Raw genomic sequence first — 72,089 nt, forward strand, 5'->3', positions numbered from 1 at the left:
TAATGGTCAGAGCAAGGAACTGAAACAGGTTTACGGGTTTTATTCTATCACTACTTTATGTTTGGTCACCTCTAGACAAGTTACTTAAACTTACTTTATATCATAAGTTGAAAATGTTTAAGTGGAATTATTGTATTTCACCCCAAATTACAAATACAAATGTATTATTTGTAATTCACCCAAAATGTCATGGGGGTACTGTGGTATTTGAAAAAATTGGATCTGATCCCATGCCAGTATCCTGTGATTGGGTGATTGGCAGTTGTCACCAGTGGGATGTGTTTCTAAAGCTTTAAACAATCTGTAAAGATACCGGTATCTGTCATTCATTCACATACCTGTTTTTTAATACTGCTGCTTTTTAGAAAGTTTTTTTGTTTTGTTTTGTTTTGTTTTAATACTTAACTACGTAAGTGTGCAAAATGTGGCATGATGCAACGAGACAGACAAAATCATAATGAAGAGCAAATATTTTCAGTATAGATACCAGAATGGAAATGTTCCTTAGGTGGTCCATCATCTACAAGTTTTCAGCTTCTGCTGATACCTGGACTGTAGGAACTGGGTGGCGCTCCATGGAGGAGCACACAGGAGCTGCTGCTATTTTTTGCTTGACTATTTCGTTAGGGGTTTGCAGGGCCTTGTTCTCCCCGTGGGTTCTCTCCCTAGAGCTGCCACATATTTGGAGTCTTATATCTACTGATCGTACAGGGCATTACTGTATCAGAGGTCAAACCGCCTTACCTGCTGGTACCACATACCTACCATCTGCAAAGGTAAAACTCTGTGTGTTTGTTTTTTCCCCTAAGGGCTTCTTTTGCAAAGAAGAATGTGATTTTGATAACCGGTGTAGTCTTGTACAAAAGGTAAGAGTGGGAACTTAGCATCTCGATTTGTTCTTTATAAAGTCTGGTTTTTATTGTCTGTTTTTTGTAAAATTTTCCTTTGCATTTTCCTTTGTATACAAATTGTATGAGCCATGGAGAAGAATGCATTAAAGCATCAGGGTAAGGCAATACTACTGAATTGCTAATTGGAAATTGTTCAGCACTTTACCAGCCACAAACCCTGCCAGTTGGAAAATGGGTGTAAACATCCACACTTGAAGGTGTTACTGGGTGACACTTGCTTTTAACTTCTAATTCTCACTAAATGACTAAGGTTTAACTGCCATATTGTAGTGATGTATCAATGATTTGCTTCCTGATCCTTTTTTATTGTTTGACATAATAGATTGCGTGTTCTAATTATGACTGTTAGTCCCTGCTATCTTAAAGATCTGATTCTGTAAGTGCTGCAGGCCTCTAGCTCCTGCTGATCTAGGGAGAACAGAAGGTGCTGGCTGCCACAGGAAACAGACTTGAGGATGTTTCTGCATGCAGCTGTTAAGCTAAGCACCAGACGTCTGAATGTAAAGTACCATCAACCTCTAAGGGCATTTATTTAAAAAAAAAAAAAAAATCATCTAAGGAAAACAGTTTGTAAATAACTGAAATACAGGACAGAAGGTAACTTCTCTTTGAAGAGGAATAGCGTTTGGCTTCAGGAACACCTTTTTTCCTGACCAAAACCTGTCCTTCAAAATCTGATGCGTTTTTTTTTTTTTTTTCCCCTTTGGAGGAGCTGATAGATCTGTCTTTTGTGCTATTGATCAACAGAAAACTTGAGGAGAGTTCTATGCAAGCAACTTTCTTTTAAAAAGCAGAAAATATTGTACATTCCTAGTGTGCTTGCTACCTGTAAACAAAATTACAGGTTTGCAGATATCAAAGCTGATATCAAAAGATGATAAGACTGATAATTTGTAGTACAGTTCAAGAGATCTGTCTTCCAGATGTGTTTTAACTAGGGATGTATTACAGAGACCATGGTGCTTGGATTTCACAGTATGTCTGTATAAAGACTTTTTTTCCTGATGGACATGCGTAATTAAAAAACACTTTCAATTAAGCAGACACGTTTTGTGTTTGAAGCGTCTCCCGAGCCAGCTTTTAAAATGAAAGCATTCTGTCCTCAGGAGATTCTAAAGCAGCAGAGTCTACGGATGTTTGAGCTGGTCCAGAAGCACCCGCCACACTGGCCTCCTTTCATACCTCCAACAAAACCAGAAGTGACAACCACAGGAGCAGGTAAGGCACCGATTAAAAGCCTAATTGTGCAATGTTATGTTCCTCGTTAGCAAATAAAAGAATAATCACAGGTAGAATAACTATCCTTTGTGAGTGTCAAGCAATATATAGCAGGCATGTATCCAAACAAGCCATACAATTGCTAGCACAGATTTTTTTTTTCACTCTTACAAAGTACTTTTCTGGAATGCGTCTTTCAAAGTTTTTTTTTTAAGTGAACAAAATCAGGCATGTCTTTAGAAGCATTTTTTTCTTTATCTTTTTTTACAGAACTCATTGAATCTACTGACAAGCTATTTGAATTGGAAGAAGAATTTGAAATCCTGAGTGTGTGAAGGAAACTGTGGTGACTCTTCTGAGTGTTGAATATATTGGTAATATTATTGCATTGACTTAAACAGCCATGTTAGCCCCGAAGTGCCTGAAATTATGGATAACAGAGCACAGAAATCTAGTAGCATCCAAAACTCCAAGGGCAGTTTAACACACAAGCTTCCCCGGATGGAAAGGCAGTAAGAGCTCTTGTGATAAGATGCTTAAAGGGAATCTCTTTTTAACGTACCTTACCTGGAGACAAACGGGCCTTTGAGATTAAGGCAAAAATACATGTATCACTGGGCACCATGTTTGGAGAAAGGGATAACCCAAATGGATATTTCTTGCTCTCATATAATAATGCAATAGTTTAGTTCTTCAAGCAAAACAGTCTTCAGTTCAGGAGGATGTTTACTTCTGTTCCCTCCTGTGGGCTGCGTCATAGGAAAAATACATTGTCTTGTTTAAAAGATGGACTGGATCAGGAGAAAATTGTTTCCTTGTTAAATATTTTAACATGTATTTGAGCAACCAGACTTTATTACAAAAATGTTTCTGTAAAAGGAACTATGTCTAATGGACACATTTTGCAATAGCCTTCCTGTTTCTGGGAGACCTCAAGAGGAACAGGAGCCTCAAATAGTTGATACAGATCACAACCACTGTTATAGTTATGGTATATTTCACCTTGACCTTAAAATTCAAATGATTAAAACTTAGGTTATTTCTTTCCGAGTTAAAACGAGTCAAAGGTGGTTTAACTGTACCTTATTTATTTTAGAATAGATTTACACAAGTTTCTCTGTTACAGCACTTTATCTGTGCATCTAATAAATTTCTTAAGCTTTTCTTAGGTTGTATGCTGCTATGTTTGGTTAATTTGTGTGAACTAAATATAAACCAGGTTATCTTAAAACTTAATATAGAAGCGTACACAGATTACTGAATTGTTGCTTTTTGACTTCTTGCCTTTTGAAATCTGTTTTGGTAGAAGTGCCTTAACCCTACAGGTTTATCAGAACAGCCTGGGCAGTTTTATTTCTAAGGCAGAGAATCTCTCTCTAGCAGCCATAAGAAAAACAGTTCAGAATAAAGAAAGGCAAACATTTTTAATCCATGCTGAAGTTCCTTTTCACTACCAGACAGTCCCCCTTGTGGTCATGTTGTCATGCTAGTGTAATGAACATGAACTGCAGACTTTCATCTTCACCAATAAATGACAACATAGAGAAATACTGAATATTGTCTCCTCTAACTTGCACCTCTCGATCAGGGCCACTGTTTTTTCAAACAAAAGAGTTAACGAGATCCTATTGCATCTTGTTTAATGTTTATTAACTACAGTTTGGAAACCACAAACCTAGAAAAAAAATATCATTTCCTTATTTTATTAAAACATATATAAAACATATATAAAACATATATAATATATATATATAACACATATTGTGTTGTAAAGCACACAATTCCATACCAATGACAACAAAACAATCATCTAATTGAGCATGCAGTTTTCATTAACCTGTTTTTTTGTTTCTTTTTTTTTTTACAAATACCCAACAACACATACACATGTGTTGTGTTGTGTTTTTTTCCATCATTTCTCACTGAAGCAATACCCATCCTGTATCAGATCTGTGTCATTACTCTAATTTTTGTTCCTAATGTACTTGAAAAACTTCTTAACTCTATTGATTGCAACAGTGGACATTTTTCCCTCCGATCTTAACTCCATTTATCAATTACTTATTCTCTTCAATTCCTGCTTTTAAGAGATGGTTAGGTATTCACCATCTCTCACTCTTATTTATAGATTTTCTTTTCTTTTTCAGTAGTTCAGCCCTAGTCAACTCGGAGGTGGGCAGCAGCAGCTTCTATGGAGCACCTATGCTGGAAAAAAAAAAAAAAAAAAGTTGAGCCTTGAGGGAAAAGGAAGGTGGGAGAGCCAGATGGGGCAAGAGGAAGGGAGGTGGTTTGACCAGGACACCTTGAGGGTCTGGGAAGAGAAGAAATGGATGGGTGCTTAAGAAATGAGCAGCATCACAGCCTACATACGGAAGAATTGTGACGAGCAGTTTAGAAATGTGAGCGATTGGTGGTCTTGTGTTGATCGGCAGCTGTGCTCCATGGTTATAGCTGTAATTTCAGCAGTTTACTGTGTAAGCCGCATGTTGCCACTTCCTTGATCAAGGCAATGCTGTTCAGTTGCAGGGAAGAGGGGCAAGACTCAGGGAAGAAACGGAACGGAGAAAACTGTACACTGTGGATATGCACATGTAGCCATAAAATCAGTGCTGGACAGAAACAGAGAAAGAGAGACAGACAGACAGACAGACAGAACGAAAGGAGGGAAGGAAGGAAGGAAGGAAGGAAGGAAGGAAGGAAGGAAGGAAGGAAGGAAGGAAGGAAGGAAGGGAGGGAGGGAGGGAGGGAGGGAGGGAGGGAGGGAGGGAGGGAGGGAGGGAGGGAGGGAGGAAGGAAGGAAGGAAGGAAGGAAGGAAGGAAGGAAGGAAGGAAGGAAGGAAGGAAGGAAGGAAGGAAGGAAGGAAGGAAGGAAGGAAGGAAGGAAGGAAGGAAGGAAGGAAGGAAGGAAGGAAGGAAGGAAGGAAGGGAGGGAGGGAGGAAGGAAGTGCGGGAGGGAGGAAGGGAGGGAGGGAGGAAGGTAAAGGGAGAAAGAAGGAATACCCCACACTCATAAAAGTGAGAAAGATCCAGGTGTAAAATTACGTAAAAGAAAGACAACTGTCATGTTGTGGTCTGATAGTTTCTGGGAGAAAGCAGAAACCCAGCAATTCTGTCTTTCCTACTCCTCCAAACCAATTCCGTTGACAACTCTGAATGCTTCCAGCTAGAAAAAAAAGGAAGAATGAAGTGGAGGGCTCCTTGCCATCACTGTATTTCTGGAGCAGATTTCTGGATAGTCCCCGCAGCCAGCTGTAGGGCCTGTGCCAGGCTTGGAGTGGCTGCAGGGAACATGCCAGGGGCTCGAGGTGCTGCAGGGAACATGCCAGGGGCTGGAGGGGCTGCAGGGTGAGTGACACGGGTTTGAGGGGCCTCAGGTCCCAGCGCAGTGGTTGAAGTCGATGCAGGGAACATCAGAGTTGTTGGAGGGGCTGCAGGTAAAATGCCAGGGGTTGCGGGGGCTGCAGGGTGCTGAGTCACAGCTTTGCATCAGGTCAAGACGCATTTTCCTAGAACCATCCATTTCCTCCTGAAGGGGCTGAATAGCATGGAACGGTCTTCAAAATGCACAGAGCAGACCCCAGCAAACGTAGGGATGCTGCTAGCAAGTAGGGAACTTTTTTGTTGCTGTTGTTAACATTGTTTCACGACAATAGATGCAAACATGTATCTTGAGTTGAGGGCAAAGGTGACCTTGGATCTGAAGCACACAGGCGTTCACTAATGTCCCCCCATCCGGAGTGAATCCACAATGACTCGGAAGGAAAACTAAAGTCCAAACCAGTGCACTGGGATAAAGAGAGTTTAATAGGGTAGAAAAGGAATAAAAACAATATAATAAATATTAATATTTATAATTTATAATATAATAACGTATAAAAATTGTTTAATTAATAAGAGTAAATAATAATCATCATAATTTTATAGTAATAAAACAACGCCATACTGTACAACACAGTCAATAAAGTGGATTTAATGCAATAAAAATAAAACCCATTTTTCCCATCCCAATGAGTTCCTATCCCCATCATCACTTCCCATCCCACTGATCATTTCCTATCCCAACAACGTCCCAGTTCTGATCCCAAGGCTGAATTCCCAACTCCCACCCACCCATCCAGCCAGCCATGCACCCATTTTCTGCATTTTCAGGTCACAAGACTCTGATGAAGGCCACCTCAGCCTTTTCCCCGAAAAAAAAGCTGCTCTTTATTGTGAAAAACTTCACTTTTGCACAACACTGCAGACCCAGCCAAGATGGTCCTGCAAGACAAGGTGAAACAAACATACAAAACCCATATGGAGGTAAATTGGTTCATCTAAACAAATTCCTACCACGAAATCCTGATCCTCAATCTCAGCACCGATGAAAAAAGAGGATACAGTTCCCTCCTCCAAGGTCCCTCTCTGCCCCTGCTCCCCGTGGGCTCCTCTCCATGGCTGCAGCTGCGGCCCGGGGCCTGCTCCTGCGGGGGCTCTTTTTTGCACCTAAGTGCTGTTAAGCATCCCAGGCATTTGTTGTTCACATGGTGAATAAGTGCTGTTTTGGATTTACAGAGATAATCTGTAGATTTGGTTCCAAAGGGGTTCAAATTCAGGCAAGGCAGTGAGAGCTTTGTGGGCTGCAGGAGAACCAAAATGCAGGAACTGTCAGGGCTCATCCTCACCCGGGACCAACTCTCATTTGGTCTTCTTTGGAGAGAAAGCCAAGCCAGCCAGATGGCTTCCACTACTTCTATGGGAGTGACATTGGGATTGATCTTTAAAATGAAATGAAGCAGAAGGCTGTGGGTTCTCCAGCCTTCAAGATATGCAGCACTTGGCTGGGAAGGTTTCTTCCGTTCCTATGGATTTGAAGAATTAGGGCTGAAAGAAGCAGCAGGACCCTAGGGCCATATTCTGTCATCTCTATGGAAACTCCTGACGGGAATTACCTCCCTACTGGTGTCAAACTGCAGGCAGGCAAACGGGTGTGGTCTCCTCTCTGTGCAACTCCCCAATCCATGGTGTCTCTTTGCATGTGTGAAATTGCATGTGTATAGGGGGTGTGGTGGCAGAAGAGGGAAAGCCTCTTCTGATGGCTCCTAAAGCTGTGAGTCTGACCCTTCTGTGACTGTGCTGAAAGCGATCCTGGGGATAGAAGGGAGAGTGATCCAGCTGCACATCATGAGACGGGGAAGAGACAGAGGCTCTGGCGTGCACTGCTGACTGGTTTGCCTCGGTGGGGTTGGAGTGAGGAAGCTGTACCCTCCTCTGTTAGCACAAAGGAGAGGAGTTATTCCACGCTATTTTTCCTCCTCTGTGTATGAATGGACAGACTGCACAGTTGGTTAAGGCCGTAGCTACTGAAGACAAGAACTCGATTGTCTGCTGCTCTTCAGGCAGAAGGCAGAAGGAATCAAGAGACAGGACTGGCTCTGTCTGCATACTGCAGTAGACGCACTTTTTTGCATCTTCTGTGCGTGAAAAAGTATGTTTTAATTGATAAGAATCCCAAGGGCCTAGAAATACTGCAGTTTTAGGATAAATCTGGTATAAACTGAGTGTCCTGAGGATTTTGAGTACTCCATTTCCGTGGCCAGACCAACAGAAACTCCAGGGCAATAGGAAACACAACTTTCTCTCTCTTATCCTAAATTTCTCCACTTGTTATCTCCTGACCAGCAATTTACAGGAAAGTTACAGGAAAGTGAGGGAAAATATTTGAACTATTTATACACCAGTGCAGGTGGTGCCATGTTAACTTCACTCTTTTGCAAGATCTTGTTTGCTAACAGCAAGTTATGGCCCCTAGGGATGTTTTACCTTGAGGGAGGGAATGGGGGCACACCAAAACAAGTAGAACAAGCAAAATACTGTGGGGTGGAGCTGACAAAACAACAAACAAACAAACAAACAACAAAAAAACAACTACCACCACAGACCACCCACTAGTGCCGTGCTTTTCATACTGAAGTGAGGAAAGAGCAGAGCATCCTTGCAGTAACTTCATGCCTCAAAACCCTCCTTTGTCACTCTTCCTGCACTTGTGTAACAGTTGCTTGCAGGTCTGTTTCCTTTCTTATTTCAGGACTGGAAGATGGCTTCGTGGACAAAACAGACTTGGCTTGGGGAAGAGTAATTGAATTTATTGCCAACTGATCACAAAGTAGGACAGTGAGAATTTAAAAACTTTAAAACCAACCAACCAACCAACCAACCAAACAGAAAACCACCTCGCCACACTACCTCCATCCCAGGCTAAACCTCAGTCTTGATTCTTCTATCTATTTCCCATGGAGCAGTGGGGGGTGGTTGGAGGATGTTGGGGACTGGAGGTTGCAGGCTCTGTTGCTCCTTCATCGTATTTGGCAATTTTATTGATGGTAGCGCTCCCCACCCCTCCCATCCCCTCTTTTCCCTTCCCTCCACTCCCCTGCCCTCCCCTATGCTCCCTGTTCTTTCTGACCAACAGTATGATAGATTCGGGTGGGTGGTCAGCACGTGGGGCTACGGAGAGGACATGTACACAAAGATTTGGCTCCAGATCCAAAATGACATGTATTTGGCAATTTTATTTATGGTAGCACTCCCCTCCCCTCCCCTCCCCTCCCCTCCCCTCCCCTCTTTTGCCTCCCCTCCCCTCCCCTCCCCTCCCCTCCCCTCCCCTCCCCTCCCCTCCCCTCCCTTCCCCTCCCCTACCCTCTTTTGCCTCCTCTCCCCACTTTTGCCTCACCTCCCCTCCCCCCCATCCTCTCCCCTCCCCTCCCGTCTCCTCCCCTCCCCTACACCCCCTCCCCTATTCTCCCTGTCCCTATACTCTGCTACACTCCCCTCCCCTATACTACCCTACACACTCCTACACTCCCCTCCCCTATCCTACCCTAAACTCCCGTTCGCTACACTACCCTACATTACCCTATGCCCCCCTCCCCTACACTCTCCTACACTCCCCTCCCGTATCCTACCCTACACTCCCCTAAACTCCGATCCCCTACACTACCCTATACTCTCCTATGCTCCCCTCCCCTCTAACACGCTACACTACGCTACCCTACCCTACCCTACCCTACCCTACCCTACCCTACCCTACCCTACCCTACCCTACCCTACCCTACCCTACCCTACCCTACCCTACCCTACCCTACCCTACCCTACCCTACCCTACCCTATCCTATCCTATATTATCCTATCCTATCCTATCCTATCCTATCCTATCCTATCCTATCCTATCCTATCCTATCCTATCCTATCCTACCCTCCCCCTGCCCTCCCCTCCCCTCCCTTCCTTTTATTCCCTCCCCTTCCCTCCCCTCTTGTCTTCTTCTCTCCTCTCTTCTTTCTTTCGGGTAACTTCAAATCGCTTCAGTCGTTCTCATAGCTCCTATCCCTGGCTGATTCACGGGAACCCATCAGCAGCAACCAGAAGCGCTCCAGCTGCTGTGTCACTGGTCGAGCAACAGTCTCCAACTGGGAATCGCTGACTTCGTTGTGTGGCTCAGACAGGTGCCCTGCAGTTCCACCGTGGCCTGGACGTTTCCTCTTGCTGTGTCCCCACCTACAGCGCACTTCTGCTTAGAAGCAGCAGCAGGCTTTGGAAGATGTCCCACTCCTTCCATTTTCAGTGGTTTAGCTTGGCTAGCCGGGTGGTGTCTGTCAATAGAAGACAACAACGAGATTTGGGTTAGAAACAGCTAACTGAGTAGTTCCTTTGCACAAGGGCAAGGAATATCTACCCCTTCCTACTGGAGGCTGCAGTGTCAGAGATAATGACGGGTCCTTCCGAGAGCTTTGAAATATCCCTTGGGGATGCTGAGTCCAGAGGACCAGAGCAAACCTGTCTAAAGTACACCGTGGAATCACTCGGAATGACTTCCTAGCAGAAGCATGTGTCTGATACGGCTTCAGCTGCTTGCAGTGTTCTTCTTCACCTCATACCTAAATTCAGATGAGAGATCTCAATGAAGATGGAAAGGTTGAGAAATAGAGAAATCACTGATGTGCTTTGAGAACTTCTAAGGACTGAGTACTGCATCAATCCCATGTTGTAACATTAAGGATTGGTTAGAAAAGCAAACGTTAAAAACAAGGAAAGGGGAAGAACAAGTAAGCTTTCTTAAAGTATCTATTCTATTTAAGGTATCTTTAAAGAAGTAAATAAGTACTGAAATATATATGCAGATAGAGAGAGAGAGAGAGAGAGAGAGAGAGAGAGATACAGAAACCTAAGAGTCTGCTGTGCAGGTTAGCTTCTTGCTCTCTTTTCTAAAAGTCACAGTGAATGCAGCATCTGTGTGCGTTACAAGCATTACCCTCAGTCCAGCACAGGTACACACGAGAGGTCAGCCTGCAGGTTGCGGAGGCAAAGCAACTGCTCTGGCTGGATGTGAAGAGCCAAGACAGAAGTTGCTGTCAGGGAAAAGATACACAGAGGGGATGAAAAAGACGGAGTGTGCTTCCGACCTTCACAACTTCTAAGCAAGCGGAGATGAGGTTGTGGAAGAAGCAAATAAGCTGTTGATCTAGAAGCAGCCTGAAGATTGTCCTTAAGCAGGGCCTTGCATTCTTCATTTTTACAGCATTGCTTGCCTTCAAGTGCACGACGATGATTTTATGAACTTTCTACCACTACAGAAATGCACCGGATTCTTTCACAAAACTTACGGGTGGTACTTGGCAATATTGGTCAGCATTCTCTATTTCCTTCTTCATCTCAATTCTCTTTTGGCCTGTGAAGCTTTCCAGATCAGAGGAGAAGATCCACGGTAATACGGAGCTTTGGATACTGCAAAGGAAACGAAGAATCCTACTGACAACTCTTTTCAACCTCGCCTGCAAGCATCACAGAAAAGAACACCGAAAGAACACCGCTTTATCATGGGAAGCATACATTGGAGCATAGGTGTCCTATAGCTGAAGCGAGGTGAAGCAGGTTCCACACAAGGTGAAGGAGCACACCCATAAGCATTTCCATAAAGCCGTGTTTTCAAACAAAGGGTTAAGATTTAGATTTTCTTACAAGTGAAGAATGAAGAAATAAAAGAAAAAGAAATTTACCAGGACATCCAGTTTTCCTCTAGCTTGCTTTGCTTCTTTCCGAATCTGAGTCTGGAGTGACAGTCAGGGAGCAGCGTTGTGCAGAAATGCCAAAGCCTCCCCAGCTGGTTGTACCTTCATCAGCAAGGGCTTTGATACTGCTGCCTCCTCAGCAACATCAGCCATTTCCGAGGAAAGCTGGTGTCCATCAGGTCAAATAGGAATGGGAAATCCCTCTTGCCACAACTTCACACTCACACCAGAGTTGGCAGGACAGGCCGATGGACAGAGAAGCGTCTGCAAGAGTGTTAGAAAACAGACTTTAGATTTCCGTCAACCCAGGAAGAATTACTTGCTCATCCCTTCAAAGTGAACTCTGAGTAGAAGGAGGGGATCCCAAGCTGCATTCCTGACATCTATGCTGCAAAGTCATCCAATGGGACATGTTACTGGACCAGCCTGTTACGAACAGAAACAGGACTTTGAGGTTATGCTGTTGGATTAGAATTAAGCTCAAAGAGTTAGTCCTTTGACGTGTTTTTGTTTGCAAGTGTTTTCACTGCTTCCCAGACAATGTCTCCAGCAAGCTAGCTGCTTGCTTCATTTGTTCTGTTCTGTTCTGTTCTGTTCTTTTTGATTCTGTTTTGTTTTGTTTTCTCAGCCAGGATTCTTAGAGAAATGAGATTAAAGTGATCATATTGTATGTCCACCCATCCCTCCCTCCCCTTCGCTTGTCCAGAGCTTTTACCTCGTCCAGCAGCTTGAATGAACTCGGTCCTAGGCGCAGTTGTGTCCAAGCCATTCTGTTCCTAGACGTGTTGTGAGAACAGACAGCTAAGTAGTGGGGAGAGGACGTGCTGCTGTCTGCAGTGTGACCTCAGCGCTTACCAAACAGTAGGGAATACACAGAGAAGGGCCTTAGGAGAACTTCAAGCCCCAGATACGTTTTATGTGGAAACCATATTTCCCAAGATAACACTGGACACAACTGCATAATCAAAAGGGATTCATTTCTTGGTTCATTCAACTCCTAGGTTTTAGTTTTAAAACATGTCTGTCTTGGCTTAAAGCACTCTTCCAATCTCTATTTCCAGTTCCTAGGATTTCCTGAAATAGGGAATCCCACTTTTTCCTTTTACAATCTCCCAGTCTCTTCTTTTTTACCTCTCCCCAAGAAACTTAGCACTGCTCTCTTCATACTTGACAACTAGATATGGAGCTGTATCAGCCAGAAGGAAGTTTCCTTCACACTTTCTGCTTCTTACGGTATCTGGGCTCTTACCTTTACACTTACTCACCCTTCCTACATTAGCACAAAGAAAGCTGTTTGGGAGATCTGATGTCTTGTTTTCCAGAAACTGCCCTGAATCACCTTTACGAGAGCTGTCCCACGCTGCGAGCACAAGTCTTGCAGTCTGGCCAGATATTTGCCTTCTAAGTCAATAACCAAATCTGTTACAAAGGTAAGAACATGTAATTAATGGAAAGGAAATCCTTTTATCCTTTTATTTTGATCCAAATTCACTTTTTTTTTTTTTTTTTTTTTTTTTTCTAGTCCAAGAATGAATCGTGGAGAACCACCAAAACTCAGGTGAGAAATGAAATGACAAATGTTAAGGTCAGGCAGCTTGCCCACTGCCATTGCTACCCTGAAAGCAGATGGAGTGCATCTTCATACGCCACAGCCTGAGACACTAGTCGACAGGCCAGCCCGTGTGAGGAAGTCCATTGCTGCCTGAATTTTAACATGACAGGGGGACTCTTAAGCCTCTTGTTTATGCTTTAGTACTTGCGGTCTATGGGAGGACCACAGCACACTCTTCTCTGTCTCCCCTTATTTGTTGATGGTCTGTAGGAAGAAGAGAACGTGCAGAGGCCATCACCCGTACATTGGGTCTGTTCTCACTCTGTGCAGCTCCATCATTGAGCAAAGTACCAACCTTGAGGCTTCTGTAAGGACTTGACACAAACTACAGAATACTACAATGAAGCATTCACAACAAAACCACATTTTTTTCCTCAGCCAAGCATCAAAACACTTACAGAAGGGCATGGTCCCTCTCTGTGCACCTCAAGGGGAGATCCACAAATCCTCACGTGCTTTCATCGCATCCAGCACCCTTCTCTGTGCCTCCCAGCTAAACGTGCACAGAGGCAGCTGTTGCCAAAGTGCTGTGGTGACACAATTCAGTTCTGTTTCTGAAGTCATCACCGCAGGCGCCTCCCAGTGACGGCACAACACTCTCTGTTGCTAATGCGTCTGTCTCAGAAACAGCTAGGGAAGTACCACTATGCCCAAACTGACTTGAATTAGAGTAGTTCCCAAATTATTCTCTCCTCCCCTACATCTGTGGAAGGTGGGTGATCAATCTTTTCCTTGAGAAAGGACTACAGAGCAAAAGAGCTTGATTCTGAGACGTTGCCCGTCCTTGTAGAGCAGTTCACCTTTGATTTCCATGTCAGAAAAAAGAAGGTGAAATCAACAATTCCCTTCCTCTGAGCTGGGAATAGGAAAGAAGCCCAATTCTCCAGGAAGCCTTCAAAAGGAAACTCTGCATTTCTTTGTTAAACACCTTGTTTAATTTCTTGAGAGAAATCTTTCCCAGGACTTTGCAACTGCGGTGGTTCGAAGCGGGTGGGCAGCCGAGTTCCACCACGGCTGCTCTCTCACTCCCCCTCCTCAAAGGGAAAGGGGGAGAAAATACGATGCAAAGGGCTCCAGGGCTGAGATAAGGACAGGGCGATGGCTCAACAAGTATCGTGACGGGCAAAGCAGACTCAGCAGAGTGACCCTCAGGGTCCCTCCCTGCCCCTGCTCCCCGTGGGGTCCCTCCCATGGGATGCCGTCCTTCCCCAGCTGATCCCACACGGGCTGCCCACAGGCAGCAGCTCCTCAAGCACTGCTCCCACACGGCTCCGTCCCACGGGCTCCATCCATCCATCCATCCCCCAGGAGCAAACTGCTCCAGCACGGGTCCCCCACGGCTGGGCGGCAGCTCCCCCCAGCCCCCCTGCTCCTGCGGGGGCTCCTCTCCATGGCTGCAGCTGCGGCCCGGGGCCTGCTCCTGCGGGGGCTCTCCACAGGCCGCAGCCTCCTCCAGGCCACAGCCACCTGCTCCACCGGGGGCTCCTCCACCCACAGGGGGGCAGCAGCGTGGAGATCTGCTCCATGGGGGACCCATGGGTGCAGGGGGACAGCCTGCTCCACCAGGGGCCTCTCCCTGCACAGCCCGCAGGGGAACTGCTGCTGTGAGCCTGGAGCACCTCCTGCCTCCTGCTGCACTCACCTTGGGGGCTGCAGGGCTGCTTCTCACTCCTTGCTCTTCCAGCTTCTGTTGTGCAGCAGTATTTCCCCCTTCTTACATCTGCTCTCCCAGAGGTGCAAACAACATCGCTTATTGGCTCAGCTCTGGCAAGCGCCGGGGCCCTTTTGGAGCTATCTGGAGCTGGCTGTTGTCTGGATTGTTCTCACAGATGCCATCCCTGCAGGCCCCTGCTACCAAACCCTTGCCACGTAAATCCGATCGAAGTGTGTGCAGCAATTACAAAGCCGCTGTGCTTTGGGCTGTCATGATCCTTCTGCAAGTGCAGGGGAGGTGCAGGGTTGCTTTGCATTTCCAAAAGGAGGAAGAAAGCCTCCAACCCCACTGGACCTCAGCCACTTGCAGGATCCAAGCAACGCTCCCCACTTTCAGTTACCTCCCTCCCATGCACACAGTGGGAGCAAGGTTGAACAAGCACATTTTTGAAAATGTTTATCTTAATGAAGAATAAAAGAAGTCTACAACACCCAATCCCTCTGTGCACCCAAGGCAAAAATCGTGGACTATTCTGCCTCAACACTATTTTCAGACCCAATTTGTCAAGTCATCTAGCAGAGGATTTCTCTCTTGTTCACTCACTAGCTTAGTAGAGCACCAGTTTTTTCAACTGAGCCACTGTTTTTTCAAACAAAAGAGTTAACGAGATCCTATTGCATCTTGTTTAATGTTTATTAACTACAGTTTGGAAACCACAAACGTAGAAAAAAAATATCATTTCCTTATTTTATTAAAACATATATAAAACATATATAAACATATATAAAACATATATAAACATATATAAAACATATATAAAACATATATAATATATGTTTTATAGTGGTTTAGTGGGGACTGTTAGTGTTAGGTTAGAGGTTGGACTCGATGATCTTGAGGTCTCTTCCAACCTAGAAATTCTGTGATTCTGTGATTCTGTGATATATATATAACACATATTGTGTTGTAAAGCCCACAATTCCATACCAATGACAACAAAAAAATCATCTAACTGAGCATGCAGTTTTCATTAACCTGTTTATTTTTTCTTTTTTTTTTTACAAATACCCAACAACACATACACATGTGTTGTGTTGTGTTTTTTTCCATCATTTCTCACTGAAGCAATACCCATCCCGTATCAGATCAGTGTCATTACTCTAAATTTTGTTCCTAATGTACTTGAAAAACTTCTTAACTCTATTGAATGCAACAGTGGATTTTTTTCCCTCCGATCTTAACTCCATTTATCAATTACTTATTCTCTTCAATTCCTGCTTTTAAGAGATGGTTAGGTATTCACCATCTCTCACTATTATTTATAGCTTTTCTTTTCTTTTTCAGTAGTTCAGCCCTAGTCAACTCGGAGGTGGGCAGCAGCAGCTTCTATGGAGCTCCTATGCTGGAAAAAAAAAAAAAAAAGTTGAGCCTTGAGGGAAAAGGAAGGTGGGAGAGCCAGATGGGGCAAGAGGAAGGGAGGTGGTTTGACCAGGACACCTTGAGGGTCTGGGAAGAGAAGAAATGGATGGGTGCTTAAGAAATGAGCAGCATCACAGCCTACATACGGAAGAATTGTGACGAGCAGTTTAGAAATGTGAGCGATTGGTGGTCTTGTGTTGATCGGCAGCTGTGCTCCATGGTTATAGCTGTAATTTCAGCAGGTTACTGTGTAAGCCGCATGTTGCTCTGGGGCGCTGGGCTCGCCAGCAGGGCCGCAGCCCCGGGAGGAGCGGGAGCCGGCTGCTGGACCTGCCATGGTGGCTGGAGAGTGGGGCGGTTGCTTGGGGAACGCGGGCAACGGGGGTTCCGTCCCAATGGCTGACCAGCCCCTCGCCGACATCTTGGGGAGGACTGCAGGCTTTGGAGCCAAGCAGGCTGCCCAGCGCAAGACTTGGCCATCCCCAGCAGGCTTTCCCTCCCACGCAGCACTTGCCATGCCCACGACGCTTCCACACCACCACTTGCCCGGCCCAAGGCTTGCCCAGCCCAGGACCAGCTTCTCGGCCTCAGCGGCAGTGCCCATCCTTGCCATTTCACCGCATGGCACATTCCCAGCAACCCAGACGAAATCTGCCCCATCAACACGAAGCGTTTCTTCAGCCAAAGAGACCTCGTCCCAAAGAATTCCCCTCTCTTGGAGGACTTCTCCAAGCACTTCCTTCCCCAGGGAATGGTACCCACCCCATTCAAGACTTCCCATCCCAAGGCTTTTGCTTCCCAGGGATTTCCTTCCTAGGGAACATTGCCCATTTCCTAGCCCAATGGCTTCCCACCCCAAGGAAGTCTTCCCATGCTGTAGCCCCAAAATGCCCCCAGAGGGCACCTGGCAGCTACTGGGAAGGAAATGAGCTCTGTCATGGTGAGCTAGCCGCTCAAGGCCCTGCTCTTTGGCCCAGGTGTCTGTGAGGCGGTGTTGGCAAGGAGTCCTGTTGTGAACATAAGAACATAACATAACAGAAGAACATAAAATCACATAAGAGAGAAAAAAATATAGAATAACAGAACGCGACATAGGAACATCAAACAAAGACAACTCTCATGATGTGGTCTGATAGGATGGAGGAGAAAGCAGAAATCCAGCAATGCTGTCTTTCCTACTCCTCAAAACCAATTCCGTTGACAACTGGGAATGCTTCCAGCTGGAAAAAAATGCCAGAATGAAGTGGAGGACTCCTTGCCATCACTGTGTTTCTGGAGCACACCTCTACCTTTCTGTCCAACAGGGGGTTCTTCTTGGGAGATAATTGCCCAACATGAAAAAACACAACCAAAGCCAGAGGACCCATCTCCGCAACAAGACGATAAATAGAAAAGACATCTCTAGATGCAGACCCCAGAGCTCCAATTCACTATGTCCCACTAGTGGAAGTTATTTTTTAGGCTTTGTTTTTAAGGCCACTGGCTGCCTCCTCCCTTATGCTGCCCATTCTCCCTGTTGTCCTGTCTTCTTTCTCCTGCATTGCTTCCTTTCCTTGGTGGACCTTGCTGAGCTCTTTGATGTTTTGTTGTATATATATGTATGAAGACATAAACCTGTTAGAGAGTGTCGAAAGAAGGGCAACAAACAAGAGGGTCTCTTTTAAGAGGGGGATTGAGGTTTGTGGCAAGGTTTTGGTAGCAATTTAGGGGCTGCACTGTGCTGGACACAGCAACAGACGCACCATAAGCCAAAGTCAGACAATAAGCCAAGGTGTGTTCACGCGTGGTTTACTGTGGTTTACGTGTGGTTTACGTATAGAAGAAAGTTTTCGCCTATTGGTGAGTATACTGCAGATTTGCTGCATTGTTCTAAATTAAATAGCAAGATAAGTGATGGCATCGTAGGCTGGGAAAATATTTCTAGAGTATTAGCGCATTTTGAGCATCATTTTAACTGTTTATGCAAACATGAAGATTATTAAAATCAGTGTTTATTTATGTCTGTATGTAAACAGGTGATCATGTTGTATAGCATGCAGTAAATGGTTTGTGAATGCTGCTTGAAGAATGAAAAGAGTAAGTCAGCTCCACAAGGAATAAATGAATTTTGTTTATTTGTGCAATGCAGAGATTAGAATTAGACCAACAGCATGGAACCAAAGTCTTGCTCTGTGCCTTTTATCTGTAGGACAGTTCATGGAGGCTTCAGCAGCCCTATCTGTTTTCTAGCACTCTGAAATGTCCTCTGTGGTGCTGCACCCAGTTGAAAGCCTGCACTGATTGTGCTGAACTTTCCTAACAGGAGGCACGGGTCCTTCGTCGGACGCTGGCTGGGGATGTATGCTGCGATGCGGGCAGATGATGCTGGCCCAAGCACTGATCTGCAGACACTTAGGGAGAGGTGAGTGCTGGTCCTGAGGGAACTTCGGTATTGTCTGCAGACGCTTCTTCGTAAGTACTCCATTAAAAGCACAAACCCTGAATTTATTAGTGAGACTTTCTTTGATGCCCTGGTAACAGTTCCTAATGAATCAATTCATATTCAGCTGGGTGAAATCATCCCAGCCTGAAGCAGAGAAATAGGCATAGAAGGAGAACAAATGGGGAATCCTGTCGCCATTATTTTATAAACCTTTTAGTGGAACACCCAAGTTGAGGCCAAGGGAAAACCTGCCACCGTGGGACAGTGCTCTTACCCTTCTCTTCACTACTCACTTGTCAGCAGCACGAGGTCCAAACCCCCCTGGTGCAAGCTCTTAAGCATGCATGTCACATCCCAGGATGCTGCCAGTGGAGTGTTTGGACTTTCTGTATGGATCTTATGTTGTTATTTAATGGGTGCTTAGAAATCCAACAAGGTCTAAACACAGCCTGTACTTTTAAATAATCTTGGAAGCTCAGAGATACTGGAATGGCTATCAACACGCAGCATGATCCGTCAGAATATGTTTGCAGTTGATGTTTTTGTTTTGTTTTATTTTCCCTGTTTTTACAATCTAGCCTATGATGATAAAGGGCAGCTTGATGATAAATAACAAGCTTGGAATTCTAGGAGCTCTACACAAAATGTAAATATTCGAGATGAATTGAAATGTCTTTTAACATCTCATTATAAAGCTTTCTGCTGTCTAGACATTTGATCAGTGTAATGAAAACGTCACCATTTTTTATTCTCTATCAATTTTTCCTTTCAGACTGGCAATGGGAAAAACACAAAAAACAACCAGAAGAATATCACAGAATCCTACGATGCTTTCTCGACAGGAAGGCTTGCTGTTATTCAATCCACCAGATGGGTAAGAACAAACATAAACTTTCAGGTTTTTTCCACTGAAATTTCTACTGTGTTGAATCACTAATTTGCAGTATGTTAATTCATAATTTTAAAAAGTGGATGTGAAGACAATGTGTATGCTTATACAAAAATAAAAAGGTATGCAGATGGGCGCAAAGGCTAGTAGTACAGAAACATTCCCTGAGACCTAAATAAAGCCATGTACTAGAATCTAGCTCTTGATAAACTCTGTAAGCCTTGGGTACCAGAGTCAGTAATGTTAGAATAGACAGTCTTGTAGCTTATTGCTGTAATTTGTAATAAAGGGCACTAACATTTGTTAACTTGTAATTCTCATTGTAGTTTAGAAGCCTTTTGTTTATTAAAGAAACTGGCACTCCCTAAGTTTTGAAAAGAGCATAGATTGAGAAAATAATTGTTATTGCTAAATACAGATTGCAGTTACTCTAGAATGTTTGACAGTCACGGTATTTACTGTATATTGTTCCCACATTCTTTATGGTCTCATTTTTCTTTGATTTTGTGTACGTGTGTCTTTTTTTCACTATGAAAACAGCACAGGTGGGTGTTGGAGAGGGGAAGTCAATTGGAGAATGGTTTGGACCAAATACAGTTGCTCAAGTACTAAAGTAAGTGAGATCATAGCAGTCTCATTCAGAACGTACTCCCCTGGGGCAGCCAAGACAAGGCCCAGTCAGAGTTTTGAAGGCTGCATCTCCCCCTGTCCCACAGTCAGGAATGTACTTGCCATCTATTTACAAGTGCAGCATGGAATGTCATGCCACAGCTCGGTGTGCAGGTACTGAGTTGGGAATGGGTGACCTCTAAATTTTAATAAAGGAAGAGCCTGAGGAGAAGAAACTGCAGGAAAGTCTCCTGCTATGCCGTCTGCATGCCCTCACCAGTCACACCACAGACGTATATTCCTTTCTGCACAGTGGCACAGCTCTGGCAGGTCGAGAGTGCCACCGTGTAGGTCGGAGTGGTGGTGTGAAACATCAGAGAGAAGCCATCTCGGCTGAGGAGGGAACTGAGCTGCAATTCCTCCCTTTCTGAGCAGCAGTTCTGCCAGCAAGGCTACTGGATAAAGATGGGCAGCTCCTCATAGTCTGGGAGCCACACTGAAAGGAACTGAGGCTGCTCAGTTCTCCAGGGGTACGTGGAGGTGTCTTACCTCAGGCAGGGGCTAGGCTACAGGTCCTGCGAGCTCAGCAGCAAGTCTTTGACACCCTGGAACAGGCACATGATCTGAAGAGGGAGGGGAGCTGAAGCATGCCCTGGACTCCAGATCTTTCATGGCCAAGTTTTTCATGGTGAAACGCTCACCCCCATTTCTTTCTGGCTTATTTGAAACAGCTAATTCTGCCAGTGCAGCTTAAGAGTGTAGCTCCCTTCCCCAAAGGTTTGGATTTTGCAGAAGTGGACATAAAACTGTGTGCTGCTGTCTCCCACTGAAGTTTTGGTGCCCCAAACCCTTAGCTGATTTAGCTTTTAACGCCCCATTTCTGCTGTGCACGCAGGCTCAGGCAGAAGTAATTCCACTGAATTCAGTGGAATTTCTTAAGCAAAAAGTAACCTGCAAAACTGGCATAGGAATTTTTTTCTTTTCCAGATGAGAAAAGACACAATTGGGCAAGAACCCATTGCAGAGACTGTCGAGTGCAATAAAAAGTAATAAACTTGATGTAGTTGAACTGTTACTGTCACTGCACTTAGCAGTAAGACAAAACAGTTTGCACATGGTGCAGCGCATATGTTTTTCCTGGTACCACTCAGTACCTATTTTTCTAAAGATATTAAACATTTAATGTTTAAAGTTTTCTTTTTCTTACATGGAGACTTTAAAAAATGCAGAAAGGATGTTTTTTCTTAAGAAAAAAAAAATAAATAAATGGTTCTGAGTGTAAAGCTACCCTTTTGATCCAACTAGTTTATATTAATTAGTACCTTAATGTTTTCTAGGAAGCTTGCTTTATTTGATGAATGGAATTCATTAGCAGTTTATGTATCTATGGACAATACGGTGGTCATTGAAGACATCAGGAAGTGACACCTCATCAGTTTTCTGGTAACGGTTTCTGATTTGACTCCATTTGCCAGCATGTATCTAAACATGAACAAATACTTGGGGGGCCATGGGTTTGTCTTGCAAGGGTAAGAAGAGGGAAGAAGGACATACAAACTCAGTTGTGGTTTTTTGATCCCTGATGCCAACTTCGTGCTCACATCACTGGATGTGAAGAGCTCCTTGAAGAATTTCTACTGTCATCATTGCTGCCATTTCATTTCTCTGGCGTTTTATAGGCAAAGCTTGACACTATTAATAACATTAATAGGACATGTCACTGCAGTCTTAAATTGTCATCCCCCAATCATTGATCTAACGTCTCACTTGGACGTGCCAGCACATACTGTCTGCTAGAATTACTTCTACTAAATAGCTGTAATTGCCATGCCCGGCTCGTTTTGTCTTGGGTGCCCTATAAAGATCCCTGGCAAACTAGCTTAATTCACTACTGAGAGGAAGATCTGCTTTGTGTTCCTCTGTGCGTTGACTGATTTCTAGTTTTATTCCCGCAGAAAAAATGTGCTGGTCCCCTCCTCAGAGCAGCAGCGCGTCCCACAGCAGTGCACATTTGCACAGAAGTGCTCTTGGCCGAAGCAAGAAGGCAGGAGGACTCTGCACAGGCTGGAAAGCCCTCTTGCTTATTATACCTCTACGACTAGGGATAAATCACATAAATCCCGTATATATTGATGCATTTAAAGTAAGGTTTTCTTTCAATTCATTGCTCGTTACTGTCAAATAAGTTTGGGTATCTGTGATGTCAGTAAAGAAATGAATGACAATTTCCTTTATTCCTTTTGAACTCCTAGGAATGCTTTAAGATGCCACAGTCTTTGGGAGCATTAGGAGGGAAACCAAAGAATGCCTATTATTTCATAGGATTTTTAGGTAAGGAAAAAAGAAACTTATTCCAAATGTGCAGATGATCAAAAGAGAACATTTTTTGAAGGGGAAATAGTAAGGGGTCTAAGCGTGAACCTCTAGAAGTAAAGAAAGATGAGAATAGAATAAAATAAATGAAGAAGAATATCTAAAAGAGTTTAGAAACAGTATGAGATGATCCTTAACAGGAGCAGAAAGTTAACAGCAAAGCTAGGTGTAAAAATAAGTGATGACATCAACAAGAGCAACATACTGAGAATAGCTGATAGCATTTGACAAGTGTATTGGTCAAATGTCACTTTTATTTTCTTGTATTTCAAAACTGTTTCTGATAGCAGTATCTTTTTCACCTTTTGCATACCTTCTGTTATTAAGTATTGCTCTAATTAATTTAAAATGCATTCCTTCAGATTTCACCCTACTTTGGGCCAAAATTTTGCAACCCTATTTTGTCCTTTTGTAAAACCTAACCTGTTTTAGTTAGGCTTTTTTGTTCCAATTTCTGAATGAATGCCTAATGGGATTACAGATTGCATCTGTGAACATCCTGTACCTTTTAATCTGTCAAATGTTAGTGTTTACAACACTTGAGATTTAAAAAAAAAAAAAAAAAAAAATACTGGATCTCACATGGAAAAATAAATGTATGTGACAAAGATAGAACATAACCAACCAAAAAATTACAGTAATAGGTGACAATAGGAAGTTATACTAAATACCCTGTGGGAAACGCTGTGTCTAAACCTTCCGATTCTCTTAAAGAATCCCTAGCTGGAAAGTCTAGATTATACTGACTGCAATGGCAATCTAATTTCTATTTTACAGTTCTGGACCAAGTGCTTATTAATGTCACTTGCTTATTTTTAACATACGGCTTTTACCCATCCGGGCAATGAGCTGATCTATCTGGACCCTCACACCACTCAAAGCTTTGTAGATTCAGAAGAAAATGGCACGGTTGACGATGAGAGTTTCCACTGCCAGGAAGCCCCACATAGAATGAAGATCATGAATTTGGACCCTTCAGTAGCTTTAGTAAGTGTCAGGAAATCTGGAATGCATGTACTTTATCTCAAAGTAATGTCTCTCTACATTGGTAAGGGCAGCAATGCATCTCCTTGAACAGAACCAAGATCACAAAGCTGTCTTCTGTGATCAACACATAGTAGTTTGTACATAACTACATGGAGAATCTTAGGGCAAGTGGGGAGCTGTCTGTACTGTAGGGAGCTCGCTTTGTTTTCTTTACTGAGCAGCTTTTACTTCTTTCAAGAGGCATTATAATGGTCAGAGCAAGGAACTGAAACAGGTTTACGGGTTTTATTCTATCACTACTTTATGTTTGGTCACCTCTAGACAAGTTACTTAAACTTACTTTATATCATAAGTTGAAAATGTTTAAGTGGAATTATTGTATTTCACCCCAAATTACAAATACAAATGTATTATTTGTAATTCACCCAAAATGTCATGGGGGTACTGTGGTATTTGAAAAAATTGGATCTGATCCCATGCCAGTATCCTGTGATTGGGTGATTGGCAGTTGTCACCAGTGGGATGTGTTTCTAAAGCTTTAAACAATCTGTAAAGATACCGGTATCTGTCATTCATTCACATACCTGTTTTTTAATACTGCTGCTTTTTAGAAAGTTTTTTTGTTTTGTTTTGTTTTAATACTTAACTACGTAAGTGTGCAAAATGTGGCATGATGCAACGAGACAGACAAAATCATAATGAAGAGCAAATATTTTCAGTATAGATACCAGAATGGAAATGTTCCTTAGGTGGTCCATCATCTACAAGTTTTCAGCTTCTGCTGATACCTGGACTGTAGGAACTGGGTGGCGCTCCATGGAGGAGCACACAGGAGCTGCTGCTATTTTTTGCTTGACTATTTCGTTAGGGGTTTGCAGGGCCTTGTTCTCCCCGTGGGTTCTCTCCCTAGAGCTGCCACATATTTGGAGTCTTATATCTACTGATCGTACAGGGCATTACTGTATCAGAGGTCAAACCGCCTTACCTGCTGGTACCACATACCTACCATCTGCAAAGGTAAAACTCTGTGTGTTTGTTTTTTCCCCTAAGGGCTTCTTTTGCAAAGAAGAATGTGATTTTGATAACCGGTGTAGTCTTGTACAAAAGGTAAGAGTGGGAACTTAGCATCTCGATTTGTTCTTTATAAAGTCTGGTTTTTATTGTCTGTTTTTTGTAAAATTTTCCTTTGCATTTTCCTTTGTATACAAATTGTATGAGCCATGGAGAAGAATGCATTAAAGCATCAGGGTAAGGCAATACTACTGAATTGCTAATTGGAAATTGTTCAGCACTTTACCAGCCACAAACCCTGCCAGTTGGAAAATGGGTGTAAACATCCACACTTGAAGGTGTTACTGGGTGACACTTGCTTTTAACTTCTAATTCTCACTAAATGACTAAGGTTTAACTGCCATATTGTAGTGATGTATCAATGATTTGCTTCCTGATCCTTTTTTATTGTTTGACATAACAGATTGCGTGTTCTAATTATGACTGTTAGTCCCTGCTATCTTAAAGATCTGATTCTGTAAGTGCTGCAGGCCTCTAGCTCCTGCTGATCTAGGGAGAACAGAAGGTGCTGGCTGCCACAGGAAACAGACTTGAGGATGTTTCTGCATGCAGCTGTTAAGCTAAGCACCAGACGTCTGAATGTAAAGTACCATCAACCTCTAAGGGCATTTATTTAAAAAAAAAAAAAAAAATCATCTAAGGAAAACAGTTTGTAAATAACTGAAATACAGGACAGAAGGTAACTTCTCTTTGAAGAGGAATAGCGTTTGGCTTCAGGAACACCTTTTTTCCTGACCAAAACCTGTCCTTCAAAATCTGATGCGTTTTTTTTTTTTTTCCCCCTTTGGAGGAGCTGATAGATCTGTCTTTTGTGCTATTGATCAACAGAAAACTTGAGGAGAGTTCTATGCAAGCAACTTTCTTTTAAAAAGCAGAAAATATTGTACATTCCTAGTGTGCTTGCTACCTGTAAACAAAATTACAGGTTTGCAGATATCAAAGCTGATATCAAAAGATGATAAGACTGATAATTTGTAGTACAGTTCAAGAGATCTGTCTTCCAGATGTGTTCTAACTAGGGATGTATTACAGAGACCATGGTGCTTGGATTTCACAGTATGTCTGTATAAAGACTTTTTTTTCCTGATGGACATGCGTAATTAAAAAACACTTTCAATTAAGCAGACATGTTTTGTGTTTGAAGCGTCTCCCGAGCCAGCTTTTAAAATGAAAGCATTCTGTCCTCAGGAGATTCTAAAGCAGCAGAGTCTACGGATGTTTGAGCTGGTCCAGAAGCACCCGCCACACTGGCCTCCTTTCATACCTCCAACAAAACCAGAAGTGACAACCACAGGAGCAGGTAAGGCACCGATTAAAAGCCTAATTGTGCAATGTTATGTTCCTCGTTAGCAAATAAAAGAATAATCACAGGTAGAATAACTATCCTTTGTGAGTGTCAAGCAATATATAGCAGGCATGTATCCAAACAAGCCAGACAATTGCGAGCACAGATTTTTTTTTTTCACTCTTACAAAGTACTTTTCTGGAATGCGTCTTTCAAAGTTTTTTTTTTTTAAGTGAACAAAATCAGGCATGTCTTTAGAAGCATTTTTTTCTTTATCTTTTTTTACAGAACTCATTGAATCTACTGACAAGCTATTTGAATTGGAAGAAGAATTTGAAATCCTGAGTGTGTGAAGGAAACTGTGGTGACTCTTCTGAGTGTTGAATATATTGGTAATATTATTGCATTGACTTAAACAGCCATGTTAGCCCCGAAGTGCCTGAAATTATGGATAACAGAGCACAGAAATCTAGTAGCATCCAAAACTCCAAGGGCAGTTTAACACACAAGCTTCCCCGGATGGAAAGGCAGTAAGAGATGTTGTGATAAGATGCTTAAAGGGATCTCTTTTTAACGTACCTTACCTGGAGACAAACGGGCCTTTGAGATTAAGGCAAAAATACATGTATCACTGGGCACCATGTTTGGAGAAAGGGATAACCCAAATGGATATTTCTTGCTCTCATATAATAATGCAATAGTTTAGTTCTTCAAGCAAAACAGTCTTCAGTTCAGGAGGATGTTTACTTCTGTTCCCTCCTGTGGGCTGCGTCATAGGAAAAATACATTGTCTTGTTTAAAAGATGGACTGGATCAGGAGAAAATTGTTTCCTTGTTAAATATTTTAACATGTATTTGAGCAACCAGACTTTATTACAAAAATGTTTCTGTAAAAGGAACTATGTCTAATGGACACATTTTGCAATAGCCTTCCTGTTTCTGGGAGACCTCAAGAGGAACAGGAGCCTCAAATAGTTGATACAGATCACAACCACTGTTATAGTTATGGTATATTTCACCTTGACCTTAAAATTCAAATGATTAAAACTTAGGTTATTTCTTTCCGAGTTAAAACGAGTCAAAGGTGGTTTAACTGTACCTTATTTATTTTAGAATAGATTTACACAAGTTTCTCTGTTACAGCACTTTATCTGTGCATCTAATAAATTTCTTAAGCTTTTCTTAGGTTGTATGCTGCTATGTTTGGTTAATTTGTGTGAACTAAATATAAACCAGGTTATCTTAAAACTTAATATAGAAGCGTACACAGATTACTGAATTGTTGCTTTTTGACTTCTTGCCTTTTGAAATCTGTTTTGGTAGAAGTGCCTTAACCCTACAGGTTTATCAGAACAGCCTGGGCAGTTTTATTTCTAAGGCAGAGAATCTCTCTCTAGCAGCCATAAGAAAAACAGTTCAGAATAAAGAAAGGCAAACATTTTTAATCCATGCTGAAGTTCCTTTTCACTACCAGACAGTCCCCCTTGTGGTCATGTTGTCATGCTAGTGTAATGAACATGAACTGCAGACTTTCATCTTCACCAATAAATGACAACATAGAGAAATACTGAATATTGTCTCCTCTAACTTGCACCTCTCGATCAGGGCCACTGTTTTTTCAAACAAAAGAGTTAACGAGATCCTATTGCATCTTGTTTAATGTTTATTAACTACAGTTTGGAAACCACAAACCTAGAAAAAAAATATCATTTCCTTATTTTATTAAAACATATATAAAACATATATAAAACATATATAATATATATATATAACACATATTGTGTTGTAAAGCACACAATTCCATACCAATGACAACAAAACAATCATCTAATTGAGCATGCAGTTTTCATTAACCTGTTTTTTTGTTTCTTTTTTTTTTTACAAATACCCAACAACACATACACATGTGTTGTGTTGTGTTTTTTTCCATCATTTCTCACTGAAGCAATACCCATCCCGTATCAGATCTGTGTCATTACTCTAATTTTTGTTCCTAATGTACTTGAAAAACTTCTTAACTCTATTGATTGCAACAGTGGATTTTTTTCCCTCCGATCTTAACTCCATTTATCAATTACTTATTCTCTTAAAATCCTGCTTTTAAGAGATGGTTGGGTATTCACAATCTCTCACTCTTATTTATAGATTTTCTTTTCTTTTTCAGTAGTTCAGCCCTAGTCAACTCGGAGGTGGGCAGCAGCAGCTTCTATGGAGCTCCTATGCTGAAAAAAAAAAAAAAAAGTTGAGCCTTGAGGGAAAAGGAAGGTGGGAGAGCCAGATGGGGCAAGAGGAAGGGAGGTGGTTTGACCAGGACACCTTGAGGGTCTGGGAAGAGAAGAAATGGATGGGTGCTTAAGAAATGAGCAGCATCACAGCCTACATACGGAAGAATTGTGACGAGCAGTTTAGAAATGTGAGCGATTGGTGGTCTTGTGTTGATCGGCAGCTGTGCTCCATGGTTATAGCTGTAATTTCAGCAGGTTACTGTGTAAGCCGCATGTTGCCACTTCCTTGATCAAGGCAATGCTGTTCAGTTGCAGGGAAGAGGGGCAAGACTCAGGGAAGAAACGGAACGGAGAAAACTGTACACTGTGGATATGCACACGTAGCCATAAAATCAGTGCTGGACAGAAAGAGAGAAAGAGAGACAGACAGACAGACAGACAGAACGAAAGGAGGGAAGGAAGGAAGGAAGGAAGGAAGGAAGGAAGGAAGGAAGGAAGGAAGGAAGGAAGGAAGGAAGGAAGGAAGGAAGGAAGGAAGGAAGGAAGGAAGGAAGGAAGGAAGGAAGGAAGGAAGGAAGGAAGGAAGGAAGGAAGGAAGGAAGGAAGGAAGGAAGGAAGGAAGGAAGGAAGGAAGGAAGGAAGGAAGGAAGGAAGGAAGGTAAAGGGAGAAAGAAGGAATACCCCACACTCATAAAAGTGAGAAAGATCCAGGTGTAAAATTATGTAAAAGAAAGACAACTGTCATGTTGTGGTCTGATAGTTTCTGGGAGAAAGCAGAAACCTAGCAATTCTGTCTTTGCTACTCCTCCAAACCAATTCCGTTGACAACTCTGAATGCTTCCAGCTAGAAAAAAAAGGAAGAATGAAGTGGAGGGCTCCTTGCCATCACTGTATTTCTGGAGCAGATTTCTGGATAGTCCCCGCAGCCAGCTGTAGGGCCTGTGCCAGGCTTGGAGTGGCTGCAGGAAACATGCCAGGGGCTCGAGGTGCTGCAGGGAACATGCCAGGGGCTGGAGGGGCTGCAGGGCGAGTGACACGGGTTTGAGGGGCCTCAGGTCCCAGCGCAGTGGTTGAAGTCGATGCAGGGAACATCAGAGTTGTTGGAGGGGCTGCAGGTAAAATGCCAGGGGTTGCGGGGGCTGCAGGGTGCTGAGTCACAGCTTTGCATCAGGTCAAGACGCATTTTCCTAGAACCATCCATTTCCTCCTGAAGGGGCTGAATAGCATGGAACGGTCTTCAAAATGCACAGAGCAGACCCCAGCAAACGTAGGGATGCTGCTAGCAAGTAGGGAACCTTTTTGTTGCTGTTGTTAACATTGTTTCACGACAATAGATGCAAACATGTATCTTGAGTTGAGGGCAAAGGTGACCTTGGATCTGAAGCACACAGGCGTTCACTAATGTCCCCCCATCCGGAGTGAATCCACAACGACTCGGAAGGAAAACTAAAGTCCAAACCAGTGCACTGGGATAAAGAGAGTTTAATAGGGTAGAAAAGGAATAAAAACAATATAATAAATATTAATATTTAAAATATAATAACGTATAAAAATTGTTTAATTAATAAGATTAAATAATAATCATCATAATTTTATAGTAATAAAACAACGCCATACTGTACAACACAGTCAATAAAGTGGATTTAATGCAATAAAAATAAAACCCATTTATCCCATCCCAATGAGTTCCTATCCCCATCATCACTTCCCATCCCACTGATCATTTCCTATCCCAACAACGTCCCAGTTCTGATCCCAAGGCTGAATTCCCAACTCCCACCCACCCATCCAGCCAGCCATGCACCCATTTTCTGCATTTTCAGGTCACAAGACTCTGATGAAGGCCACCTCAGCCTTTTCCCCCCCAAAAAAAGCTGCTCTTTATTGTGAAAAACTTCACTTTTGCACAACACTGCAGACCCAGCCAAGATGGTCCTGCAAGACAAGGTGAAACAAACATACAAAACCCATATGGAGGTAAATTGGTTCATCTAAACAAATTCCTACCACGAAATCCTGATCCTCAATCTCAGCACCGATGAAAAAAGAGGATACAGTTCCCTCCTCCAAGGTCCCTCTCTGCCCCTGCTCCCCGTGGGCTCCTCTCCACGGCTGCAGCTGCGGCCCGGGGCCTGCTCCTGCGGGGGCTCTTTTTTGCACCTAAGTGCTGTTAACCATCCCAGGCATTTGTTGTTCACATGGTGAATAAGTGCTGTTTTGGATTTACAGAGATAATCCGTAGATTTGGTTCCAAAGGGGTTAAAATTCAGGCAAGGCAGTGAGAGCTTTGTGGGCTGCAGGAGAACCAAAATGCAGGAACTGTCAGGGCTCATCCTCACCCGGGACCAACTCTCATTTGGTCTTCTTTGGAGAGAAAGCCAAGCCAGCCAGATGGCTTCCACTACTTCTATGGGAGTGACATTGGGATTGATCTTTAAAATGAAATGAAGCAGAAGGCTGTGGGTTCTCCAGCCTTCAAGATATGCAGCACTTGGCTGGGAAGGTTTCTTCCGTTCCTATGGATTTGAAGAATTAGGGCTGAAAGAAGCAGCAGGACCCTAGGGCCATATTCTGTCATCTCTATGGAAACTCCTGACGGGAATTACCTCCCTACTGGTGTCAAACTGCAGGCAGGCAAACGGGTGTGGTCTCCTCTCTGTGCAACTCCCCAATCCATGGTGTCTCTTTGCATGTGTGAAATTGCATGTGTATAGGGGGTGTGGTGGCAGAAGAGTGAAAGCCTCTTCTGATGGGTCCTAAAGCTGTGAGTCTGACCCTTCTGTGACTGTGCTGAAAGCGATCCTGGGGATAGAAGGGAGAGTGATCCAGCTGCACATCATGAGACGGGGAAGAGACAGAGGCTCTGGCGTGCACTGCTGACTGGTTTGCCTCGGTGGGGTTGGAGTGAGGAAGCTGTACCCTCCTCTGTTAGCACAAAGGAGAGGAGTTATTCCACGCTATTTTTCCTCCTCTGTGTATGAATGGACAGACTGCACAGTTGGTTAAGGCCGTAGCTACTGAAGACAAGAACTCGATTGTCTGCTGCTCTTCAGGCAGAAGGCAGAAGGAATCAAGAGACAGGACTGGCTCTGTCTGCATACTGCAGTAGACGCACTTTTTTGCATCTTCTGTGCGTGAAAAAGTATGTTTTAATTGATAAGAATCCCAAGGGCCTAGAAATACTGCAGTTTTAGGATAAATCTGGTATAAACTGAGTGTCCTGAGGATTTTGAGTACTCCATTTCCGTGGCCAGACCAACAGAAACTCCAGGGCAATAGGAAACACAACTTTCTCTCTCTTATCCTAAATTTCTCCACTTGTTATCTCCTGACCAGCAATTTACAGGAAAGTTACAGGAAAGTGAGGGAAAATATTTGAACTATTTATCCACCAGTGCAGGTGGTGCCATGTTAACTTCACTCTTTTGCAAGATCTTGTTTGCTAACAGCAAGTTATGGCCCCTAGGGATGTTTTACCTTGAGGGAGGGAATGGGGGCACACCAAAACAAGTAGAACAAGCAAAATACTGTGGGGTGGAGCTGACAAAACAACAAACAAACAAACAAACAACAAAAAAACAACTACCACCACAGACCACCCACTAGTGCCGTGCTTTTCATACTGAAGTGAGGAAAGAGCAGAGCATCCTTGCAGTAACTTCATGCCTCAAAACCCTCCTTTGTCACTCTTCCTGCACTTGTGTAACAGTTGCTTGCAGGTCTGTTTCCTTTCTTATTTCAGGACTGGAAGATGGCTTCATGGACAAAACAGACTTGGCTTGGGGAAGAGTAATTGAATTTATTGCCAACTGATCACAAAGTAGGACAGTGAGAATTTAAAAACTTTAAAACCAACCAACCAACCAACCAAACAGAAAACCACCTCGCCACACTACCTCCATCCCAGGCTAAACCTCAGTCTTGATTCTTCTATCTATTTCCCACGGAGCAGTGGGGGGTGGTTGGAGGATGTTGGGGACTGGAGGTTGCAGGCTCTGCTGCTCCTTCATCGTATTTGGCAATTTTATTGATGGTAGCGCTCCACACCCCTCCCATCCCCTCTTTTCCCTTCCCTCCACTCCCCTGCCCTCCCCTATGCTCCCTGTTCTTTCTGACCAACAGTATGATAGATTCGGGTGGGTGGTCAGCACGTGGGGCTACGGAGAGGACATGTACACAAAGATTTGGCTCCAGATCCAAAATGACATGTATTTGGCAATTTTATTTATGGTAGCACTCCCCTCCCCTCCCCTCCCCTCCCCTCCCCTCCCCTCCCCTCCCCTCCCCTCCCCTCCCCTCTTTTGCCTCCTCTCCCCACTTTTGCCTCCCCTCCCCCCCATCCTCTCCCCTCCCCTCCCGTCTCCTCCCCTCCCCTACACCCCCTCCCCTATGCTCCCTGTCCCTATACTCTGCTACACTCCCCTCCCCTATACTACCCTACACACTCCTACACTTCCCTCCCCTATCCTACCCTAAACTCCCGTTCGCTACACTACCCTACATTACCCTATGCCCCCCTCCCCTACACTCTCCTACACTCCCCTCCCGTATCCTACCCTACACTCCCCTAAACTCCGATCCCCTACACTACCCTATACTCTCCTATGCTCCCCTCCCCTCTAACACGCTACACTATGCTACCCTACCCTACCCTACCCTACCCTACCCTACCCTACCCTACCCTACCCTACCCTACCCTATCCTATCCTATATTATCCTATCCTATCCTATCCTATCCTATCCTATCCTATCCTATCCTATCCTATCCTATCCTATCCTATCCTATCCTATCCTATCCTATCCTATCCTATCCTATCCTACCCTCCCCCTGCCCTCCCCTCCCCTCCCTTCCTTTTATTCCCTCCCCTTCCCTCCCCTCTTGTCTTCTTCTCTCCTCTCTTCTTTCTTTCGGGTAACTTCAAATCGCTTCAGTCGTTCTCAGAGCTCCTATCCCTGGCTGATTCACGGGAACCCATCAGCAGCAACCAGAAGCGCTCCAGCTGCTGTGTCACTGGTCGAGCAACAGTCTCCAACTGGGAATCGCTGACTTCGTTGTGTGGCTCAGACAGGTGCCCTGCAGTTCCACCGTGGCCTGGACGTTTCCTCTTGCTGTGTCCCCACCTACAGCGCACTTCTGCTTAGAAGCAGCAGCAGGCTTTGGAAGATGTCCCACTCCTTCCATTTTCAGTGGTTTAGCTTGGCTAGCCGGGTGGTGTCTGTCAATAGAAGACAACAACGAGATTTGGGTTAGAAACAGCTAACTGAGTAGTTCCTTTGCACAAGGGCAAGGAATATCTACCCCTTCCTACTGGAGGCTGCAGTGTCAGAGATAATGACGGGTCCTTCCGAGAGCTTTGAAATATCCCTTGGGGATGCTGAGTCCAGAGGACCAGAGCAAACCTGTCTAAAGTACACCGTGGAATCACTCGGAATGACTTCCTAGCAGAAGCATGTGTCTGATACGGCTTCAGCTGCTTGCAGTGTTCTTCTTCACCTCATACCTAAATTCAGATGAGAGATCTCAATGAAGATGGAAAGGTTGAGAAATAGAGAAATCACTGATGTGCTTTGAGAACTTCTAAGGACTGAGTACTGCATCAATCCCATGTTGTAACATTAAGGATTGGTTAGAAAAGCAAACGTTAAAAACAAGGAAAGGGGAAGAACAAGTAAGCTTTCTTAAAGTATCTATTCTATTTAAGGTATCTTTAAAGAAGTAAGTAAGTACTGAAATATATATGCAGATAGAGAGAGAGAGAGAGAGAGAGAGAGAGAGAGAGAGAGATACAGAAACCTGAGTCTGCTGTGCAGGTTAGCTTCTTGCTCTCTTTTCTAAAAGTCACAGTGAATGCAGCATCTGTGTGCGTTACAAGCATTACCCTCAGTCCAGCACAGGTACACACGAGAGGTCAGCCTGCAGGTTGCGGAGGCAAAGCAACTGCTCTGGCTGGATGTGAAGAGCCAAGACAGAAGTTGCTGTCAGGGAAAAGATACACAGAGGGGATGAAAAAGACGGAGTGTGCTTCCGACCTTCACAACTTCTAAGCAAGCGGAGATGAGGTTGTGGAAGAAGCAAATAAGCTGTTGATCTAGAAGCAGCCTGAAGATTGTCCTTAAGCAGGGCCTTGCATTCTTCATTTTTACAGCATTGCTTGCCTTCAAGTGCACGACGATGATTTTATGAACTTTCTACCACTACAGAAATGCACCGGATTCTTTCACAAAACTTACGGGTGGTACTTGGCAATATTGGTCAGCATTCTCTATTTCCTTCTTCATCTCAATTCTCTTTTGGCCTGTGAAGCTTTCCAGATCAGAGGAGAAGATCCACGGTAATACGGAGCTTTGGATACTGCAAAGGAAACGAAGAATCCTACTGACAACTCTTTTCAACCTCGCCTGCAAGCATCACAGAAAAGAACACCGAAAGAACACCGCTTTATCATGGGAAGCATACATTGGAGCATAGGTGTCCTATAGCTGAAGCGAGGTGAAGCAGGTTCCACACAAGGTGAAGGAGCACACCCATAAGCATTTCCATAAAGCCGTGTTTTCAAACAAAGGGTTAAGATTTAGATTTTCTTACAAGTGAAGAATGAAGAAATAAAAGAAAAAGAAAATTACCAGGACATCCAGTTTTCCTCTAGCTTGCTTTGCTTCTTTCCGAATCTGAGTCTGGAGTGACAGTCAGGGAGCAGCGTTGTGCAGAAATGCCAAAGCCTCCCCAGCTGGTTGTACCTTCATCAGCAAGGGCTTTGATACTGCTGCCTCCTCAGCAACATCAGCCATTTCCGAGGAAAGCTGGTGTCCATCAGGTCAAATAGGAATGGGAAATCCCTCTTGCCACAACTTCACACTCACACCAGAGTTGGCAGGACAGGCCGATGGACAGAGAAGCGTCTGCTAGAGTGTTAGAAAACAGACTTTAGATTTCCGTCAACCCAGGAAGAATTACTTGCTCATCCCTTCAAAGTGAACTCTGAGTAGAAGGAGGGGATCCCAAGCTGCATTCCTGACATCTATGCTGCAAAGTCATCCAATGGGACATGTTACTGGACCAGCCTGTTACGAACAGAAACAGGACTTTGAGGTTATGCTGTTGGATTAGAATTAAGCTCAAAGAGTTAGTCCTTTGACGTGTTTTTGTTTGCAAGTGTTTTCACTGCTTCCCAGACAATGTCTCCAGCAAGCTAGCTGCTTGCTTCATTTGTTCTGTTCTGTTCTGTTCTGTTCTTTTTGATTCTGTTTTGTTTTGTTTTCTCAGCCAGGATTCTTAGAGAAATGAGATTAAAGTGATCATATTGTATGTCCACCCATCCCTCCCTCCCCTTCGCTTGTCCAGAGCTTTTACCTCGTCCAGCAGCTTGAATGAACTCGATCCTAGGCGCAGTTGTGTCCAAGCCATTCTGTTCCTAGACGTGTTGTGAGAACAGACAGCTAAGTAGTGGGGAGAGGACGTGCTGCTGTCTGCAGTGTGACCTCAGCGCTTACCAAACAGTAGGGAATACACAGAGAAGGGCCTTAGGAGAACTTCAAGCCCCAGATACGTTTTATGTGGAAACCATATTTCCCAAGATAACACTGGACGCAACTGCATAATCAAAAGGGATTCATTTCTTGGTTCATTCAACTCCTAGGTTTTAGTTTTAAAACATGTCTGTCTTGGCTTAAAGCACTCTTCCAATCTCTATTTCCAGTTCCTAGGATTTCCTGAAATAGGGAATCCCACTTTTTCCTTTTACAATCTCCCAGTCTCTTCTTTTTTACCTCTCCCCAAGAAACTTAGCACTGCTCTCTTCATACTTGACAACTAGATATGGAGCTGTATCAGCCAGAAGGAAGTTTCCTTCACACTTTCTGCTTCTTACGGTATCTGGGCTCTTACCTTTACACTTACTCACCCTTCCTACATTAGCACAAAGAAAGCTGTTTGGGAGATCTGATGTCTTGTTTTCCAGAAACTGCCCTGAATCACCTTTACGAGAGCTGTCCCACGCTGCGAGCACAAGTCTTGCAGTCTGGCCAGATATTTGCCTTCTAAGTCAATAACCAAATCTGTTACAAAGGTAAGAACATGTAATTAATGGAAAGGAAATCCTTTTATCCTTTTATTTTGATCCAAATTCACTTTTTTTTTTTTTTTTTTTTTTTTTTTTTCTAGTCCAAGAATGAATCGTGGAGAACCACCAAAACTCAGGTGAGAAATGAAATGACAAATGTTAAGGTCAGGCAGCTTGCCCACTGCCATTGCTACCCTGAAAGCAGATGGAGTGCATCTTCATACGCCACAGCCTGAGACACTAGTCGACAGGCCAGCCCGTGTGAGGAAGTCCATTGCTGCCTGAATTTTAACATGACAGGGGGACTTTTAAGCCTCTTGTTTATGCTTTAGTACTTGCGGTCTATGGGAGGACCACAGCACACTCTTCTCTGTCTCCCCTTATTTGTTGATGGTCTGTAGGAAGAAGAGAATGTGCAGAGGCCCTCACCCGTACATTGGGTCTGTTCTCACTCTGTGCAGCTCCATCATTGAGCAAAGTACCAACCTTGAGGCTTCTGTAAGGACTTGACACAAACTACAGAATACTACAATGAAGCATTCACAACAAAACCACATTTTTTTCCTCAGCCAAGCATCAAAACACTTACAGAAGGGCATGGTCCCTCTCTGTGCACCTCAAGGGGAGATCCACAAATCCTCACGTGCTTTCATCGCATCCAGCACCCTTCTCTGTGCCTCCCAGCTAAACGTGCACAGAGGCAGCTGTTGCCAAAGTGCTGTGGTGACACAATTCAGTTCTGTTTCTGAAGTCATCACCGCAGGCGCCTCCCAGTGACGGCACAACACTCTCTGTTGCTAATGCGTCTGTCTCAGAAACAGCTAGGGAAGTACCACTATGCCCAAACTGACTTGAATTAGAGTAGTTCCCAAATTATTCTCTCCTCCCCTACATCTGTGGAAGGTGGGTGATCAATCTTTTCCTTGAGAAAGGACTACAGAGCAAAAGAGCTTGATTCTGAGACGTTGCCCGTCCTTGTAGAGCAGTTCACCTTTGATTTCCATGTCAGAAAAAAGAAGGTGAAATCAACAATTCCCTTCCTCTGAGCTGGGAATAGGAAAGAAGCCCAATTCTCCAGGAAGCCTTCAAAAGGAAACTCTGCATTTCTTTGTTAAACACCTTGTTTAATTTCTTGAAAGAAATCTTTCCCAGGACTTTGCAACTGCGGTGGTTCGAAGCAGGTGGGCAGCCGAGTTCCACCACGGCCGCTCTCTCACTCCCCCTCCTCAAAGGGAAAGGGGGAGAAAATACGATGCAAAGGGCTCCAGGGCTGAGATAAGGACAGGGCGATGGCTCAACAAGTATCGTGACGGGCAAAGCAGACTCAGCAGAGTGACCCTCAGGGTCCCTCCCTGCCCCTGCTCCCCGTGGGGTCCCTCCCATGGGATGCCTCCCTTCCCCAGCTGATCCCACACGGGCTGCCCACAGGCAGCAGCTCCTCAAGCACTGCTCCCACACGGCTCCATCCCACGGGCTCCATCCATCCATCCATCCCCCAGGAGCAAACTGCTCCAGCACGGGTCCCCCACGGCTGGGCGGCAGCTCCCCCCAGCCCCCCTGCTCCTGCGGGGGCTCCTCTCCATGGCTGCAGCTGCGGCCCGGGGCCTGCTCCTGCGGGGGCTCTCCACAGGCCGCAGCCTCCTCCAGGCCACAGCCACCTGCTCCACCGGGGGCTCCTCCACCCACAGGGGGGCAGCAGCGTGGAGATCTGCTCCATGGGGGACCCATGGGTGCAGGGGGACAGCCTGCTCCACCAGGGGCCTCTCCCTGCACAGCCCGCAGGGGAACTGCTGCTGTGAGCCTGGAGCACCTCCTGCCTCCTGCTGCACTCACCTTGGGGGCTGCAGGGCTGCTTCTCACTCCTTGCTCTTCCAGCTTCTGTTGTGCAGCAGTATTTCCCCCTGCTTACATCTGCTCTCCCAGAGGTGCAAACAACATCGCTTATTGGCTCAGCTCTGGCAAGCGCCGGGGCCCTTTTGGAGCTATCTGGAGCTGGCTGTTGTCTGGATTGTTCTCACAGATGCCATCCCTGCAGGCCCCTGCTACCAAACCCTTGCCACGTAAATCCGATCGAAGTGTGTGCAGCAATTACAAAGCCGCTGTGCTTTGGGCTGTCATGATCCTTCTGCAAGTGCAGGGGAGGTGCAGGGTTGCTTTGCATTTCCAAAAGGAGGAAGAAAGCCTCCAACCCCACTGGACCTCAGCCACTTGCAGGATCCAAGCAACGCTCCCCACTTTCAGTTATCTCCCTCCCATGCACACAGTGGGAGCAAGGTTGAACAAGCACATTTTTGAAAATATTTATCTTAATGAAGAATAAAAGAAGTCTACAACACCCAATCCCTCTGTGCACCCAAGGCAAAAATCGTGGATTATTCTGCCTCAACACTATTTTCAGACCCAATTTGTCAAGTCATCTAGCAGAGGATTTCTCTCTTGTTCACTCACTAGCTTAGTAGAGCACCAGTTTTTTCAACTGAGCCACTGTTTTTTCAAACAAAAGAGTTAACGAGATCCTATTGCATCTTGTTTAATGTTTATTAACTACAGTTTGGAAACCACAAACGTAGAAAAAAAATATCATTTCCTTATTTTATTAAAACATATATAAAACATATATATAATATATATATAACACATATTGTGTTGTAAAGCCCACAATTCCATACCAATGACAACAAAAAAATCATCTAATTGAGCATGCAGTTTTCATTAACCTGTTTTTTTTTTCTTTTTTTTTTTTACAAATACCCAACAACACATACACATGTGTTGTGTTGTGTTTTTTTCCATCATTTCTCACTGAAGCAATACCCATCCCGTATCAGATCTGTGTCATTACTCTAATTTTTGTTCCTAATGTACTTGAAAAACTTCTTAACTCTATTGATTGCAACAGTGGATTTTTTTCCCTCCGATCTTAACTCCATTTATCAATTACTTATTCTCTTCAATTCCTGCTTTTAAGAGATGGTTAGGTATTCACCATCTCTCACTCTTATTTATAGATTTTCTTTTCTTTTTCAGTAGTTCAGCCCTAGTCAACTCGGAGGTGGGCAGCAGCAGCTTCTATGGAGCACCTATGCTGGAAAAAAAAAAAAAAAAAGTTGAGCCTTGAGGGAAAAGGAAGGTGGGAGAGCCAGATGGGGCAAGAGGAAGGGAGGTGGTTTGACCAGGACACCTTGAGGGTCTGGGAAGAGAAGAAATGGATGGGTGCTTAAGAAATGAGCAGCATCACAGCCTACATACGGAAGAATTGTGACGAGCAGTTTAGAAATGTGAGCGATTGGTGGTCTTGTGTTGATCGGCAGCTGTGCTCCATGGTTATAGCTGTAATTTCAGCAGGTTACTGTGTAAGCCGCATGTTGCTCTGGGGCGCTGGGCTCGCCAGCAGGGCCGCAGCCCCGGGAGGAGCGGGAGCCGGCTGCTGGACCTGCCATGGTGGCTGGAGAGTGGGGCGGTTGCTTGGGGAACGCGGGCAACGGGGGTTCCGTCCCAACGGCTGACCAGCCCCTCGCCGACATCTTGGGGAGGACTGCAGGCTTTGGAGCCAAGCAGGCTGCCCAGCGCAAGACTTGGCCATCCCCAGCAGGCTTTCCCTCCCACGCAGCACTTGCCATGCCCAGGACGCTTCCACACCACCACTTGCCCGGCCCAAGGCTTGCCCAGCCCAGGACCAGCTTCTCGGCCTCAGCGGCAGTGCCCATCCTTGCCATTTCACCGCATGGCACATTCCCAGCAACCCAGACGAAATCTGCCCCATCAACACGAAGCGTTTCTTCAGCCAAAGAGACCTCGTCCCAAAGAATTCCCCTCTCTTGGAGGACTTCTCCAAGCACTTCCTTCCCCAGGGAATGGTACCCACCCCATTCAAGACTTCCCATCCCAAGGCTTTTGCTTCCCAGGGATTTCCTTCCTAGGGAACATTGCCCATTTCCTAGCCCAATGGCTTCCCACCCCAAGGAAGTCTTCCCATGCTGTAGCCCCAAAATGCCCCCAGAGGGCACCTGGCAGCTACTGGGAAGGAAATGAGCTCTGTCATGGTGAGCTAGCCGCTCAAGGCCCTGCTCTTTGGCCCAGGTGTCTGTGAGGCGGTGTTGGCAAGGAGTCCTGTTGTGAACATAAGAACATAACATAACAGAAGAACATAAAATCACATCAGAGAGAAAAAAATATAGAATAACAGAACGCGACATAGGAACATCAAACAAAGACAACTCTCATGATGTGGTCTGATAGGATGGAGGAGAAAGCAGAAATCCAGCAATGCTGTCTTTCCTACTCCTCAAAACCAATTCCGTTGACAACTGGGAATGCTTCCAGCTGGAAAAAAATGCCAGAATGAAGTGGAGGACTCCTTGCCATCACTGTGTTTCTGGAGCACACCTCTACCTTTCTGTCCAACAGGGGGTTCTTCTTGGGAGATAATTGCCCAACATGAAAAAACACAACCAAAGCCAGAGGACCCATCTCCGCAACAAGACGATAAATAGAAAAGACATCTCTAGATGCAGACCCCAGAGCTCCAATTCACTATGTCCCACTAGTGGAAGTTATTTTTTAGGCTTTGTTTTTAAGGCCACTGGCTGCCTCCTCCCTTATGCTGCCCATTCTCCCTGTTGTCCTGTCTTCTTTCTCCTGCATTGCTTCCTTTCCTTGGTGGACCTTGCTGAGCTCTTTGATGTTTTGTTGTATATATATGTATGAAGACATAAACCTGTTAGAGAGTGTCGAAAGAAGGGCAACAAACAAGAGGGTCTCTTTTAAGAGGGGGATTGAGGTTTGTGGCAAGGTTTTGGTAGCAATTTAGGGGCTGCACTGTGCTGGACACAGCAACAGACGCACCATAAGCCAAAGTCAGACAATAAGCCAAGGTGTGTTCACGCGTGGTTTACTGTGGTTTACGTGTGGTTTACGTATAGAAGAAAGTTTTCGCCTATTGGTGAGTATACTGCAGATTTGCTGCATTGTTCTAAATTAAATAGCAAGATAAGTGATGGCATCGTAGGCTGGGAAAATATTTCTAGAGTATTAGCGCATTTTGAGCATCATTTTAACTGTTTATGCAAACATGAAGATTATTAAAATCAGTGTTTATTTATGTCTGTATGTAAACAGGTGATCATGTTGTATAGCATGCAGTAAATGGTTTGTGAATGCTGCTTGAAGAATGAAAAGAGTAAGTCAGCTCCACAAGGAATAAATGAATTTTGTTTATTTGTGCAATGCAGAGATTAGAATTAGACCAACAGCATGGAACCAAAGTCTTGCTCTGTGCCTTTTATCTGTAGGACAGTTCATGGAGGCTTCAGCAGCCCTATCTGTTTTCTAGCACTCTGAAATGTCCTCTGTGGTGCTGCACCCAGTTGAAAGCCTGCACTGATTGTGCTGAACTTTCCTAACAGGAGGCACGGGTCCTTCGTCGGACGCTGGCTGGGGATGTATGCTGCGATGCGGGCAGATGATGCTGGCCCAAGCACTGATCTGCAGACACTTAGGGAGAGGTGAGTGCTGGTCCTGAGGGAACTTCGGTATTGTCTGCAGACGCTTCTTCGTAAGTACTCCATTAAAAGCACAAACCCTGAATTTATTAGTGAGACTTTCTTTGATGCCCTGGTAACAGTTCCTAATGAATCAATTCATATTCAGCTGGGTGAAATCATCCCAGCCTGAAGCAGAGAAATAGGCATAGAAGGAGAACAAATGGGGAATCCTGTCGCCATTATTTTATAAACCTTTTAGTGGAACACCCAAGTTGAGGCCAAGGGAAAACCTGCCACCGTGGGACAGTGCTCTTACCCTTCTCTTCACTACTCACTTGTCAGCAGCACGAGGTCCAAACCCCCCTGGTGCAAGCTCTTAAGCATGCATGTCACATCCCAGGATGCTGCCAGTGGAGTGTTTGGACTTTCTGTATGGATCTTATGTTGTTATTTAATGGGTGCTTAGAAATCCAACAAGGTCTAAACACAGCCTGTACTTTTAAATAATCTTGGAAGCTCAGAGATACTGGAATGGCTATCAACACGCAGCATGATCCGTCAGAATATGTTTGCAGTTGATGTTTTTGTTTTGTTTTATTTTCCCTGTTTTTACAATCTAGCCTATGATGATAAAGGGCAGCTTGATGATAAATAACAAGCTTGGAATTCTAGGAGCTCTACACAAAATGTAAATATTCGAGATGAATTGAAATGTCTTTTAACATCTCATTATAAAGCTTTCTGCTGTCTAGACATTTGATCAGTGTAATGAAAACGTCACCATTTTTTATTCTATATCAATTTTTCCTTTCAGACTGGCAATGGGAAAAACACAAAAAACAACCAGAAGAATATCACAGAATCCTACGATGCTTTCTCGACAGGAAGGCTTGCTGTTATTCAATCCACCAGATGGGTAAGAACAAACATAAACTTTCAGGTTTTTTCCACTGAAATTTCTACTGTGTTGAATCACTAATTTGCAGTATGTTAATTCATAATTTTAAAAAGTGGATGTGAAGACAATGTGTATGCTTATACAAAAATAAAAAGGTATGCAGATGGGCGCAAAGACTAGTAGTACAGAAACATTCCCTGAGACCTAAATAAAGCCATGTACTAGAATCTAGCTCTTGATAAACTCTGTAAGCCTTGGGTACCAGAGTCAGTAATGTTAGAATAGACAGTCTTGTAGCTTATTGCTGTAATTTGTAATAAAGGGCACTAACATTTGTTAACTTGTAATTCTCATTGTAGTTTAGAAGCCTTTTGTTTATTAAAGAAACTGGCACTCCCTAAGTTTTGAAAAGAGCATAGATTGAGAAAATAATTGTTATTGCTAAATACAGATTGCAGTTACTCTAGAATGTTTGACAGTCACGGTATTTACTGTATATTGTTCCCACATTCTTTATGGTCTCATTTTTCTTTGATTTTGTGTACGTGTGTCTTTTTTTCACTGTGAAAACAGCACAGGTGGGTGTTGGAGAGGGGAAGTCAATTGGAGAATGGTTTGGACCAAATACAGTTGCTCAAGTACTAAAGTAAGTGAGATCATAGCAGTCTCATTCAGAACGTACTCCCCTGGGGCAGCCAAGACAAGGCCCAGGCAGAGTTTTGAAGGCTGCATCTCCCCCTGTCCCACAGTCAGGAATGTACTTGCCATCTATTTACAAGTGCAGCATGGAATGTCATGCCAAAGCTCGGTGTGCAGGTACTGAGTTGGGAATGGGTGACCTCTAAATTTTAATAAAGGAAGAGCCTGAGGAGAAGAAACTGCAGGAAAGTCTCCTGCTATGCCGTCTGCATGCCCTCACCAGTCACACCACAGACGTATATTCCTTTCTGCACAGTGGCACAGCTCTGGCAGGTCGAGAGTGCCACCGTGTAGGTCGGAGTGGTGGTGTGAAACATCAGAGAGAAGCCATCTCGGCTGAGGAGGGAACTGAGCTGCAATTCCTCCCTTTCTGAGCAGCAGTTCTGCCAGCAAGGCTACTGGATAAAGATGGGCAGCTCCTCATAGTCTGGGAGCCACACTGAAAGGAACTGAGGCTGCTCAGTTCTCCAGGGGTACGTGGAGGTGTCTTACCTCAGGCAGGGGCTAGGCTACAGGTCCTGCGAGCTCAGCAGCAAGTCTTTGACACCCTGGAACAGGCACATGATCTGAAGAGGGAGGGGAGCTGAAGCATGCCCTGGACTCCAGATCTTTCATGGCCAAGTTTTTCATGGTGAAACGCTCACCCCCATTTCTTTCTGGCTTATTTGAAACAGCTAATTCTGCCAGTGCAGCTTAAGAGTGTAGCTCCCTTCCGCAAAGGTTTGGATTTTGCAGAAGTGGACATAAAACTGTGTGCTGCTGTCTCCCACTGAAGTTTTGGTGCCCCAAACCCTTAGCTGATTTAGCTTTTAACGCCCCATTTCTGCTGTGCACGCAGGCTCAGGCAGAAGTAATTCCACTGAATTCAGTGGAATTTCTTAAGCAAAAAGTAATCTGCAAAACTGGCATAGGAATTTTTTTCTTTTCCAGATGAGAAAAGACACAATTGGGCAAGAACCCAGTGCAGAGACTGTCGAGTGCAATAAAAAGTAATAAACTTGATGTAGTTGAACTGTTACTGTCACTGCACTTAGCAGTAAGACAAAACAGTTTGCACATGGTGCAGCGCATATGTTTTTCCTGGTACCACTCAGTACCTATTTTTCTAAAGATATTAAACATTTAATGTTTAAAGTTTTCTTTTTCTTACATGGAGACTTTAAAAAATGCAGAAAGGATGTTTTTTCTTAAGAAAAAAAAAAAAAATAAATGGTTCTGAGTGTAAAGCTACCCTTTTGATCCAACTAGTTTATATTAATTAGTACCTTAATGTTTTCTAGGAAGCTTGCTTTATTTGATGAATGGAATTCATTAGCAGTTTATGTATCTATGGACAATACGGTGGTCATTGACGACATCAGTAAGTGACACCTCATCAGTTTTCTGGTAACAGTTTCTGATTTGACTCCATTTGCCAGCATGTATCTAAACATGAACAAATACTTGGGGGGCCATGGGTTTGTCTTGCAAGGGTAAGAAGAGGGAAGAAGGACATACAAACTCAGTTGTGTTTTTTTGATCCCTGATGCCAACTTCGTGCTCACATCACTGGATGTGAAGAGCTCCTTGAAGAATTTCTACTGTCATCATTGCTGCCATTTCATTTCTCTGGCGTTTTATAGGCAAAGCTTGACACTATTAATAACATTAATAGGACATGTCACTGCAGTCTTAAATTGTCATCCCCCAATCATTGATCTAACGTCTCACTTGGACGTGCCAGCACATACTGTCTGCTAGAATTACTTCTACTAAATAGCTGTAATTGCCATGCCCGGCTCGTTTTGTCTTGGGTGCCCTATAAAGATCCCTGGCAAACTAGCTTAATTCACTACTGAGAGGAAGATCTGCTTTGTGTTCCTCTGTGCGTTGACTGATTTCTAGTTTTATTCCCGCAGAAAAAATGTGCTGGTCCCCTCCTCAGAGCAGCAGCGCGTCCCACAGCAGTGCACATTTGCACAGAAGTGCTCTTGGCCGAAGCAAGAAGGCAGGAGGCCTCTGCACAGGCTGGAAAGCCCTCTTGCTTATTATACCTCTACGACTAGGGATAAATCACATAAATCCCGTATATATTGATGCATTTGGGTAGGAAGGCTCTGCAGGAGGATCTGGATAGGCTGCACCGATGGGCTGAGGTCAACTGTATGAAGTTTAACAAGGCCAAGTGCCGGGTCCTGCACCTGGGGCGCAATAACCCCAAGAAGAGCTACAGGCTGGGAGAGGAATGGCTGGAGAGCTGCCAGGCAGAGAAGGACCTGGGAGTGATGGTGGACAGTCGGCTGAATATGAGCCAGCAGTGTGCTCAGGTGGCCAAGAAGGCCAACGGCATCCTGGCTTGTATCAGAAACACTGTGACCAGCAGGGCTAGGGAGGTGATCGTCCCCCTGTACTCGGCTCTGGTGAGGCCGCACCTCGAGTACTGTGTTCAGTTTTGGGCCCCTCGCTACAAGAAGGACATCGAGGTGCTTGAGCGGGTCCAGAGAAGGGCGACGAAGCTGGTGAGGGGCCTGGAGAGCAAGTCCTATGAGGAGCGGCTGAAGGAGCTGGGCTTGTTCAGCCTAGAGAAAAGGAGGCTCAGGGGTGACCTTATCACTCTGTATAAGTATATTAAAGGAGGCTCTAGCGAGATGGGGGTTGGCCTGTTCTCCCATGTGCCTGGTGACAGGACGAGGGGGAATGGGCTAAAGTTGCGCCAGGGGAGTTTTAGGTTAGATGTTAGGAAGAATTTCTTTACTGAAAGGGTTGTTAGACATTGGAACAGGCTGCCCAGGGAGGTGGTTGAGTCACCATCCCTGGAAGTCTTCAAAAGACGTTTAGATGTAGAACTTAGGGATATGGTTTAGTGGGGACTGTTAGTGTTAGGTCAGAGGTTGGACTCGATGATCTTGAGGTCTCTTCCAACCTAGAGATTCTGTGATTCTGTGATTCTGTGATTTAAAGTAAGGTTTTCTTTCAATTCATTGCTCGTTACTGTCAAATAAGTTTGGGTATCTGTGATGTCAGTAAAGAAATGAATGACAATTTCCTTTATTCCTTTTGAACTCCTAGGAATGCTTTAAGATGCCACAGTCTTTGGGAGCATTAGGAGGGAAACCAAAGAATGCCTATTATTTCATAGGATTTTTAGGTAAGGAAAAAAGAAACTTATTCCAAATGTGCAGATGATCAAAAGAGAACATTTTTTGAAGGGGAAATAGTAAGGGGTCTAAGCGTGAACCTCTAGAAGTAAAGAAAGATGAGAATAGAATAAAATAAATGAAGAAGCATATCTAAAAGAGTTTAGAAACAGTATGAGATGATCCTTAACAGGAGCAGAAAGTTAACAGCAAAGCTAGGTGTAAAAATAAGTGATGACATCAACAAGAGCAACATACTGAGAATAGCTGATAGCATTTGACAAGTGTATTGGTCAAGTGTCACTTTTATTTTCTTGTATTTCAAAACTGTTTCTGATAGCAGTATCTTTTTCACCTTTTGCATACCTTCTGTTATTAAGTATTGCTCTAATTAATTTAAAATGCATTCCTTCAGATTTCACCCCACTTTGGGCCAAAATTTTGCAACCCTATTTTGTCCTTTTGTAAAACCTAACCTGTTTTAGTTAGGCTTTTTTGTTCCAATTTCTGAATGAATGCCTAATGGGATTACAGATTGCATCTGTGAACATCCTGTACCTTTTAATCTGTCAAATGTTAGTGTTTACAACACTTGAGATTTAAAAAAAAAAGTACTGGATCTCACATGGAAAAATAAAAGTATGTGACAAAGATAGAACATAACCAACCAAAAAATTACAGTAATAGGTGACAATAGGAAGTTATACTAAATACCCTGTGGGAAACGCTGTGTCTAAACCTTCCGATTCTCTTAAAGAATCCCTAGCTGGAAAGTCTAGATTATACTGACTGCAATGGCAATCTAATTTCTATTTTACAGTTCTGGACCAAGTGCTTATTAATGTCACTTGCTTATTTTTAACATACGGCTTTTACCCATCCGGGCAATGAGCTGATCTATCTGGACCCTCACACCACTCAAAGCTTTGTAGATTCAGAAGAAAATGGCACGGTTGACGATGAGAGTTTCCACTGCCAGGAAGCCCCACATAGAATGAAGATCATGAATTTGGACCCTTCAGTAGCTTTAGTAAGTGTCAGGAAATCTTGAATGCATGTACTTTATCTCAAAGTAATGTCTCTCTACATTGGTAAGGGCAGCAATGCATCTCCTTGAACAGAACCAAGATCACAAAGCTGTCTTCTGTGATCAACACATAGTAGTTTGTACATAACTACATGGAGAATCTTAGGGCAAGTGGGGAGCTGTCTGTACTGTAGGGAGCTCGCTTTGTTTTCTTTACTGAGCAGCTTTTACTTCTTTCAAGAGGCATTATAATGGTCAGAGCAAGGAACTGAAACAGGTTTACGGGTTTTATTCTATCACTACTTTATGTTTGGTCACCTCTAGACAAGTTACTTAAACTTACTTTATATCATAAGTTGAAAATGTTTAAGTGGAATTATTGTATTTCACCCCAAATTACAAATACAAATGTATTATTTGTAATTCACCCAAAATGTCATGGGGGTACTGTGGTATTTGAAAAAGTTGGATCTGATCCCATGCCAGTATCCTGTGATTGGGTGATTGGCAGTTGTCACCAGTGGGATGTGTTTCTAAAGCTTTAAACAATCTGTAAAGATACCGGTATCTGTCATTCATTCACATACCTGTTTTTTAATACTGCTGCTTTTTAGAAAGTTTTTTTGTTTTGTTTTGTTTTGTTTTAATACTTAACTACGTAAGTGTGCAAAATGTGGCATGATGCAACGAGACAGACAAAATCATAATGAAGAGCAAATATTTTCAGTATAGATACCAGAATGGAAATGTTCCTTAGGTGGTCCATCATCTACAAGTTTTCAGCTTCTGCTGATACCTGGACTGTAGGAACTGGGTGGCGCTCCATGGAGGAGCACACAGGAGCTGCTGCTATTTTTTGCTTGACTATTTCGTTAGGGGTTTGCAGGGCCTTGTTCTCCCCGTGGGTTCTCTCCCTAGAGCTGCCACATATTTGGAGTCTTATATCTACTGATCGTACAGGGCATTACTGTATCAGAGGTCAAACCGCCTTTCCTGCTGGTACCACATACCTACCATCTGCAAAGGTAAAACTCTGTGTGTTTGTTTTTTCCCCTAAGGGCTTCTTTTGCAAAGAAGAATGTGATTTTGATAACCGGTGTAGTCTTGTACAAAAGGTAAGAGTGGGAACTTAGCATCTCGATTTGTTCTTTATAAAGTCTGGTTTTTATTGTCTGTTTTTTGTAAAATTTTCCTTTGCATTTTCCTTTGTATACAAATTGTATGAGCCATGGAGAAGAATGCATTAAAGCATCAGGGTAAGGCAATACTACTGAATTGCTAATTGGAAATTGTTCAGCACTTTACCAGCCACAAACCCTGCCAGTTGGAAAATGGGTGTAAACATCCACACTTGAAGGTGTTACTGGGTGACACTTGCTTTTAACTTCTAATTCTCACTAAATGACTAAGGTTTAACTGCCATATTGTAGTGATGTATCAATGATTTGCTTCCTGATCCTTTTTTATTGTTTGACATAATAGATTGCGTGTTCTAATTATGACTGTTAGTCCCTGCTATCTTAAAGATCTGATTCTGTAAGTGCTGCAGGCCTCTAGCTCCTGCTGATCTAGGGAGAACAGAAGGTGCTGGCTGCCACAGGAAACAGACTTGAGGATGTTTCTGCATGCAACTGTTAAGCTAAGCACCAGACGTCTGAATGTAACGTACCATCAACCTCTAAGGGCATTTATTTAAAAAAAAAAAAATCATCTAAGGAAAACAGTTTGTAAATAACTGAAATACAGGACAGAAGGTAACTTCTCTTTGAAGAGGAATAGCGTTTGGCTTCAGCAACACCTTTTTTCCTGACCAAAACCTGTCCTTCAAAATCTGATGCGTTTTTTTTTTTTTTCCCCCTTTGGAGGAGCTGATAGATCTGTCTTTTGTGCTATTGATCAACAGAAAACTTGAGGAGAGTTCTATGCAAGCAACTTTCTTTTAAAAAGCAGAAAATATTGTACATTCCTAGTGTGCTTGCTACCTGTAAACAAAATTACAGGTTTGCAGATATCAAAGCTGATATCAAAAGATGATAAGACTGATAATTTGTAGTACAGTTCAAGAGATCTGTCTTCCAGATGTGTTTTAACTAGGGATGTATTACAGAGACCATGGTGCTTGGATTTCACAGTATGTCTGTATAAAGACTTTTTTTTCCTGATGGACATGCGTAATTAAAAAACACTTTCAATTAAGCAGACACGTTTTGTGTTTGAAGCGTCTCCCGAGCCAGCTTTTAAAATGAAAGCATTCTGTCCTCAGGAGATTCTAAAGCAGCAGAGTCTACGGATGTTTGAGCTGGTCCAGAAGCACCCGCCACACTGGCCTCCTTTCATACCTCCGACAAAACCAGAAGTGACAACCACAGGAGCAGGTAAGGCACCGATTAAAAGCCTAATTGTGCAATGTTATGTTCCTCGTTAGCAAATAAAAGAATAATCACAGGTAGAATAACTATCCTTTGTGAGTGTCAAGCAATATATAGCAGGCATGTATCCAAACAAGCCATACAATTGCTAGCACAGATTTTTTTTTTCACTCTTACAAAGTACTTTTCTGGAATGCGTCTTTCAAAGTTTTTTTTTTAAGTGAACAAAATCAGGCATGTCTTTAGAAGCATTTTTTTCTTTATCTTTTTTTACAGAACTCATTGAATCTACTGACAAGCTATTTGAATTGGAAGAAGAATTTGAAATCCTGAGTGTGTGAAGGAAACTGTGGTGACTCTTCTGAGTGTTGAATATATTGGTAATATTATTGCATTGACTTAAACAGCCATGTTAGCCCCGAAGTGCCTGAAATTATGGATAACAGAGCACAGAAATCTAGTAGCATCCAAAACTCCAAGGGCAGTTTAACACACAAGCTTCCCCGGATGGAAAGGCAGTAAGAGCTCTTGTGATAAGATGCTTAAAGGGAATCTCTTTTTAACGTACCTTACCTGGAGACAAACGGGCCTTTGAGATTAAGGCAAAAATACATGTATCACTGGGCACCATGTTTGGAGAAAGGGATAACCCAAATGGATATTTCTTGCTCTCATATAATAATGCAATAGTTTAGTTCTTCAAGCAAAACAGTCTTCAGTTCAGGAGGATGTTTACTTCTGTTCCCTCCTGTGGGCTGCGTCATAGGAAAAATACATTGTCTTGTTTAAAAGATCGACTGGATCAGGAGAAAATTGTTTCCTTGTTAAATATTTTAACATGTATTTGAGCAACCAGACTTTATTACAAAAATGTTTCTGTAAAAGGAACTATGTCTAATGGATACATTTTGCAATAGCCTTCCTGTTTCTGGGAGACCTCAAGAGGAACAGGAGCCTCAAATAGTTGATACAGATCACAACCACTGTTATAGTTATGGTATATTTCACCTTGACCTTAAAATTCAAATGATTAAAACTTAGGTTATTTCTTTCCGAGTTAAAACGAGTCAAAGGTGGTTTAACTGTACCTTATTTATTTTAGAATAGATTTACACAAGTTTCTCTGTTACAGCACTTTATCTGTGCATCTAATAAATTTCTTAAGCTTTTCTTAGGTTGTATGCTGCTATGTTTGGTTAATTTGTGTGAACTAAATATAAACCAGGTTATCTTAAAACTTAATATAGAAGCGTACACAGATTACTGAATTGTTGCTTTTTGACTTCTTGCCTTTTGAAATCTGTTTTGGTAGAAGTGCCTTAACCCTACAGGTTTATCAGAACAGCCTGGGCAGTTTTATTTCTAAGGCAGAGAATCTCTCTCTCTAGCAGCCATAAGAAAAACAGTTCAGAATAAAGAAAGGCAAACATTTTTAATCCATGCAGAAGTTCCTTTTCAATACCAGACAGTCCCCCTTGTGGTCATGTTGTCATGCTAGTGTAATGAACATGAACTGCAGACTTTCATCTTCACCAATAAATGACAACATAGAGAAATACTGAATATTGTCTCCTCTCACTTGCACCTCTCGATCAGGGCCACTGTTTTTTCAAACAAAAGAGTTAACGAGATCCTATTGCATCTTGTTTAATGTTTATTAACTACAGTTTGGAAACCACAAACGTAGAAAAAAAATATCATTTCCTTATTTTATTAAAACATATATAAAACATATATAAAACATATATAATATATATATATAACACATATTGTGTTGTAAAGCCCACAATTCCATACCAATGACAACAAAAAAATCATCTAATTGAGCATGCAGTTTTCATTAACCTGTTTTTTTTTTTCTTTTTTTTTTTACAAATACCCAACAACACATACACATGTGTTGTGTTGTGTTTTTTTCCATCATTTCTCACTGAAGCAATACCCATCCCGTATCAGATCTGTGTCATTACTCTAATTTTTGTTCCTAATGTACTTGAAAAACTTCTTAACTCTATTGATTGCAACAGTGGATTTTTTTCCCTCCGATCTTAACTCCATTTATCAATTACTTATTCTCTTAAAATCCTGCTTTTAAGAGATGGTTAGGTATTCACCATCTCTCACTCTTATTTATAGATTTTCTTTTCTTTTTCAGTAGTTCAGCCCTAGTCAACTCGGAGGTGGGCAGCAGCAGCTTCTATGGAGCTCCTATGCTGAAAAAAAAAAAAAAAAAGTTGAGCCTTGAGGGAAAAGGAAGGTGGGAGAGCCAGATGGGGCAAGAGGAAGGGAGGTGGTTTGACCAGGACACCTTGAGGGTCTGGGAAGAGAAGAAATGGATGGGTGCTTAAGAAATGAGCAGCATCACAGCCTACATACGGAAGAATTGTGACGAGCAGTTTAGAAATGTGAGCGATTGGTGGTCTTGTGTTGATCGGCAGCTGTGCTCCATGGTTATAGCTGTAATTTCAGCAGTTTACTGTGTAAGCCGCATGTTGCCACTTCCTTGATCAAGGCAATGCTGTTCAGTTGCAGGGAAGAGGGGCAAGACTCAGGGAAGAAACGGAACGGAGAAAACTGTACACTGTGGATATGCACACGTAGCCATAAAATCAGTGCTGGACAGAAACAGAGAAAGAGAGACAGACAGACAGACAGACAGAACGAAAGGAGGGAAGGAAGGAAGGAAGGAAGGAAGGAAGGAAGGAAGGAAGGAAGGAAGGAAGGAAGGAAGGAAGGAAGGAAGGAAGGAAGGAAGGAAGGAAGGAAGGAAGGAAGGGAGGGAGGGAGGAAGGAAGTGCGGGAGGGAGGAAGGGAGGGAGGGAGGAAGGTAAAGGGAGAAAGAAGGAATACCCCACACTCATAAAAGTGAGAAAGATCCAGGTGTAAAATTACGTAAAAGAAAGACAACTGTCATGTTGTGGTCTGATAGTTTCTGGGAGAAAGCAGAAACCCAGCAATTCTGTCTTTCCTACTCCTCCAAACCAATTCCGTTGACAACTCTGAATGCTTCCAGCTAGAAAAAAAAGGAAGAATGAAGTGGAGGGCTCCTTGCCATCACTGTATTTCTGGAGCAGATTTCTGGATAGTCCCCGCAGCCAGCTGTAGGGCCTGTGCCAGGCTTGGAGTGGCTGCAGGGAACATGCCAGGGGCTCGAGGTGCTGCAGGGAACATGCCAGGGGCTGGAGGGGCTGCAGGGTGAGTGACACGGGTTTGAGGGGCCTCAGGTCCCAGCGCAGTGGTTGAAGTCGATGCAGGGAACATCAGAGTTGTTGGAGGGGCTGCAGGTAAAATGCCAGGGGTTGCGGGGGCTGCAGGGTGCTGAGTCACAGCTTTGCATCAGGTCAAGACGCATTTTCCTAGAACCATCCATTTCCTCCTGAAGGGGCTGAATAGCATGGAACGGTCTTCAAAATGCACAGAGCAGACCCCAGCAAACGTAGGGATGCTGCTAGCAAGTAGGGAACTTTTTTGTTGATGTTGTTAACATTGTTTCACGACAATAGATGCAAACATGTATCTTGAGTTGAGGGCAAAGGTGACCTTGGATCTGAAGCACACAGGCGTTCACTAATGTCCCCCCATCCGGAGTGAATCCACAACGACTCGGAAGGAAAACTGAAGTCCAAAGCAGTGCACTGGGATAAAGAGAGTTTAATAGGGTAGAAAAGGAATAAAAACAATATAATAAATATTAATATTTATAATTTATAATATAATAATGTATAAAAATTGTTTAATTAATAAGATTAAATAATAATCATCATAATTTTATAGTAATAAAACAACGCCATACTGTACAACACAGTCAATAAAGTGGATTTTATGCAATAAAAATAAAACCCATTTTTCCCATCCCAATGAGTTCCTATCCCCATCATCACTTCCCATACCACTGATCATTTCCTATCCCAACAACATCCCAGTTCTGATCCCAAGGCTGAATTCCCAACTCCCACCCACCCATCCAGCCAGCCATGCACCCATTTTCTGCATTTTCAGGTCACAAGACTCTGATGAAGGCCACCTCAGCCTTTTCCCCGAAAAAAAAGCTGCTCTTTATTGTGAAAAACTTCACTTTTGCACAACACTGCAGACCCAGCCAAGATGGTCCTGCAAGACAAGGTGAAACAAACATACAAAACCCATATGGAGGTAAATTGGTTCATCTAAACAAATTCCTACCACGAAATCCTGATCCTCAATCTCAGCACCGATGAAAAAAGAGGATACAGTTCCCTCCTCCAAGGTCCCTCTCTGCCCCTGCTCCCCGTGGGCTCCTCTCCATGGCTGCAGCTGCGGCCCGGGGCCTGCTCCTGCGGGGGCTCTTTTTTGCACCTAAGTGCTGTTAACCATCCCAGGCATTTGTTGTTCACATGGTGAATAAGTGCTGTTTTGGATTTACAGAGATAATCCGTAGATTTGGTTCCAAAGGGGTTCAAATTCAGGCAAGGCAGTGAGAGCTTTGTGGGCTGCAGGAGAACCAAAATGCAGGAACTGTCAGGGCTCATCCTCACCCGGGACCAACTCTCATTTGGTCTTCTTTGGAGAGAAAGCCAAGCCAGCCAGATGGCTTCCACTACTTCTATGGGAGTGACATTGGGATTGATCTTTAAAATGAAATGAAGCAGAAGGCTGTGGGTTCTCCAGCCTTCAAGATATGCAGCACTTGGCTGGGAAGGTTTCTTCCGTTCCTATGGATTTGAAGAATTAGGGCTGAAAGAAGCAGCAGGACCCTAGGGCCATATTCTGTCATCTCTATGGAAACTCCTGACGGGAATTACCTCCCTACTGGTGTCAAACTGCAGGCAGGCAAACGGGTGTGGTCTCCTCTCTGTGCAACTCCCCAATCCATGGTGTCTCTTTGCATGTGTGAAATTGCATGTGTATAGGGGGTGTGGTGGCAGAAGAGTGAAAGCCTCTTCTGATGGGTCCTAAAGCTGTGAGTCTGACCCTTCTGTGACTGTGCTGAAAGCGATCCTGGGGATAGAAGGGAGAGTGATCCAGCTGCACATCATGAGACGGGGAAGAGACAGAGGCTCTGGCGTGCACTGCTGACTGGTTTGCCTCGGTGGGGTTGGAGTGAGGAAGCTGTACCCTCCTCTGTTAGCACAAAGGAGAGGAGTTATTCCACGCTATTTTTCCTCCTCTGTGTATGAATGGACAGACTGCACAGTTGGTTAAGGCCGTAGCTACTGAAGACAAGAACTCGATTGTCTGCTGCTCTTCAGGCAGAAGGCAGAAGGAATCAAGAGACAGGACTGGCTCTGTCTGCATACTGCAGTAGACGCACTTTTTTGCATCTTCTGTGCGTGAAAAAGTATGTTTTAATTGATAAGAATCCCAAGGGCCTAGAAATACTGCAGTTTTAGGACAAATCTGGTATAAACTGAGTGTCCTGAGGATTTTGAGTACTCCATTTCCGTGGCCAGACCAACAGAAACTCCAGGGCAATAGGAAACACAACTTTCTCTCTCTTATCCTAAATTTCTCCACTTGTTATCTCCTGACCAGCAATTTACAGGAAAGTTACAGGAAAGTGAGGGAAAATATTTGAACTATTTATACACCAGTGCAGGTGGTGCCATGTTAACTTCACTCTTTTGCAAGATCTTGTTTGCTAACAGCAAGTTATGGCCCCTAGGGATGTTTTACCTTGAGGGAGGGAATGGGGGCACACCAAAACAAGTAGAACAAGCAAAATACTGTGGGGTGGAGCTGACAAAACAACAAACAAACAAACAAACAACAAAAAAACAACTACCACCACAGACCACCCACTAGTGCCGTGCTTTTCATACTGAAGTGAGGAAAGAGCAGAGCATCCTTGCAGTAACTTCATGCCTCAAAACCCTCCTTTGTCACTCTTCCTGCACTTGTGTAACAGTTGCTTGCAGGTCTGTTTCCTTTCTTATTTCAGGACTGGAAGATGGCTTCGTGGACAAAACAGACTTGGCTTGGGGAAGAGTAATTGAATTTATTGCCAACTGATCACAAAGTAGGACAGTGAGAATTTAAAAACTTTAAAACCAACCAACCAACCAACCAACCAACCAAACAGAAAACCACCTCGCCACACTACCTCCATCCCAGGCTAAACCTCAGTCTTGATTCTTCTATCTATTTCCCACGGAGCAGTGGGGGGTGGTTGGAGGATGTTGGGGACTGGAGGTTGCAGGCTCTGTTGCTCCTTCATCGTATTTGGCAATTTTATTGATGGTAGCGCTCCCCACCCCTCCCATCCCCTCTTTTCCCTTCCCTCCACTCCCCTGCCCTCCCCTATGCTCCCTGTTCTTTCTGACCAACAGTATGATAGATTCGGGTGGGTGGTCAGCACGTGGGGCTACGGAGAGGACATGTACACAAAGATTTGGCTCCAGATCCAAAATGACATGTATTTGGCAATTTTATTTATGGTAGCACTCCCCTCCCCTCCCCTCCCCTCCCCTCCCCTCCCCTCCCCTCCCCTCCCCTCCCCTCCCCCCCCCCCCCCCTCCCCTCCCCTTTTTTGCCTCCTCTCCCCACTTTTGCCTCCCCTCCCCTCCCCTCCCCTCCCCTCCCCTCCCCTCCCCTCACCTCTCCTCCCCTCCCCTCCCCTCCCCTCCCCTCCCCTCCCCTCCCTTCCCCTCCCCTCCCGTCTCCTCCCCTCCCCTACACCCCCTCCCCTATGCTCCCTGTCCCTATACTCTGCTACACTCCCCTCCCCTATACTACCCTACACACTCCTACACTCCCCTCCCCTATCCTACCCTAAACTCCCGTTCGCTACACTACCCTACATTACCCTATGCCCCCCTCCCCTACACTCTCCTACACTCCCCTCCCATATCCTACCCTACACTCCCCTAAACTCCGATCCCCTACACTACCCTATACTCTCCTATGCTCCCCTCCCCTCTAACACGCTACACTACGCTATGCTACCCTACCCTACCCTACCCTACCCTACCCTACCCTACCCTACCCTACCCTACCCTACCCTACCCTACCCTACCCTACCCTACCCTACCCTACCCTACCCTACCCTACCCTACCCTACCGTACCCTATTCTATCCTATCCTATCCTATCCTATCCTATCCTATCCTATCCTATCCTATCCTATCCTATCCTATCCTATCCTATCCTATCCTATCCTATCCTATCCTATCCTATCCTATCCTACCCTCCCCCTGCCCTCCCCTCCCCTCCCCTCCCCTCCCTTCCTTTTATTCCCTCCCCTTCCCTCCCCTCTTGTCTTCTTCTCTCCTCTCTTCTTTCTTTCGGGTAACTTCAAATCGCTTCAGTCGTTCTCAGAGCTCCTATCCCTGGCTGATTCACGGGAACCCATCAGCAGCAACCAGAAGCGCTCCAGCTGCTGTGTCACTGGTCGAGCAACAGTCTCCAACTGGGAATCGCTGACTTCGTTGTGTGGCTCAGACAGGTGCCTTGCAGTTCCACCGTGGCCTGGACGTTTCCTCTTGCTGTGTCCCCACCTACAGCGCACTTCTGCTTAGAAGCAGCAGCAGGCTTTGGAAGATGTCCCACTCCTTCCATTTTCAGTGGTTTAGCTTGGCTAGCCGGGTGGTGTCTGTCAATAGAAGACAACAACGAGATTTGGGTTAGAAACAGCTAATGAGTAGTTCCTTTGCACAAGGGCAAGGAATATCTACCCCTTCCTACTGGAGGCTGCAGTGTCAGAGATAATGACGGGTCCTTCCGAGAGCTTTGAAATATCCCTTGGGGATGCTGAGTCCAGAGGACCAGAGCAAACCTGTCTAAAGTACACCGTGGAATCACTCGGAATGACTTCCTAGCAGAAGCATGTGTCTGATACGGCTTCAGCTGCTTGCAGTGTTCTTCTTCACCTCATACCTAAATTCAGATGAGAGATCTCAATGAAGATGGAAAGGTTGAGAAATAGAGAAATCACTGATGTGCTTTGAGAACTTCTAAGGACTGAGTACTGCATCAATCCCATGTTGTAACATTAAGGATTGGTTAGAAAAGCAAACGTTAAAAACAAGGAAAGGGGAAGAACAAGTAAGCTTTCTTAAAGTATCTATTCTATTTAAGGTATCTTTAAAGAAGTAAATAAGTACTGAAATATATACGCAGATAGAGAGAGAGAGAGAGAGAGAGAGAGAGAGAGAGAGAAAGAGATACAGAAACCTAAGAGTCTGCTGTGCAGGTTAGCTTCTTGCTCTCTTTTCTAAAAGTCACAGTGAATGCAGCATCTGTGTGCGTTACAAGCATTACCCTCAGTCCAGCACAGGTACACACGAGAGGTCAGCCTGCAGGTTGCGGAGGCAAAGCAACTGCTCTGGCTGGATGTGAAGAGCCAAGACAGAAGTTGCTGTCAGGGAAAAGATACACAGAGGGGATGAAAAAGACGGAGTGTGCTTCCGACCTTCGCAACTTCTAAGCAAGCGGAGATGAGGTTGTGGAAGAAGCAAATAAGCTGTTGATCTAGAAGCAGCCTGAAGATTGTCCTTAAGCAGGGCCTTGCATTCTTCATTTTTACAGCATTGCTTGCCTTCAAGTGCACGACGATGATTTTATGAACTTTCTACCACTACAGAAATGCACCGGATTCTTTCACAAAACTTACGGGTGGTACTTGGCAATATTGGTCAGCATTCTCTATTTCCTTCTTCATCTCAATTCTCTTTTGGCCTGTGAAGCTTTCCAGATCAGAGGAGAAGATCCACGGTAATACGGAGCTTTGGATACTGCAAAGGAAACGAAGAATCCTACTGACAACTCTTTTCAACCTCGCCTGCAAGCATCACAGAAAAGAACACCGAAAGAACACCGCTTTATCATGGGAAGCATACATTGGAGCATAGGTGTCCTATAGCTGAAGCGAGGTGAAGCAGGTTCCACACAAGGTGAAGGAGCACACCCATAAGCATTTCCATAAAGCCGTGTTTTCAAACAAAGGGTTAAGATTTAGATTTTCTTACAAGTGAAGAATGAAGAAATAAAAGAAAAAGAAAATTACCAGGACATCCAGTTTTCCTCTAGCTTGCTTTGCTTCTTTCCGAATCTGAGTCTGGAGTGACAGTCAGGGAGCAGCGTTGTGCAGAAATGCCAAAGCCTCCCCAGCTGGTTGTACCTTCATCAGCAAGGGCTTTGATACTGCTGCCTCCTCAGCAACATCAGCCATTTCCGAGGAAAGCTGGTGTCCATCAGGTCAAATAGGAATGGGAAATCCCTCTTGCCACAACTTCACACTCACACCAGAGTTGGCAGGACAGGCCGATGGACAGAGAAGCGTCTGCTAGAGTGTTAGAAAACAGACTTTAGATTTCCGTCAACCCAGGAAGAATTACTTGCTCATCCCTTCAAAGTGAACTCTGAGTAGAAGGAGGGGATCCCAAGCTGCATTCCTGACATCTATGCTGCAAAGTCATCCAATGGGACATGTTACTGGACCAGCCTGTTACGAACAGAAACAGGACTTTGAGGTTATGCTGTTGGATTAGAATTAAGCTCAAAGAGTTAGTCCTTTGACGTGTTTTTGTTTGCAAGTGTTTTCACTGCTTCCCAGACAATGTCTCCAGCAAGCTAGCTGCTTGCTTCATTTGTTCTGTTCTGTTCTGTTCTGTTCTTTTTGATTCTGTTTTGTTTTGTTTTCTCAGCCAGGATTCTTAGAGAAATGAGATTAAAGTGATCATATTGTATGTCCACCCATCCCTCCCTCCCCTTCGCTTGTCCAGAGCTTTTACCTCGTCCAGCAGCTTGAATGAACTCGGTCCTAGGCGCAGTTGTGTCCAAGCCATTCTGTTCCTAGACGTGTTGTGAGAACAGACAGCTAAGTAGTGGGGAGAGGACGTGCTGCTGTCTGCAGTGTGACCTCAGCGCTTACCAAACAGTAGGGAATACACAGAGAAGGGCCTTAGGAGAACTTCAAGCCCCAGATACGTTTTATGTGGAAACCATATTTCCCAAGATAACACTGGACACAACTGCATAATCAAAAGGGATTCATTTCTTGGTTCATTCAACTCCTAGGTTTTAGTTTTAAAACATGTCTGTCTTGGCTTAAAGCACTCTTCCAATCTCTATTTCCAGTTCCTAGGATTTCCTGAAATAGGGAATCCCACTTTTTCCTTTTACAATCTCCCAGTCTCTTCTTTTTTACCTCTCCCCAAGAAACTTAGCACTGCTCTCTTCATACTTGACAACTAGATATGGAGCTGTATCAGCCAGAAGGAAGTTTCCTTCACACTTTCTGCTTCTTACGGTATCTGGGCTCTTACCTTTACACTTACTCACCCTTCCTACATTAGCACAAAGAAAGCTGTTTGGGAGATCTGATGTCTTGTTTTCCAGAAACTGCCCTGAATCACCTTTACGAGAGCTGTCCCACGCTGCGAGCACAAGTCTTGCAGTCTGGCCAGATATTTGCCTTCTAAGTCAATAACCAAATCTGTTACAAAGGTAAGAACATGTAATTAATGGAAAGGAAATCCTTTTATCCTTTTATTTTGATCCAAATTCACTTTTTTTTTTTTTTTCTAGTCCAAGAATGAATCGTGGAGAACCACCAAAACTCAGGTGAGAAATGAAATGACAAATGTTAAGGTCAGGAAGCTTGCCCACTGCCGTTGCTACCCTGAAAGCAGATGGAGTGCATCTTCATACGCCACAGCCTGAGACACTAGTCGACAGGCCAGCCCGTGTGAGGAAGTCCATTGCTGCCTGAATTTTAACATGACAGGGGGACTCTTAAGCCTCTTGTTTATGCTTTAGTACTTGCGGTCTATGGGAGGACCACAGCACACTCTTCTCTGTCTCCCCTTATTTGTTGATGGTCTGTAGGAAGAAGAGAACGTGCAGAGGCCCTCACCCGTACATTGGGTCTGTTCTCACTCTGTGCAGCTCCATCATTGAGCAAAGTACCAACCTTGAGGCTTCTGTAAGGACTTGACACAAACTACAGAATACTACAATGAAGCATTCACAACAAAACCACATTTTTTTCCTCAGCCAAGCATCAAAACACTTACAGAAGGGCGTGGTCCCTCTCTGTGCACCTCAAGGGGAGATCCACAAATCCTCACGTGCTTTCATCGCATCCAGCACCCTTCTCTGTGCCTCCCAGCTAAACGTGCACAGAGGCAGCTGTTGCCAAAGTGCTGTGGTGACACAATTCAGTTCTGTTTCTGAAGTCATCACCGCAGGCGCCTCCCAGTGACGGCACAACACTCTCTGTTGCTAATGCGTCTGTCTCAGAAACAGCTAGGGAAGTACCACTATGCCCAAACTGACTTGAATTAGAGTAGTTCCCAAATTATTCCCTGCTCCCCTACATCTGTGGAAGGTGGGTGATCAATCTTTTCCTTGAGAAAGGACTACAGAGCAAAAGAGCTTGATTCTGAGACGTTGCCCGTCCTTGTAGAGCAGTTCACCTTTGATTTCCATGTCAGAAAAAAGAAGGTGAAATCAACAATTCCCTTCCTCTGAGCTGGGAATAGGAAAGAAGCCCAATTCTCCAGGAAGCCTTCAAAAGGAAACTCTGCATTTCTTTGTTAAACACCTTGTTTAATTTCTTGAAAGAAATCTTTCCCAGGACTTTGCAACTGCGGTGGTTCGAAGCAGGTGGGCAGCCGAGTTCCACCACGGCCGCTCTCTCACTCCCCCTCCTCAAAGGGAAAGGGGGAGAAAATACGATGCAAAGGGCTCCAGGGCTGAGATAAGGACAGGGCGATGGCTCAACAAGTATCGTGACGGGCAAAGCAGACTCAGCAGAGTGACCCTCAGGGTCCCTCCCTGCCCCTGCTCCCCGTGGGGTCCCTCCCATGGGATGCCTCCCTTCCCCAGCTGATCCCACACGGGCTGCCCACAGGCAGCAGCTCCTCAAGCACTGCTCCCACACGGCTCCGTCCCACGGGCTCCATCCATCCATCCATCCCCCAGGAGCAAACTGCTCCAGCACGGGTCCCCCACGGCTGGGCGGCAGCTCCCCCCAGCCCCCCTGCTCCTGCGGGGGCTCCTCTCCATGGCTGCAGCTGCGGCCCGGGGCCTGCTCCTGCGGGGGCTCTCCACAGGCCGCAGCCTCCTCCAGGCCACAGCCACCTGCTCCACCGGGGGCTCCTCCACCCACAGGGGGGCAGCAGCGTGGAGATCTGCTCCATGGGGGACCCATGGGTGCAGGGGGACAGCCTGCTCCACCAGGGGCCTCTCCCTGCACAGCCCGCAGGGGAACTGCTGCTGTGAGCCTGGAGCACCTCCTGCCTCCTGCTGCACTCACCTTGGGGGCTGCAGGGCTGCTTCTCACTCCTTGCTCTTCCAGCTTCTGTTGTGCAGCAGTATTTCCCCCTTCTTACATCTGCTCTCCCAGAGGTGCAAACAACATCGCTTATTGGCTCAGCTCTGGCAAGCGCCGGGGCCCTTTTGGAGCTATCTGGAGCTGGCTGTTGTCTGGATTGTTCTCACAGATGCCATCCCTGCAGGCCCCTGCTACCAAACCCTTGCCACGTAAATCCGATCGAAGTGTATGCAGCAATTACAAAGCCGCTGTGCTTTGGGCTGTCATGATCCTTCTGCAAGTGCAGGGGAGGTGCAGGGTTGCTTTGCATTTCCAAAAGGAGGAAGAAAGCCTCCAACCCCACTGGACCTCAGCCACTTGCAGGATCCAAGCAACGCTCCCCACTTTCAGTTATCTCCCTCCCATGCACACAGTGGGAGCAAGGTTGAACAAGCACATTTTTGAAAATATTTATCTTAATGAAGAATAAAAGAAGTCTACAACACCCAATCCCTCTGTGCACCCAAGGCAAAAATCGTGGATTATTCTGCCTCAACACTATTTTCAGACCCAATTTGTCAAGTCATCTAGCAGAGGATTTCTCTCTTGTTCACTCACTAGCTTAGTAGAGCACCAGTTTTTTCAACTGAGCCACTGTTTTTTCAAACAAAAGAGTTAACGAGATCCTATTGCATCTTGTTTAATGTTTATTAACTACAGTTTGGAAACCACAAACGTAGAAAAAAAATATCATTTCCTTATTTTATTAAAACATATATAAAACATATATATAATATATATATAACACATATTGTGTTGTAAAGCCCACAATTCCATACCAATGACAACAAAAAAATCATCTAATTGAGCATGCAGTTTTCATTAACCTGTTTTTTTTTTCTTTTTTTTTTTACAAATACCCAACAACACATACACATGTGTTGTGTTGTGTTTTTTTCCATCATTTCTCACTGAAGCAATACCCATCCCGTATCAGATCTGTGTCATTACTCTAATTTTTGTTCCTAATGTACTTGAAAAACTTCTTAACTCTATTGATTGCAACAGTGGATTTTTTTCCCTCCGATCTTAACTCCATTTATCAATTACTTATTCTCTTCAATTCCTGCTTTTAAGAGATGGTTAGGTATTCACCATCTCTCACTATTACTTATAGCTTTTCTTTTCTTTTTCAGTAGTTCAGCCCTAGTCAACTCGGAGGTGGGCAGCAGCAGCTTCTATGGAGCTCCTATGCTGAAAAAAAAAAAAAAAAGTTGAGCCTTGAGGGAAAAGGAAGGTGGGAGAGCCAGATGGGGCAAGAGGAAGGGAGGTGGTTTGACCAGGACACCTTGAGGGTCTGGGAAGAGAAGAAATGGATGGGTGCTTAAGAAATGAGCAGCATCACAGCCTACATACGGAAGAATTGTGACGAGCAGTTTAGAAATGTGAGCGATTGGTGGTCTTGTGTTGATCGGCAGCTGTGCTCCATGGTTATAGCTGTAATTTCAGCAGGTTACTGTGTAAGCCGCATGTTGCTCTGGGGCGCTGGGCTCGCCAGCAGGGCCGCAGCCCCGGGAGGAGCGGGAGCCGGCTGCTGGACCTGCCATGGTGGCTGGAGAGTGGGGCGGTTGCTTGGGGAACGCGGGCAACGGGGGTTCCGTCCCAACGGCTGACCAGCCCCTCGCCGACATCTTGGGGAGGACTGCAGGCTTTGGAGCCAAGCAGGCTGCCCAGCGCAAGACTTGGCCATCCCCAGCAGGCTTTCCCTCCCACGCAGCACTTGCCATGCCCAGGACGCTTCCACACCACCACTTGCCCCGCCCAAGGCTTGCCCAGCCCAGGACCAGCTTCTCGGCCTCAGCGGCAGTGCCCATCCTTGCCATTTCACCGCATGGCACATTCCCAGCAACCCAGACGAAATCTGCCCCATCAACACGAAGCGTTTCTTCAGCCAAAGAGACCTCGTCCCAAAGAATTCCCCTCTCTTGGAGGACTTCTCCAAGCACTTCCTTCCCCAGGGAATGGTACCCACCCCATTCAAGACTTCCCATCCCAAGGCTTTTGCTTCCCAGGGATTTCCTTCCTAGGGAACATTGCCCATTTCCTAGCCCAATGGCTTCCCACCCCAAGGAAGTCTTCCCATGCTGTAGCCCCAAAATGCCCCCAGAGGGCACCTGGCAGCTACTGGGAAGGAAATGAGCTCTGTCATGGTGAGCTAGCCGCTCAAGGCCCTGCTCTTTGGCCCAGGTGTCTGTGAGGCGGTGTTGGCAAGGAGTCCTGTTGTGAACATAAGAACATAACATAACAGAAGAACATAAAATCACATCAGAGAGAAAAAAATATAGAATAACAGAACGCGACATAGGAACATCAAACAAAGACAACTCTCATGATGTGGTCTGATAGGATGGAGGAGAAAGCAGAAATCCAGCAATGCTGTCTTTCCTACTCCTCAAAACCAATTCCGTTGACAACTGGGAATGCTTCCAGCTGGAAAAAAATGCCAGAATGAAGTGGAGGACTCCTTGCCATCACTGTGTTTCTGGAGCACACCTCTACCTTTCTGTCCAACAGGGGGTTCTTCTTGGGAGATAATTGCCCAACGTGAAAAAACACAACCAAAGCCAGAGGACCCATCTCCGCAACAAGACGATAAATAGAAAAGACATCTCTAGATGCAGACCCCAGAGCTCCAATTCACTATGTCCCACTAGTGGAAGTTATTTTTTAGGCTTTGTTTTTAAGGCCACTGGCTGCCTCCTCCCTTATGCTGCCCATTCTCCCTGTTGTCCTGTCTTCTTTCTCCTGCATTGCTTCCTTTCCTTGGTGGACCTTGCTGAGCTCTTTGATGTTTTGTTGTATATATATGTATGAAGACATAAACCTGTTAGAGAGTGTCGAAAGAAGGGCAACAAACAAGAGGGTCTCTTTTAAGAGGGGGATTGAGGTTTGTGGCAAGGTTTTGGTAGCAATTTAGGGGCTGCACTGTGCTGGACACAGCAACAGACGCACCATAAGCCAAAGTCAGACAATAAGCCAAGGTGTGTTCACGCGTGGTTTACTGTGGTTTACGTGTGGTTTACGTATAGAAGAAAGTTTTCGCCTATTGGTGAGTATACTGCAGATTTGCTGCATTGTTCTAAATTAAATAGCAAGATAAGTGATGGCATCGTAGGCTGGGAAAATATTTCTAGAGTATTAGCGCATTTTGAGCATCATTTTAACTGTTTATGCAAACATGAAGATTATTAAAATCAGTGTTTATTTATGTCTGTATGTAAACAGGTGATCATGTTGTATAGCATGCAGTAAATGGTTTGTGAATGCTGCTTGAAGAATGAAAAGAGTAAGTCAGCTCCACAAGGAATAAATGAATTTTGTTTATTTGTGCAATGCAGAGATTAGAATTAGACCAACAGCATGGAACCAAAGTCTTGCTCTGTGCCTTTTATCTGTAGGACAGTTCATGGAGGCTTCAGCAGCCCTATCTGTTTTCTAGCACTCTGAAATGTCCTCTGTGGTGCTGCACCCAGTTGAACGCCTGCACTGATTGTGCTGAACTTTCCTAACAGGAGGCACGGGTCCTTCGTCGGACGCTGGCTGGGGATGTATGCTGCGATGCGGGCAGATGATGCTGGCCCAAGCACTGATCTGCAGACACTTAGGGAGAGGTGAGTGCTGGTCCTGAGGGAACTTCGGTATTGTCTGCAGACGCTTCTTCGTAAGTACTCCATTAAAAGCACAAACCCTGAATTTATTAGTGAGACTTTCTTTGATGCCCTGGTAACAGTTCCTAATGAATCAATTCATATTCAGCTGGGTGAAATCATCCCAGCCTGAAGCAGAGAAATAGGCATAGAAGGAGAACAAATGGGGAATCCTGTCGCCATTATTTTATAAACCTTTTAGTGGAACACCCAAGTTGAGGCCAAGGGAAAACCTGCCACCGTGGGACAGTGCTCTTACCCTTCTCTTCACTACTCACTTGTCAGCAGCACGAGGTCCAAACCCCCCTGGTGCAAGCTCTTAAGCATGCATGTCACATCCCAGGATGCTGCCAGTGGAGTGTTTGGACTTTCTGTATGGATCTTATGTTGTTATTTAATGGGTGCTTAGAAATCCAACAAGGTCTAAACACAGCCTGTACTTTTAAATAATCTTGGAAGCTCAGAGATACTGGAATGGCTATCAACACGCAGCATGATCCGTCAGAATATGTTTGCAGTTGATGTTTTTGTTTTGTTTTATTTTCCCTGTTTTTACAATCTAGCCTATGATGATAAAGGGCAGCTTGATGATAAATAACAAGCTTGGAATTCTAGGAGCTCTACACAAAATGTAAATATTCGAGATGAATTGAAATGTCTTTTAACATCTCATTATAAAGCTTTCTGCTGTCTAGACATTTGATCAGTGTAATGAAAACGTCACCATTTTTTATTCTATATCAATTTTTCCTTTCAGATTGGCAATGGGAAAAACACAAAAAACAACCAGAAGAATATCACAGAATCCTACGATGCTTTCTCGACAGGAAGGCTTGCTGTTATTCAGTCCACCAGATGGGTAAGAACAAACATAAACTTTCAGGTTTTTTCCACTGAAATTTCTACTGTGTTGAATCACTAATTTGCAGTATGTTAATTCATAATTTTAAAAAGTGGATGTGAAGACAATGTGTATGCTTATACAAAAATAAAAAGGTATGCAGATGGGCGCAAAGACTAATAGTACAGAAACATTCCCTGAGACCTAAATAAAGCCATGTACTAGAATCTAGCTCTTGATAAATTCTGTAAGCCTTGGGTACCAGAGTCAGTAATGTTAGAATAGACAGTCTTGTAGCTTATTGCTGTAATTTGTAATAAAGGGCACTAACATTTGTTAACTTGTAATTCTCATTGTAGTTTAGAAGCCTTTTGTTTATTAAAGAAACTGGCACTCCCTAAGTTTTGAAAAGAGCATAGATTGAGAAAATAATTGTTATTGCTAAATACAGATTGCAGTTACTCTAGAATGTTTGACAGTCACGGTATTTACTGTATATTGTTCCCACATTCTTTATGGTCTCATTTTTCTTTGATTTTGTGTACGTGTGTCTTTTTTTCACTGTGAAAACAGCACAGGTGGGTGTTGGAGAGGGGAAGTCAATTGGAGAATGGTTTGGACCAAATACAGTTGCTCAAGTACTAAAGTAAGTGAGATCATAGCAGTCTCATTCAGAACGTACTCCCCTGGGGCAGCCAAGACAAGGCCCAGGCAGAGTTTTGAAGGCTGCATCTCCCCCTGTCCCACAGTCAGGAATGTACTTGCCATCTATTTACAAGTGCAGCATGGAATGTCATGCCAAAGCTCGGTGTGCAGGTACTGAGTTGGGAATGGGTGACCTCTAAATTTTAATAAAGGAAGAGCCTGAGGAGAAGAAACTGCAGGAAAGTCTCCTGCTATGCCGTCTGCATGCCCTCACCAGTCACACCACAGACGTATATTCCTTTCTGCACAGTGGCACAGCTCTGGCAGGTCGAGAGTGCCACCGTGTAGGTCGGAGTGGTGGTGTGAAACATCAGAGAGAAGCCATCTCGGCTGAGGAGGGAACTGAGCTGCAATTCCTCCCTTTCTGAGCAGCAGTTCTGCCAGCAAGGCTACTGGATAAAGATGGGCAGCTCCTCATAGTCTGGGAGCCACACTGAAAGGAACTGAGGCTGCTCAGTTCTCCAGGGGTACGTGGAGGTGTCTTACCTCAGGCAGGGGCTAGGCTACAGGTCCTGCGAGCTCAGCAGCAAGTCTTTGACACCCTGGAACAGGCACATGATCTGAAGAGGGAGGGGAGCTGAAGCATGCCCTGGACTCCAGATCTTTCATGGCCAAGTTTTTCATGGTGAAACGCTCACCCCCATTTCTTTCTGGCTTATTTGAAACAGCTAATTCTGCCAGTGCAGCTTAAGAGTGTAGCTCCCTTCCCCAAAGGTTTGGATTTTGCAGAAGTGGACATAAAACTGTGTGCTGCTGTCTCCCACTGAAGTTTTGGTGCCCCAAACCCTTAGCTGATTTAGCTTTTAACGCCCCATTTCTGCTGTGCACGCAGGCTCAGGCAGAAGTAATTCCACTGAATTCAGTGGAATTTCTTAAGCAAAAAGTAATCTGCAAAACTGGCATAGGAATTTTTTTCTTTTCCAGATGAGAAAAGACACAATTGGGCAAGAACCCATTGCAGAGACTGTCGAGTGCAATAAAAAGTAATAAACTTGATGTAGTTGAACTGTTACTGTCACTGCACTTAGCAGTAAGACAAAACAGTTTGCACATGGTGCAGCGCATATGTTTTTCCTGGTACCACTCAGTACCTATTTTTCTAAAGATATTAAACATTTAATGTTTAAAGTTTTCTTTTTCTTACATGGAGACTTTAAAAAATGCAGAAAGGATGTTTTTTCTTAAGAAAAAATAAATAAATAAATGGTTCTGAGTGTAAAGCTACCCTTTTGATCCAACTAGTTTATATTAATTAGTACCTTAATGTTTTCTAGGAAGCTTGCTTTATTTGATGAATGGAATTCATTAGCAGTTTATGTATCTATGGACAATACGGTGGTCATTGAAGACATCAGGAAGTGACACCTCATCAGTTTTCTGGTAACAGTTTCTGATTTGACTCCATTTGCCAGCATGTATCTAAACATGAACAAATACTTGGGGGGCCATGGGTTTGTCTTGCAAAGGTAAGAAGAGGGAAGAAGGACATACAAACTCAGTTGTGGTTTTTTGATCCCTGATGCCAACTTCGTGCTCACATCACTGGATGTGAAGAGCTCCTTGAAGAATTTCTACTGTCATCATTGCTGCCATTTCATTTCTCTGGCGTTTTATAGGCAAAGCTTGACACTATTAATAACATTAATAGGACATGTCACTGCAGTCTTAAATTGTCATCCCCCAATCATTGATCTAACGTCTCACTTGGACGTGCCAGCACATACTGTCTGCTAGAATTACTTCTACTAAATAGCTGTAATTGCCATGCCCGGCTCGTTTTGTCTTGGGTGCCCTATAAAGATCCCTGGCAAACTAGCTTAATTCACTACTGAGAGGAAGATCTGCTTTGTGTTCCTCTGTGCGTTGACTGATTTCTAGTTTTATTCCCGCAGAAAAAATGTGCTGGTCCCCTCCTCAGAGCAGCAGCGCGTCCCACAGCAGTGCACATTTGCACAGAAGTGCTCTTGGCCGAAGCAAGAAGGCAGGAGGCCTCTGCACAGGCTGGAAAGCCCTCTTGCTTATTATACCTCTACGACTAGGGATAAATCACATAAATCCCGTATATATTGATGCATTTAAAGTAAGGTTTTCTTTCAATTCATTGCTCGTTACTGTCAAATAAGTTTGGGTATCTGTGATGTCAGTAAAGAAATGAATGACAATTTCCTTTATTCCTTTTGAACTCCTAGGAATGCTTTAAGATACCACAGTCTTTGGGAGCATTAGGAGGGAAACCAAATAATGCCTTTTATTTCATAGGATTTTTAGGTAAGGAAAAAAGAAACTTATTCCAAATGTGCAGATGATCAAAAGAGAACATTTTTTGAAGGGGAAATAGTAAGGGGTCTAAGCGTGAACCTCTAGAAGTAAAGAAAGATGAGAATAGAATAAAATAAATGAAGAAGCATATCTAAAAGAGTTTAGAAACAGTATGAGATGATCCTTAACAGGAGCAGAAAGTTAACAGCAAAGCTAGGTGTAAAAATAAGTGATGACATCAACAAGAGCAACATACTGAGAATAGCTGATAGCATTTGACAAGTGTATTTGTCAAATGTCACTTTTATTTTCTTGTATTTCAAAACTGTTTCTGATAGCAGTATCTTTTTCACCTTTTGCATACCTTCTGTTATTAAGTATTGCTCTAATTAATTTAAAATGCATTCCTTCAGATTTCACCCCACTTTGGGCCAAAATTTTGCAACCCTATTTTGTCCTTTTGTAAAACCTAACCTGTTTTAGTTAGGCTTTTTTGTTCCAATTTCTGAATGAATGCCTAATGGGATTACAGATTGCATCTGTGAACATCCTGTACCTTTTAATCTGTCAAATGTTAGTGTTTACAACACTTGAGATTTAAAAAAAAAAAAAAAAAAAGTACTGGATCTCACATGGAAAAATAAAAGTATGCGACAAAGATAGAACATAACCACCCAAAAAATTACAGTAATAGGTGACAATAGGAAGTTATACTAAATACCCTGTGGGAAACGCTGTGTCTAAACCTTCCGATTCTCTTAAAGAATCCCTAGCTGGAAAGTCTAGATTATACTGACTGCAATGGCAATCTAATTTCTATTTTACAGTTCTGGACCAAGTGCTTATTAATGTCACTTGCTTATTTTTAACATACGGCTTTTACCCATCCGGGCAATGAGCTGATCTATCTGGACCCTCACACCACTCAAAGCTTTGTAGATTCAGAAGAAAATGGCACGGTTGACGATGAGAGTTTCCACTGCCAGGAAGCCCCACATAGAATGAAGATCATGAATTTGGACCCTTCAGTAGCTTTAGTAAGTGTCAGGAAATCTGGAATGCATGTACTTTATCTCAAAGTAATGTCTCTCTACATTGGTAAGGGCAGCAATGCATCTCCTTGAACAGAACCAAGATCACAAAGCTGTCTTCTGTGATCAACACATAGTAGTTTGTACATAACTACATGGAGAATCTTAGGGCAAGTGGGGAGCTGTCTGTACTGTAGGGAGCTCGCTTTGTTTTCTTTACTGAGCAGCTTTTACTTCTTTCAAGAGGCATTATAATGGTCAGAGCAAGGAACTGAAACAGGTTTACGGGTTTTATTCTATCACTACTTTATGTTTGGTCACCTCTAGACAAGTTACTTAAACTTACTTTATATCATAAGTTGAAAATGTTTAAGTGGAATTATTGTATTTCACCCCAAATTACAAATACAAATGTATTATTTGTAATTCACCCAAAATGTCATGGGGGTACTGTGGTATTTGAAAAAATTGGATCTGATCCCATGCCAGTATCCTGTGATTGGGTGATTGGCAGTTGTCACCAGTGGGATGTGTTTCTAAAGCTTTAAACAATCTGTAAAGATACCGGTATCTGTCATTCATTCACATACCTGTTTTTTAATACTGCTGCTTTTTAGAAAGTTTTTTTGTTTTGTTTTGTTTTAATACTTAACTACGTAAGTGTGCAAAATGTGGCATGATGCAACGAGACAGACAAAATCATAATGAAGAGCAAATATTTTCAGTATAGATACCAGAATGGAAATGTTCCTTAGGTGGTCCATCATCTACAAGTTTTCAGCTTCTGCTGATACCTGGACTGTAGGAACTGGGTGGCGCTCCATGGAGGAGCACACAGGAGCTGCTGCTATTTTTTGCTTGACTATTTCGTTAGGGGTTTGCAGGGCCTTGTTCTCCCCGTGGGTTCTCTCCCTAGAGCTGCCACATATTTGGAGTCTTATATCTACTGATCGTACAGGGCATTACTGTATCAGAGGTCAAACCGCCTTACCTGCTGGTACCACATACCTACCATCTGCAAAGGTAAAACTCTGTGTGTTTGTTTTTTCCCCTAAGGGCTTCTTTTGCAAAGAAGAATGTGATTTTGATAACCGGTGTAGTCTTGTACAAAAGGTAAGAGTGGGAACTTAGCATCTCGATTTGTTCTTTATAAAGTCTGGTTTTTATTGTCTGTTTTTTGTAAAATTTTCCTTTGCATTTTCCTTTGTATACAAATTGTATGAGCCATGGAGAAGAATGCATTAAAGCATCAGGGTAAGGCAATACTACTGAATTGCTAATTGGAAATTGTTCAGCACTTTACCAGCCACAAACCCTGCCAGTTGGAAAATGGGTGTAAACATCCACACTTGAAGGTGTTACTGGGTGACACTTGCTTTTAACTTCTAATTCTCACTAAATGACTAAGGTTTAACTGCCATATTGTAGTGATGTATCAATGATTTGCTTCCTGATCCTTTTTTATTGTTTGACGTAATAGATTGCGTGTTCTAATTATGACTGTTAGTCCCTGCTATCTTAAAGATCTGATTCTGTAAGTGCTGCAGGCCTCTAGCTCCTGCTGATCTAGGGAGAACAGAAGGTGCTGGCTGCCACAGGAAACAGACTTGAGGATGTTTCTGCATGCAGCTGTTAAGCTAAGCACCAGACGTCTGAATGTAAAGTACCATCAACCTCTAAGGGCATTTATTTAAAAAAAAAAATCATCTGAGGAAAACAGTTTGTAAATAACTGAAATACAGGACAGAAGGTAACTTCTCTTTGAAGAGGAATAGCGTTTGGCTTCAGGAACACCTTTTTTCCTGACCAAAACCTGTCCTTCAAAATCTGATGCGTTTTTTTTTTTTTTTTTCCCCTTTGGAGGAGCTGATAGATCTGTCTTTTGTGCTATTGATCAACAGAAAACTTGAGGAGAGTTCTATGCAAGCAACTTTCTTTTAAAA

This window comes from Anas platyrhynchos, chromosome 28 (genome assembly GCF_047663525.1).
Source record: "Anas platyrhynchos isolate ZD024472 breed Pekin duck chromosome 28, IASCAAS_PekinDuck_T2T, whole genome shotgun sequence".
Classification (NCBI taxonomy): Eukaryota; Metazoa; Chordata; class Aves; order Anseriformes; family Anatidae; genus Anas; species Anas platyrhynchos.